Below are 57,469 nucleotides of genomic sequence, written 5' to 3'. Positions count from 1 at the left end.
TAGGCAGCTTTTTTGCTTAGTTTGCCTTAACCGGGGAAAATATGATTCACTTCTCTGTGAGTGTGAGTCAACCATACTTTCGACTTGGTTGGGAAGTACTGAATTCTCTTTTGAATGGTCATATAACTACTGTGTGAGCCTCATTTTTTTTTTTAAACCTTCAGGGATTTAATTAAATCAACTACCAGCTTATGTATTTGGATAGGTAGGTAGAGGGATACCTGGGAAGTAATTTTAATCCTTTCGGTCCCAAGTCTGAGCATGGACAATGAATCCGCATTGGGCAGACAATGGGAAACCATGCAGCACAAACCCCAAAGGAGTGGTGGATTGCTGTGGGCATTAGAAGAGATGTGTCCGTTCCCAGCTGGAACACATCATTTAGTCCTCTGACTTTTACTGAGCACGCACTATGTGCTAGACGTTGGGCCTGGCACTGTAGAAGAAAACCTCCACTCCTTTCACATCAAGTAGTCCGTGAGGTCCAAGCCGGCAGAAGTCTAGGGAAGGGAAGACAAAGTGCTAATGGAAAGCCTGGGGATCCTGGAGTTCTTTGTATTCTCTAAGCAGACAGTCTGTATATTCTAATGGGAAGCTTGGGAACACTTAAATAAGCATTCAGATGTGTTGTGAGTCAGAGCTGTGCAAGGCAAATTTTGAAAGATTAATTAGGAAACGAGGGAGAAGTCCTCTTCCCTGTAAGCAGTTTCAAACTGGGCGTTGCAAGTAGTGCGGTTTGGCTGGATCTTTTCAGCAGCCTAATTTTCTCTTTTCGGGTCATAACCAGCATCGTGTAGCCTCTCTCTGTCCCTCCTCTTCAAGGCAAAATGCAAGAAGGCCATGTGCGAGGTGTGTGTGTGTGTGTGTGTGTGTGTGTGTGTGTGTGTGTGTGTGTGTCCCTCGGCCGGCTGCGCTGCGGGGGGCGCGTGCTCAGCTGCGCCCCCTTCTGGAAGCATCTCGGCCACATGGTAGGCGCCGTCTGAGCGCCGCGCGTATCGGAAGGCGCAAGGCCGGGTCTGGTGGGCAGTCAAGGCGCAGCGGCACTGCCGGGTGCCGGGGGGCCAGCCCAGCGCCCGGCCCAGCGCCCGCACTCCCCGTGCCGGCCCAGCCGCCCTGTCTGCTCAAGCCTGCTCCCTCCGACTCCTCCCTGACAACTTCCATCTCAGTCCGCTCGCCGTAACAGGTAACGCTCGCTCCGCGTGCCTCGAGGGCTCAGAGGCTGGTGGAGAGACTGAGGCCCTTTCGGGAAACAGCGGCCAGCCTAGCCATCTTTGTGTTTCTGCAGGCCAGGGACGACGGGCTACTGGGGGCCTGTGGCGGGAAAACCAGAGCTGCCGCCAGGGTCGTGGTGTAAGGGGAGGGTCACGAAAAGGCTCAGCCCCATCAAAATGAAGTCAGGGTGAAAAGCACTGCTTGGGAGTCAGAGAGCTTTGGGTTCAAATCATGGCTGTAAACACAGCCTTTGGATGAGTTATTTAGATACTTGGAACCTCTATTTTCTCATCTGGAAAATAGAAATAATAAAAGTGACTTCATGTATTTGCGGTGCTGATTGAATATTAGCAACGGCTGTGACATGATATACTCAAATGTATCATCATCATCATTTAATGCTGAAGTATTCAGAGCCTATTTCACACAAGGCAGTCGCAGGACAGAGCATCAACCTCTCCAGCTCTCTGGGGTCTGAGGATGTAAGGGTAGAACTCAAATATAAGACTACACAAATAGTGGCTGCCACCTGGGCTGAAGAACCCATCCTCTGATCCTTTTGGACCTTTGGGACAAATGTGACCATAGTCAGGCCACCAAGGCCTGGATGATAATGTTCTACAACCAGAGGAGTCCTGTATGTGGAAATGACGTGGAAAGACAAATACCACATGATCTCACTTATACGAGGAAACTAACATAGTGAAACTCGTAGAAGCAGTGTGTAGAATGGTGGGTGCCAGAAGCTGGGTGAGAAGATGTTGATCGGGGGTATAAAGCTTCACTTCTGCTGGTTGATGAGTTTTGGAGATCTAACATACTGCAAAGTGACTGTAGTTAACAATACTGTATTGTATACCTGAAACTTGCTAAGAGAATAGATCTTAAGTGTTCTCACCACACACACACACACACACACACACACACACACACACACACACACACAAAAGGGAACAAGGAAATAGTAACTATATGAGGTGATGGATATATTTTTTATCTTGATTGCAGTGATCATTTCACAATGTATATGTATATCGAAACACCCAATGGTACACCTTAAGTATATACAATTTTTATTTGTTAATCATACCTCAGTAAAGCTGTGTGTGTGTGAGAGAGAGAGAGAGAGAGAGAGAGACATTCCCAGTCCTGCTTTCCATATCCCAGTCCTCACTATCCTTGTCTCCCAGCTGATGATGGATAGATCCAGACTTGACGAGTATGAATTCTGGGGCAGGAGCAATTTCTAACAGACTTCATGCTTCCACTATACTTCCCTCAGGTCTGCTATGGTGCTGTGGTGGTGATCTAGGTAAAATGAAATAATTGCAAAAGAAGAGGGGATAGGAAGCAATACATTTAATCTCGAATATTTACAAATAATATGTATCACATCCATAGCTATTTGTGACTTATTCCTGGTAGTAGTTAACACATATATGTTTGCAAAAGGTGTTCTTTTTCATAGAGTTAATGGCATCCCTATAATGATGTCACTTGAGCTCACGTGATTCTGATATACTTTCTTGAATGGAAGAGAAATGAGTAGGGTTCCTCCAGGAGATGTGTAAGGAGGTATGTCCCACTTTAAATATCATCCATAGTGTACAGGAACAGAAAAAAAGTTTGAGAGCTGCTAGGGCTGAACTAGGAGTTGGGGATCATGATTTCCTTCCAGGTTTGTCCCGGCTCTTGGATACTCCCATTTTATTTTAGTACATACTCTTCAGGAGTAGCCGTTTGAGCTAAGTAACACTCAGCTGAGGAAGAAAGAATGTTGAGTCAAGAGTCTCTAATTAAGAATATAGAGGAAAATGAATTAAAAATGGGGATCAGTATTTTTCAGTATCTTTTTTTTTTATTAAAGATTTTTATTTATTTATTTGAGAGAGAGAGAGAACATGAGGAGGGGGTGGGCAGAGGGAGAAGCAGGCTCCCCACTGAGCAGGGAGCCCGATGCAGGGCTCGATTCCAGGACCCTGGGATCATGACCTGAGCCGAAGGCAGACACTTAACGACTGAGCCACCTAGGCGCCCCGATTTTTCAGTATCTTTTATAAACAACCTCTTCTGTCTGCCTTTTAACCAAAGCCAACTAAAGGTAGCTAAACACTTAGCAGTTGGCCATGACAGTGAGACAACCCAGAGGTGTTGGCAGTTCAGGGGTCAGCTCGGGCCTGAGGTAGCTCTTATTTGCAGAGCGCTTTCCCTCTTGCTTGGGTTTGGGTTGAGATGGTTACCTTAAATTGGTTTCCATCTGGGCACCTCAGGATTTCTCTTCACTGAGATGGTATATTTGTCACAGAATCTTGACCCTGAGTTATTACTATAAACCGGAGTCTAGAAAAAAACAGAGAATGTTGAGGCATAGCACACAGCATCTTGTATTGTGGTTAATTATATAGGCTTTGATATTAGAAAGCCTGGGTTCAAAGCCAGATGCAGCCGCTTACCAGCTTTGTGATCCTGGAGAGTTTAATCACTCAGAGCATCTGGTTTCCTTTACTGTAACATGAAGAGAATAATGATAGTCCTTATTTCACAGGAAAATAGGCAGGATCAAATAAAACAACGTAGGTAACATATTTGGGAGAGGGCCTGCCGCAGAGTAAGTATTTAATACACGCAACTTGCCCGTATTATTGTTATTAGTGGAAAATATCAGGACTTGCATTTTGCAAAATAAAAAAAGCAAGTTCCTGTTGTTTTAGCAGTGAAGATCTGAATATTATGAGTTTCGAAGATGGGAATTGGGGCAAGAGAATCAAACTGTGGACACAAGGTCCGTTTTTGCAATGGGTTTCATCCCAGGAAGCAGTGGGCAGAGCCTTCAGCTACGTGGTTATCCTACACTCAGCTGAGATCTGTCGTCTGACAGGAGGGGCTGCGTTTCTTACTGCAAAGCTCTGAGCATCTTGGACAATACCTCCTTCCACCTGGATTGAGTTACTAATGTTCCTTACAGGGCTCTCTTCCTCAAGGGTAGATGTGTACTACTCACTTATTTATGGAGATTAAATCTTTCCTTTTATATTTAATCCACCCTTCAGAGTTGGCACTTGGGATGATTTTTTTTCTTTTTTAATGAAATTTCCAATTTCTGAGATTAGGGCATGCATACTTAAAAAACTTTTTATTTTAAAATAATTTCAAATTTACAGAAAATTTGCAACAGACTATGTTATTACTATTATTATCAAAGGACTCCTATGTATCTTTCATCAAGATTTCCCAATTGTTAATGTAGGGAACCACTCAGAACCTCAGAGTTGGTATAAAGATTATTTCAAGCTCAAGATATTTGAGAATCAAGAGATGCAGGAAGAAACCTTCCTGGGGCTTTCCTTATCTGACTAAAAGCAGCAATTTCTGGAAAACAAGACTACCATAAATTCCTTCTTTTGGGAAGATCTACTCCCAGAAGGGTAAACCTGAATAAAGCCTTCCCCAAATTCATTCATTGAGGAGTTTTATGGCCCAGAGGGAGACAGAAAGATCATTCATACATCTGTAGACAAACACTATCACTTTCTTATCTTTCAATAGTTCTCCTAAAAACCCATTTGTTTTTCCTAAAGAAACCCCTTTCTCTTTCCTTTCCCTCCATCAAGTTAGGTATATAAGTCTCTCACTCAAACCAGTTAAGAAGCCAGCTACTTCTTTCGCTTGCTCCCTTGTGTACATGAATAAATCTTTTTCTTCTGTTAATCTGGTTTTTTTGTCAGCTTAATATGCATCCCCAGGGAAAGAAACTAACAGGATAGATGACAAGTTTTGCTTCCTCTACATTAACATTTTACCACGTTTGCCTTATCATTTCCTCTCTCATGGATATTCCTTAATTTTTTCCAAACCATTTGAGAGTTGTAGACTTGAGCCCCCTTTGTCCCTTTATACTTCAACGTGTATTTCCTAAAAATAAAGGCTCTCTTTTATATAACCACAAGAAATTGATGTTGAACAATATTATCATCTAATCCACAGACCTCACTAAAAATTTGCTGATTGTCCCAGTAATGACCCAATGATATCCTTTATAGTTCCAGGATCCAGTCTAGGATCATGAGTTGTATTTAGTTGTCATTTCTTTTAGTCTCCCTCAATCCAGTCAGTTCCCTAGTCTTTCCTTATCTTTTATGACATTGACAGTTCTAAAAATTTACTCTGTAAAATATTTCTCAATTTGGTTTTTTTTGGTGTTGCCCCATGGTTGGATTCAGATTATACATTTCTGACAGCAACATACCAAAGTGATGTGTTCTTCTCAGTGTATAACATCAAAAGGTGCATAGTATTTATTTGCCCTATTACTGTTGTTGTTCCCTTGTGTCAATTGGTTAAGATGGTGTCTGCCTGGTTACTTTATTATGAATTAGTAACTACTACTTCACCTATCTCTTAGTAAGCAATGAATAAGCATTTTGTGGGGAGATGTATTGAGATTATCTAAATATTACACTCATCAAATTTTCACTCATTAGTTTTCACATCTATTGATGGTTCATGATTAAATCAATTAGTACCGTAACAGTTGCCAAATGGTGATTTGCTAAGTCCATTATTCCTCTATATTTGTTATTTGGAATCCTCTTATAAGGTAGAGCTTTTCATTTCCTTTCATTTATTTATATAGTAATTAATTTATATCCATATGGACTCATGGACTTCTATTTTGTTCAGTGTGTTATAACCTGTCCCTATTATTATTTATTAGCCCCTCAAGCTGGCTCCTGGGTCCTTTATACATGCCCCTATCATTCTTTGAGCACTTCTTCACTTTATGGCACAACACGATGTTCTAGGCTCACCTACTATTTCCCTGCAGCAGCCCTGGAATCAGTTATTTCTTTAAAGAGTTCTGGATTCTTTTAGTGGAGAATGGAATTTAGAAACCATGAACCTGGTGCTCACTGGTACTGGAATATCATTGCTTTTAGGTCTTCTCAGCAGATTAGGAAGTATGACACACTCACATGTATACACACATCTATCTGTTTGTCTATCTATCCATCCATCCATCCATCCATTTCTCCATCTATCTGTATATCCAAAAACCATGAATTTACACTGATACCTTCAATTCCAATCCAACAACACGGGGTTTATCCTTTTCTCTCTTACCTATTTGTAACTCCCTTCTCCATCACTGAAAGACCTGGCTGCCACTAACCTCCATACATGTACTTATTTGGTCAATTCTCCTGTGTGTAACCAGTGTCCTAACCACACAATGAGTCTCTTTGGCTCCAGCCCCACTGACCAAATTTTTACCTTAACTATGGGAAATGGAAGGGACAGTATATTTATTTTCTTTAATGAAGCCTGAAGTGGAAGTTCTGCTCCTCAGTGTAATGTAAGATGTTTTTCCTACTTAACTCTCATTCTAAGTTCAAAGCAGACAAGTAAAAGCCTGAAGTGAAGGTTCACATTCAATTGTTACAGCTAGTGATTGACTTGGCCAGTGGTTATCTACTCTGCTTATTCTTATCATCAGAGGCTGATGTAACACCCTATTGAAGCCATTAGTCAATCATTTTTATTACCTTATGGACAGATCTGCCCATTTTAGTGCAACCAATGTGTTTGATTAATGAGGGTAAAATACCAAAAATCAGATTTTGCCACGAGTTTACACATACCAGATTTCACTCATTTCTAAAATTATAACCAATATTTTGGAATTCAGCACTTCAATATACTTAACCACTGTTCAGGCTTGAAGTATTATTTATGATATATAGCCCTTGAAGCCTTAGTAGTTTGAATGAGTTTTCTTAACCAGTCCTCAAACTTTAATGAGCATCCAAACTCCTGTGGTGATGGTTAACAGTGCGGGTCCCTGAGCACACACCCAGAGATTCTGATTCAGTAGTGCTGGGGATTGCCTCCATTTTAATGAGATCCCCGGAAGTTTCAGGAGCAAGTGGCCCAGGGACCACACCTTGAGAAACACTGAACTAGCACGTTTTCACTCAAGTTCAGGAGGATTCTAGTTTAGAAGCTGTAGTTGGTCATAGGTAGTCATGTGCAAGGTAGAATTGGTCATTAGTGTAGCCGAGGGGCAAGGTTGCAAGAGCACCTGGCTCTGGGGATCCCAACCAGACCAGGTTCGGCCACTTTTCTGAGGACAAGATCCAAAGACAGAGACATGAGTGGTGGTGAAACAAAAAAGGGATTTATTTCAGTGAGGCCAATACCGGGAAGACAGCAGACTAACATCTCAAAGCCTGTCTCCAAAGTGCCAGAAATACTTCCAGGTTTATATGAGGAAAGTTTGGTGAATACGTGCAGGTAGGCAGTGAAGGTCAAGTTGATCATTGTCTTAGGCTCAGTCACACAGGGTCTTGCTGGTTCAGTGCAGTGCTTATTGTGTGAGGGGGTAGTTTCAGGTCCCATTAGGAGATTCTTTGCCTGAAGAGATTTTTGCCTGAGTTAAGAGATGGGCTAGAAAGAAGAACTTAATCAATTAGAAAGTTTGGGGTCAAAATGGAAGTGGTTGAAGTCCTTTTTCATGAAGACCCATGTAAGCTTTCATAGTCAACAAGTGTATCGGTGGGATGAAAATTGGCTTCCAGCATCTACAATTACAGGACAGATGTATCAGTTTGTTCATTAACATTCATGTGTCAAGGCTGTGCTATGTTGGTCCGACAAGGGTGGCATCAAAGCCAGGACCTTGGTTGACCAGGCAAAGCTGCAGCATGTTGTCCCCCAGGCAGCCAACCCGAAGGGCCAGGCTTTCAGGACTTTGGGTTTGGTTGGCTAGTGTTCTTATTAACTAAGACTCAGAAGTGATTGGAGACAGACTGAGTACACATGCCACATGATCCTGGTTAAAGTCTGTTTCCTTTCTTTGGTTTTCCCTGTGGAACAAGGACAGATGACTGAAAAAATTACTGTCTTCAGCAGAAAGAAAGCAACTATCAATCATCACATATTTAATCACTTACTCTCAGTGCTTTCACAAAGAGTGTTGCATTCAATCATCATAAATTACCTGGTGAGGTGACTTTATTATCACAGTTCCACAGATGAGGAAAGGGAGGTGCAGAGAGTATGAGTTTGTGTGTGATCACACAGCTAGTAAGTGGACATAAAGAGTTTTGACTCTTGGTCTTTTGTCTTTAAATCCAGTGCTTTGTGCGATGAACATTGTATCGGGCAACCTCTTGTATTTTGACTTTGCTTTTCCTTTCCAAAGGATGCTATTCAGGAAAACAGACACTGTCATGGATGAAAGTAAGCCTAACCGTAGGACTCATGCATATTGGGAGCAATCATACTAGCCTCCTTCTCTCCTCTCCCCGTATCTATAATCATTAGAGAAAACAGTAGACTTGCCTGCTACAGTCCTGGGTCTTGCCCTCTCGTGGTGGAGTGGGAACCAGGCTTTGGTTATGCAAAGTGAAAGCAAAGATCATCTTCTGAAGTGGAAATATTTCATAGAGGGTTTTCTTACTTTACATTTGTACAATAAAAAGGACCATTTGGGTGATTTCACAAGAAAAGACCAGCTTGCCCTCCAAGGATTACTGTAGAGCTCATCACCTCCAGATCTAAAGTGCTACTTTGGATACCTCCCACCTCCGTCAGCTCCTTCCTCTCAACATTTCAGCTCAGTGCCCATTATAGGAGTCAAGGGTCCCGTGGTCCTTAGACCTCAATGGCAGCACCTGTGTTCATGACCCAGAAACTTGAACTGACCAACATCTCCCCACTTGTAAGAGCTAGAACCAGAACCCAAAGCCAGATCTCCTGACATCAAGCGATTCCTCTTTCCTCAGAGCCTGGCAGTGGGTGTGAATGTGTGTGAGTGTGGTGGGTGGGGGTGTTGAGAGGCTAGACAGTAGCCCCCAGCTCTCTCCTAATAGTCTCCCAGATTTTGTGTAAAATACTTGGATCAGTCCAATTCATGGTCCTTTTCCTGGCACCCCACAACTCAACCCATCCAGTGGTGCACTCCTAGCACAGTAGCCCCTAAAGCTCAGTGCTTTGGGGGGATGCCACAGAAATAATACCAAGAGTGTAATATGAAACATCTATACCCATCATCATAACTAATCTATCCCCAAGTTGGACTAATTTTACTCCATAAAGATCTGCCCAATGAGTCCACTTCTCTCCATCTCCATTGTCACCATTCCAGCATAAGCCGCCATTGTTTGTTTCTACTGGGGCTGCTGCAAGAGTCTCCTAGGGTCTCCCTCCTTTGTATACTCTGGTGCCCCCTTCAGTGTATTCTCCTCCCTGCATCCCAAGGTCAAGGGCTTCTCTCTTGACTGTCCTAAACAGCTTTCCCCTAGCTGTTTTGTCTGTGTAATATCCATTTATTCTTCAGATCTCAGCACCAGCAAAGGTCACTTCCTTAGGGAGGGTGGGTGTCCTTGCCTCCTAAGTTCTTATGCTGCTTGCTCTTATGGAAATTTCCTCTTTAACTTCATGGCATTTACCTCCATTGATGATTAAACAGTCATCTGCATGACTATTGCATTAATGGCTGTCTCCTCTACTAGACTATAAAATCCACGAGAAAATCCACGAGAAAGGGGGATACATCTGTATCATTCTTTTTCTCTCCTTTCCCTCCTCTATTTCTCCCTACTTCCCTTCTCCCACCTCACTTGGTTTTTGTGTGTGTGTGTGTGTGTGTGTGTTTTGCCATAGGAATTCTGTCTTCTCACTGAGCAAAAGGTATGAACTATTCTACATGGAAAAGCAAAAGATGGAAGTTATTCTCTTGAAGGGCAGGCTTCCAAAGATCTGAGATGTTCCACTAAAGTCTAAGTTAAAGTAATTCTGCCAAGGCCCCGTACCACCTTTTAAGCTTATAACACATTTCTCTCACTTATGCTTTTGTTTTTGCTTTTTTCATTCTTCCACAGTTTTATTTATTAAATTTTCAATGGAAACTTTCAAAATGAAACAGGTAAAAATAGTATTATGAACTTTCATGTACTGTCACCAGCTTCAACAATTAACCACATCTTGCCAAGCTTGCTCCATCTTCCTCCTTCCACTTTTGTTGGTAGTGGGGGTGGTGGTGGTGAAGTAATTTAAAGCAAATGCGGACATCATATCATTTTATCCACAAATAGCTCAGTAATTAACACACAAGGATTTTTAAAAATATTACCCCTAACAATAATAATACTTTCATGTAATTTTAATAATATATCATTCCCCATCCATGCTCAAAGCTTCTCCATCCTCTAAAAACGATTCTGTAATTGGTTCATTTAGGTTAGGATCAAACAAGGTCCACATGTGGCATCGTAGCCTAAGTCTCTCTTAACCTGTAACTATTCCCTCTTCTCCCATCTTTTAAAATTCCACTTGTTTGTTGAAGATATTGGGTCATTTATGAGGTACAATTTCCCATCTTCTAAATTTGGCCGATTGCCTCCTCGTCCAACTTTTCTTTTATCCGCTAGTTCTTCTGTTTATTCTTCTATTACTTTCAAACTAGCAGTGAGATCTTGAGACTTGATTAGATTCAGATACACCCTCTTTGGCAAGAATAACTCCTAGGTGGTGCTGTGTACCTCGTGCATCACATCAGGAGACATATGATGTCTCATTTTTAGTGATGTGAAGATTGATCCGGAGATTAGACTAATGGAAGACAATTCTGCACGGGGCTCTTGCATCTCCCTACGTTTTGCAAGACAAGATTTTCACCGCCTTTTGTCTACATTATCTTTTCAAGGATGTTTGCATATGAAGAAAGAGATGGTGTCTGTTGCTGGAACAAAGGACAGACAAGCTTGCTGTACAGTGTCGAATATCAGAATTCCCTAAGCTTGGGATTCCTTTCTTATAAAGCAACCCCCTACGTGTACAAGGTCATCTCACCCTTTTCCTGTTGCTCTATTAGAAATGAGGCTCAGGGAACCAGTGTAAAAATGATGATACTAAAAATAACCACTGCTTTTGCTGTGAGTAATTGATGGTCCTGGATCTCTGTATGAGACTGGATTCTCCAGAGAAATACACACACACAGAGGGCAGAGAGGGCGGGGGCAGGGAGAGAGACAGAGACAGACAGAGAGACTGATGTGCTGTGAGGAACTAGCTCGAGTGATTTTGGAAGGCCAAGATTGTAATCATGCAGCTGCGAGAGCGCAGAGAATTGCTGGTTTAAGTTTCAGTCCAAGTCCGAAGGCCTGAGCAGCAGGAGAGCCCCTAGTGGGATAGTGGTTTCAGTCCAAATCCAGGTCTGAAGGCAGGGGAAGACTGCAATGTTTCAGCTCCAATACAGAGATAATTTTTTCTTTTTCAGCTTTTTGTTCTATTCAGGCCTTGGGTGGAGCGGAGGAGGCCTACCCACATGGGGGAGGGCAATCTGCTTTACTCAGTCTATATTCAAATGTTAATCTTATCCAGAAGCACCCTCACAGACACACCCAAAAATAATGTTTAAGCAAATATTTGGATACCCCATGGCCCAGTCAGGCTAACATATAAAATTAACCATTGTACTCTTTAACCCAGAGTCTATACCTTTAACCAGTTTCCGTGAAATTTGGCAGGTTAATCTGTTAGCTTGTAAATAGAGTAAAATCTCAAACCCTTCACAGCTCTTGATACATACTTCAATAAAAAATAAAAAGATTGGTCAGTGGGTTCAGGTTGTGTCAGCCTGATCTCTCCATTACGAAACTTCCATCACCTTTTCATCTAAAGATTTAGTATTTATTGATTTTCATTGCTTAGATTCATTATTTTATTAGGGGTTGCAAAGTGGTGTCCATCTAATTGTACCAAATAAATATTTGCATTTATTTAGTAGGAATGTTTCTACAAAGAAGAATTTTCTTTCACGCTATTTGGTTATGCTGAAATCCAATTTATGCAGGAAAGGCAGGATTAATTGCTAGTTCTTTCCTGTTATTTACTAATTTTAAGAATAATGAGTTGGTGTGGTTGAAATCTCCAAAGTGATCATTATGTTTGCCCTTATTGTGAACTTATGGATTTTTTTATAATTCATATTTTTAAGTCATTGCAGTTATTCTCTTTGCTCAAATTAATCCATCTTTGGCCATTTGGAACCCCTTTGGATGGTTACTGTCACCTTTAAATATGATTGCAATAGTACTTGATAATTTCTTCACTTTCTTGCCCAACAAAGTGGCCCGGATCATCTTGCACAGTCCTCCTGCTGCTTACTGGAATCAGTCATTTCTCCAAGGAGTCCTGATTTCTATTGGTAGGACATGGTCTTTAGATGACACGATTTGGGTTGAGGGGGTGCTCAAAGCTACTGGCTTGTTATTGTTTCCAGGCCCTCTTAGTGGCTAGAGCTGGGAAATACATATTTTTTTTAAAGAAAAAAGAATCATGCATTCATATTGAAATTTCCAATTCAAATTTTAGGGTATAGAGTTTTACTGAACTTCTTCGATTTTAGATTTATCTTTTATGCTGAAAATCTTGGTTCATAATTATTTACATGTTTTAGTCTATAACAAACACATAATCATTTCAAATATTACTACTATCAGTAAGATAACCAGTATGATTCATGTTATTTATGGTTCTTTTACTCTTAGGCTTTTATCTCATATCCCACTCAGGATATGGAGTTAAAATGCTGTATTTCACAGTTACTTGAAACAATTATTTTCTGTGTGGTTATGCCACTAATTTGGTATACTTAGGTTTATTTGTGTTCAGTATTTACACAATGCTTTTTTTTTTTTTAAAGATTTTATTTTATTTATTTATTTGAGAGAGAGAATGAGAGAGAGAGAGCACATGAGAGGGGGGACGGTCAGAGGGAGAAGCAGACTCCCTGCCGAGCAGGGAGCCCTATGCGAGACTCGATCCCGGGACTCCGGGATCATGACCTGAGCCAAAGGCAGTCGCTTAACCAACTGAGCCACCCAGGTGCCCTACACAATGCTTTTTAATTTTTGATTTAATTTTATTCTTGCTAATATAAAATATTTATACAATTCCAAATCCTCTACCTACTCTGTTCAGCTGCATCAAAACTTGAGGTTGGGGACGCCTGGGTGGCTCAGTCGATTAAGCGACTGCCTTCAGCTCAGGTCATGATCCCAGGGTCCTGGGATCGAGTCCCGCATCAGGCTCCCTGCTCGGCGGGGAGCCTGCTTCTCCCTCTGCCTGCTCTGCCTGCCCCTTCCCCTGTTTGTGTGTGTGGTCTCTCTCTCTGACAAATAAATAAATAAAATCTTAAAAAAAAAGAAAACTTGAGGTGGTCTTTTCCTACCATCTATTCATTCATTCCTTTATTTATTCAACAGATCCTGTGCTAGGCTAGTGTGGGGTCTACAGTAGGGAACAAACCAGACGGCAGTCCTTACCCCCATGGAGCTGGCATCTTAGTGTGATGTTTGGAGAAACAACTCTCTTGACAATCTCTGCAGTTCCCCCTTACACCTTCTCTTCCTGTCCCGCCTTGGTTTCTCTTCTCTTCTCCAGGGACTCTGCATGAAGCAGAGGTTGCAAGTGGTCTTGGGTGGTGAAGGAAAAAGAAAATTTCCCTCAGTGCCTTTTTCTGTTTTCTCTAAATTCACATTATGAAATATTAATTTCATATATTTCAAATATTAATATTTATTTCAAATATTAATTAATATTAATATTTGAAATATATATTTCTGAGGCTGAGTTTATACATATGAAAAATGTATTCCCCATATTCTTTTTTTTTTTTAAGATTTTATTTATTTATTTGACAGAGAGAGAGATAGCGAGAGCAGGAACACAAGCAGGGGGAGTGGGAGAGGGAGAAGCAGGCTTTCCCACTGAGCAGGGAGCCCGATGTGGGACTCGATCCCAGGACCCTGGGATCATGACCTGAGCCGAAGGCAGACGCTTAATGACTGAGCCACCCAGGCGCCCTGTATTCCCCATATTCTTGAATCTGGGTTAGGCCTCTGACAGCTTTGACCAACTGAACATGACAAAAGTAACACGATTCCAGTCTCAAGTCCAGCCTTTAAGAGAACTGATAGTTTCTGTTTCCTTCTTGGAAGCAGTTGCCATGTCAAAAGGAAGCCCAAGCAGCCACAAGGAGAGACTCCAATGGAAAAGAGGGAAAAGAACTGAAGTCCCAGGCTGACAGTTCCTGGCTGGTAGCCAACCACAATTTGCCAACATGTGAGTGAGCCATCTTGGACGTGAATCTTCTAGTACCAGAAGTGCCCACCGGTGTCCTATGGTACAGAGATAAGCTGCCCTACCAAGCTCCACCCAAACTGCAAAATTTGAGGAAAAAATAATTATTTGAAGCCACTAAATTTTGAAGTGGTTTGTTATGCAGCAATAGAGAAGTAACATCGTAGGTCCTCATTGAGAAGTACTCCTATTCTAGAATATTTAAAAGTATTTACAAGGCTAATCTCTGGCCAGAAACCATGAGTTTTTGCTCAGGGTCTGATGCAGCTGTGTGTCATCAGGGATTTCTGTTCACATCTTACCATTTAGATTAAGAAACTGTAATGAAGACTGTCACCGACAATTCAAAGATTTCTAGCTCTGGCAATACTTTTTCTTGTCTGTATTTGCTGCAATCTTCCTATTCCTTGTCTTTGGACCTCCATGTTGATTTGCTGATGATAAGTTTTATTATCATTATAACCATACCCCTTTACAAGTCATAGTTCTTATAGGTCAATCCTCATTAGCTAGTTTTCATTTATTGAGAAAACTTGCAACTCATTTGTGTCTTTAGGAGTATTTTTTTAAATTTTATTTATTTATTTATTTATTTGAGAGTGAGAGCATGAGCACATGTGAGCTGGGGGAGGGACATGGGGGAGGGAGAAGGAGAGGGAAAGAATCTCAAGCAGACTCTGAGTCAAGCACAGAGCCAGAAGTGGGGCTCCATCTCACGACCCCAAGATCATGACCTGAGCCAAAACCAAGATTTGGAAGCTCAACCAAATGAACCACCCAGGCACCCCCATTTTTTAAATCAGATCTGCAATAGATTGATTGATTACCACAGAATCAGACGACCCCAGGGGATTTCAAAACTCCTCTGGCTCAGCTTTCCCTCACTTGTAGACAGATATTTCATATCCCAATATTTCCAGGAAGATCCCAGCCTGCAGGGTAAAGGGAAGAGATGCAGAGTAGCCCAGCAGATTTGGAAGAGGAGATAGAGATGGGGAAAAAATTAAAAACGGGAGTAGGGAAGGGAGACTAAACAACGGGACAGACTCTGCCCTCAGAATTCAGTGGGTGATGCACCTTGTCCTGATGGAACCTCAGCCTGGTCTGCAGGGCATCACTGGGTAGTACCTGTGGGGGGCTCGATGTGTCTGCCTCTACGAGCTCCCAGCTTATTGGTCATTAGATATTATTTTCAACACTTGGTATGTCCTACATAGCCTATATTTAGGAATACCTCTGAAACACGACGTCAGGAAAGAAGCCATCAGCTAGGTAACACGGACTTTGCGAAGAGTAATGGGAAAAACTGAAGCCAGCTCAGTACAAGACTGAAGGTCAGGGACAGATCCCCTGACCTGTTTTCCAGAAAGGGGGATAAGGAATGCCTGGCAGGTGACTCAAACCTCAGAGAGGAAAACAAGCAGAGGAAGAAATGCTGGACTGGGTGTGAGGACTGAAAGATGGTAGAAAACAGTCTCACTGTTCCCAAATTTTTGTGATTACTCCCCCCCACTTTTTCTTTCTTTTTCCCTTAAACTAAGGAGACATGTAATGAGGATGGCCAGCAGAGGGCCTTCAAATGAACATTAACACTGAACACTTTCATGTCTGTGTGAGATCTTTGAGCTTTTAAAGGTTCTCTTCCATATAGGATTTTATCTTAAGAAAATGAAAAAAAAAAAGCAAAAATACCTCTTCACATTTTATCGGGAAATAGTAGTAAAAGACTACAGACCTCGATGCATGTCGCTGGCATTGAATTGTTTGCAGTATTTCAAGGAGAACCAGGTACTTCAGCAAAAGGTCAGTAGGTGGCAAACTTCTACAACCCTTAGATTGAAGGCCTCTAATGGGTAGATTACTTTCTAGAGAAATACTGGAGGCTCTTGCTTCATTTATGGGGGGTATGGGTGGTGGTTGGTTTGTGTGTGTGTGTGTGTGTGTGTGTGTGTGTCTGTGTTATGTTGTAAAACACACTGAGTGAAAAATAAGTCTCTTTTCAAATAGTTATTAAGACATTTACCAATAAGCTAAATAGGCATGCATCAAAATCAGTCACCCTGTCTCTCGTGAAGGTCACCTCTGAGTGTGCTTAGTTATCTCAACCCCTGTGGGAGAGAGGATGGGATAGAAGGTCCCTAAATTCTCCTTCATTTAGAGACTGTGGTGTGAGGTGTTCCACTTGATCCTAAGTCTTATCTGCCCTCAAGAAGCCTCCCCGTGTCTTATGACTGGAAGTTGATGGAGAGAGTTCCCAACTTACATGGTGAGATAAGGCTTGGATTATATTTTTGGAGGAAATTATTTTGGGGCAATGTTGAAGGATGACAGGAACATCTGAGTAAGTCTATTGGCATACAAAAAAATAGGACATTGTAAAATAACATTGTGTCTCTTTCCTGAAACTTGGATTCAACGTTAACATCTTTCATTCCTGGAATCCAAATTTAGAGTTTGTGCTAATGAATTCTGAAGAGTATTTCTTTATCCGTTCTCTCAGAGGGTCATTTCCTGGTAAAAGGCTGTTCCAGAACCCCCGCAATCTTCTCCAGCACTGACGTGTTGTTCTTGGATGGGATGGTGCCATTGCTTTGCTTTACACCTGCGTGATGTGTTAGGGACATAGCCAGTCCCTCAGCATCCATTTGTCGTGGACATCTGCTGCGTTTATTCAGTGTCCTTGAATCCCTTCTTGGGGGGACTGTGCATCCCAACTCCGTGTAGTTCTGCAAGGCTCTCAATCACCTGGGCCTGCCCTCCCAAAGTGGTGGAGATGTGAAGCAGCATGGCCGTTGGATTCTTTTGGGGATTTGATTTTCATGCCTAAAAGCATAAAAGCTATGTCTCTGTCTGCAGGGTGGATAGAAACATATATTTTGAGGGGGGGGGGCTAAAAAAAATGAAAATCATGGGCCGTCTGTGTAGCAACACCTGGGGGCTACAGCAAGGTACTAATGGCAGCAGGGCATGTTTCTGCGGACAGGGCCTTCCTAGCTACACCCCCTAAGCCTTGACTCCTGCGGGTTACAGAGAGAATATCGGAAAAGGTTTTCCAAGGCCTCCAAAGAGGGATGGGAGGAGGATGAAAAGAGAGCCATGGGGACTCTGTACAGCATGTGGGATGGACAGCCCACTTCTGGGACTGCATAGAAAATAGAGTTGATTCTTGGAGGATGAGTAGCACCATCTAAACTGAGGTGGGGCCCAAGTCAGCAGGACAGAACCACGGGACTTGCAAATGAGCAAGCATGCTACAAGGTCCGTGCTGAGAGTACAGTAGGAAGTAACATCAGCCAGGGAGGTTGGGGTGAGTGCTAAGGACAGGGAGGTCGATGCCCAATATCATCAAGATGAATATCTCTCAGTTGAAGCCAGAGAGGACAAAGGGCAGCACTGATGAGGTATTCCCCACCTCTCCCAAGGACAGGGTCATCATCCAGGCCTGACCTTCTTACCCGAGACATGGATCCTGGCTGGGGAGAGAATCCTAACAGAATGCGTTTTAAGCCAGAAATGCCTGAAATACTTTGAAGTGGGAAGAGGACAGATTCGACCAGTAATGGAAGTGAGAACTTGAGAGCTAGGGTTACAGAGAAAGAACATTCCAAGAGAGTATGCTCTGACACTTTTCCCTTAGTAACCCCACTATTTATCCTTGAATATTTACCTTGGCCCATGGGTATTTTTATTTCTGTTGGATAAATTCTGAGAAATGATTTGCAAAGGCTGTTGGCTTTAAAATATACCTCTTTTATCCAGACACCAATTTAATTCCATTATTTAAAAGTTTTTCAGTTGATTCCTTTGGGCAGTATAGGCATATAATCACATCTGTGAATCATGGTACATTTATTTTCACAGTTCCATGGTTATGTACTTCTAGCTTTTGTTTCATGTCTTGGCGAACAGACCAGACTTCTAGAACCACAAAACATTCTAATTTTGTTTCTAATTTCAATGGGAATAATACAGCCCATATTAACTAACATATACTGAGCAGTTATTACGTTTCAGGTACTGTCCCAAGCACCTTATATGTATTATCTTATTTCTCCGTCACTATGATAATTGCCATTTTACAGTGAAGGGACTGTGGCCAGCGAGGTTAAATGGCTTACCTAAGATGAGAAGTGGCGGAGTTGGGATGTAAACTCTGACTCTAGAGCCTGTTGGTCTTCACCTCTAGACAGGTGTGCTGCTAAATGTTTAACAGCCAGCTCTCTGAAAAACAGCACTGATTTATAACATTTGCGATTTTTTTTTGTGATGTAAATACTCCCTCTGTGGCTGACATGACATCACTGAACCTGGATTTGGGAAGAGATGCTCATAATTCCTCTGGCGAGCTAAGACCGGCCACTGTAGCCAGTTCTAACCACCACAGCCTCTAGAGTGACACCATGAGGCACAGAGGTGGTGTTGTGTAAGGAATCTATTAGTGGGATTCTTTGGTTTTAAGAAATAGAAAATCAAGCGGAGCTGGCCCAAGCAGAAGGTGGAACTTACTAGAAGGAAACAGTCTCAGAATGAAGAACAGGAAGCAACAGGGCCTCAGGAGGGCTAGGGATGAAGACCAGATGTGCTATGGGGCCTTGATGGGTCCCTTGTGCCTCAGTCTCTGTTTACTGCAGGGCAGTGCTCCTATGTCTCTGGCCCGCAGAGCAGAACCTACCCGCCATTGCTCCTGAACTTACCCACCAAGGTTCTTGCCACCAGCAGAGACTGAGGTCCTCTCTGACTGGCTCAGTTGGGTCAAGAGTCAGTCCCAGGTCAGTCAGCTATGGCCACGTGGCTTTAGTGGGTCTGTGTGCCTCTGTTCATGATCCTATTGGGGATGTCAGTCTAGATTAGGACCAAGCCCTTCTGCCTTTGAAATTCTATTACACTTAAAACTCATCATCATGCTGTGGTCCTCTGGGTTCCCCTCCATCTGGGCCCTGATGACCTTTCTGACTGAGGTTATCCCTGTCAGTCTTCTCTTTGCTCCGTCTGCCATCCTGGCCTTTCTGTTGGCCCTTGAGCATTACCAGCTCATTCTTACCTCAGGGCCTTTGTACTTGCTCTCCCCCCCAGGCTGCTCATAGCTCACACCCTCCCTTCATTCAGAGCATCCCTCCCTGAGCACCTGCTTGCAACAGTCCACTCCATCCATGCCACCCTCCTACCTGCTTCATTTTTCTTCAAAGATGACCTGAAATTGTATCATGTATTTGACTATCTGCTCCCCACTGGAACATAATCCATGGGCCTCAGAACATTGTCCTGTTTATGGCTTGTATTTTCAGCATCTGGAATGGTGCTTGGCAGGTAGTAGATACTCAAAACCTATTTGTTGAATGCATGATTCAATGAATGAATGAATGAATGTATGAATGAGTTGCAGACTTACTATGAAATATACACTTAAAAATAAACCTTAACTATTATCTAAGTTTTCAAATGTGTTTTTGCTTATTCTGTAGTTGAATAAAATAGTGTTTCTTGAAAAATGAGATGTAATCCAGATTTTTAGTGGTCTGACCTTTCCTAACCTATCCCTTAGCCCACCTTCTCCCAGGCTTCCCTAGAATATTCTAAATTAGTGACCTTTTGCAGTATTATGTGGAAATAGGCTTTCGTTGTTCATTCAAGGCAGAAAATACTTGATATGAATAATGATTTGATGATAAGTATGCTGTCCTGGTAAGAAAGGGAGTGGTTTGGAGAGCTGGTGTTTTGTTTTCCTTTTTTAAAGGCTCTGAGCAAGCAGAAAACAGTATCTGTTTGTTTACGTGACTGTTTCACAGATGACTTTGGCAAGAGTCACCTTTAGTTAAATCCCAGCATAGTAACCCAGAATTATCCTCCAAAGAGACAGATGAAGAAAAATGGCCTCCTACCTGAAAAAAAATTTTGAAAAAAAAGCATATTTCCAAAAGGATGCAAAAAAAAAAAAAGGAGAGACACTTCTCTTTCTCATAAAAAATTCAGAGCAAGAAGGACAATACTATTTTCACAAGAGAAAGCATGCATTAGGCCATAGATAAGCCTTTTTTTATTTTTTCAAAGCAGGAGATTTTCAGCTGAAGAAAATTGACAACTGTGCCTCCAGGCTGAATTGTATAGTTTTTGCCAACAATAGCTGTGTTTACTGATGGCCCTATGTTGCCCCCCCGACAAATTCAAGATTAAGTAAAGGACTGGTGTTCTCAGACAATCACCAACAAAACGGACATTTTCTTCCTGTTTGTGGAGCTCCAGGCTTCATGTCCTTACCTTTGAAAAATTACCTCAGAAGTTGTTGCTTTTAAAGATGGAAGTTGTGATAGCTGGTAAAATAGAATGTTCGTACTGCTCAAGCTGTGGTTTTCAACCTTAGCTGCACCCTAGCTTCACCTGGGAACTTAAAAAGGTGGTATTTTGATAGGTACTGCATTGAATATGTAGACTGTTTTGGGTAGTATAGACATTTTCACAATGTTTGTTCTTTCAATCCATGAGCGTGGAATGTTCTTCCATTTCTTTTTTTTTTTTCCCTTAAAGATTTTATTTATTTATTGGAGAGAGAGAGTGAGAGCATGAGCAGGGGCAGAGGGAGAAGCAAACTCCCTGCTGAGCAGGGAGCCCGACTTGGGGCTCAATCCCAGGACTCCAGTATCATGACCTGAGCCAAAGGCAGATTCTTAACCGACCGAGCCACCCAGGAGCCCTGTTTTTTCATTTCTTTGTGCCCTCTTCAATTTCTTTCCTAAATGTTCTATAGTTTTCAGAGTACAGATTTTTTACCTCTTTGGTTGGGTTTTGGGAACTTAAAAAGGAAACACCAACCCAGTGCTAGAGTTTTACCCCAGCCCAGGTAAATGGGAAGGTGGGCCCATTAATCCTAATTGCTGTTAGTTTTCTGGTTATTTGTCAGGTGATTCTAACCCATGGCTGCGTTGAGAAGCATTGCCCTCCGGCCCTTGCCACAGGGTGCAACTGAATCCCATCTTGGATGGGGCACCTTGTGGGGCTGCACAGGATCCTGCTCCCCAGCCAAACTGTGAAGAAAGTAAGTTTGTCTTGGCTCTCCTCTCCTCTGCCCTTGTGTGTCCCTCTCCTCATTCCTGGAAACTTGCTCTCCTGAGCTATTTGTCAGGTGTTCTTATCCTGTTCTGTGCCCACGGTGAAGCTATTAGGCTCTAAGGAAACTCTTGCTTGCTAAAAAATAATCCCACAGAGCTCTCCCCCTTTTCAGTGTAGTATTATCCCTCTCAAAAACAAACAACAACAACAACAAAAAACCCTAAAAACCAAAAAATCCACCATGTAATAGAAAAAAAATGTGGAATGCCACATAATGCAGCTGGTGAGTTCGAGGTAAAATTGAGGAGAGGAGGAAGGTGCTCCTGGCTCCCCTCAGGTCCCTCCTGGTCAGCAACAGTCTACTCCAAAGGGCCGCTCTGCGGGATCACTCTGGCAAGTTACCTAACCTCTCTGTGCCTCAGTTTCCTCGTCTGTAAAATGGGGATGATGTTCATACCGACGTACAGAGTTGTCGTGAGGACTGCAGACAGAAAGCATCTGGGGAGTACCGCCACAGTGAGCAGTCAATGCCCACTAGCAGTTATTACTATCATCACTATTACCATAATTTCAAATTCTTGAATTTATAATTAAGTGAGGGGGAGTTCCACATGGAGCGAGCAAATACATTCCAACAGGGAAAACATTCCTCGGATAGAGTCCCGAAAAATATTTTGAGCTGTGACATCCTCACTTGCTCCAATATCCCAAGGCAATGCTTAATTTATGCCCTCCATTTAGATGTATAAATTCCAAAAGCTTTTGAAAAAAATCCCCCCCCCCCTTTTTTTTAACTATCATCAATCTTGTATGTCTGTGAGTCTTGGGAAATGATGGAGATTAGAATGAACAACTGCATAGCTGGGGAGAAACAAGCACCTCTCTAATTGCCTAGTTAACACAGAAGTTAACAAATTCAACAAACATTTCATAATAAACTCTGTGCCAGATGTTGTGCTAGGAAGTGGGGGTGCCATAGGGAGGAGATGTGGCCGGTGCCCGGATGGAGCTCACAGGCCAGGGAGCTGAGAGAAGGGGTGTTGTCCAATCTCAAGTCACAGCCCAGAGTGATGAAGACATGCTTAAGCCCCCCACTCTCTTCAGCAACTGTTCTAAGCTCTTCCAGATAAACCATAATGTGTGAGGACATGAGGAATGGGTTGGACTCATTTCTCCTCTCAGAGATCTTACTTTTTCAAGAAGGCTGGCTGGTCAATCAACTTATGTATTTCATTGCAGAAAATATGCTTCTCACTGACCACAGAAAAGTCGGAGGTGGGAACAGAAATGCCCAGGGATGACCTAAGAGTCTTCCATCCTTGCAAGAACACGAAGGTTTGTCCCCTGACTCAGCAGGCTTCTTAGTGACTGATCTGAATGCACTGAATGTCAAATTTGGGTGGTGTTTCCCTATTTTTTTTCTTTTTAGACGTTTCCTACAGAAGGCTTAAATGGATGTTTTCGTTTTGTTTTGTTTTAAAGTTTCCCTAAATTCTTGGAAGCTTCTGAATGGCTTACAAGTGTTTTTAGATTATGCTAAGATTTTACACAAAAGAAGCTCTTAAAATTGCCTGAAAATCTGACTTTTGTTAATAGAGTCACTTTGGGACTGAACATTTCTAAGATTCCTTTTAGTCTTAAAGAGTCCTAAGATCTACCTCATAATCTAAGAGATCTTTATTTACTTTTGAAATTTCATTCGCCATGACCTTCCACACTTGACCTTATCCCCCCTCTTTCCTGCAGCCTCTCTGTTATAACAAGCCACTAACTCCCAAGGAGTGACTTCCTTGGGCTTAGTGTCTAATGTAGTATTACTGTGACTTTTCTTTAAAAACTCATTTTCATTTGTATCAAATCTACTTTCCCATCTATTTGTTTTATAAGACCTAATTTGCTTTTTAAAAGTACGGTGTGGTGGGGCACCTGGGTGGCTCAGTCAGTTAAGCGTCTGCCTTCGGCTCAGGTCATGATCCCAGGGTCCTGGGATCGAGCCCTGCATCGGGCTCCCTGCCCAGCGGGGAGCCTGCTTCTCCCTCTCCCGCTACCCCTGCTTGTGTTCCCTCTCTTGCTGTCTCTCTCTCTCTGTCAAATAAAATCTTTTTTTTAAAAAAAGGAAGTATGGTGTGGTGGCAAGTCTCAAAGAGGAACTCCAATAGACCACACTTTGCAATTCGTGTCCTGTGTAGCCCTCTCTTTCATGGACTGTGACCTGGACTGTGACTTGCTTTAACCAATAGGATGTGGTGAGAGTGGTGGGGAGCCCGTTCCATTTCGAGGGTTTAAGAGGACTGGCAGGTCTGCTGCCTCCTCTTGGAACATTTGCTGTGGGGAGTCCTGGGCTGACATAAAAGTTCACTACTCTGATGGAGGGACCACTCTGATGGAGAAACCATGTAAAGAGGCTCTGAGACTACAGGGGAAGGGGTCAGGTCCTGCTGCCTGCACAACCTGGTTGAACCTTCAGATGACTCCAGTCTAGCTGCCATTTGACTTTAACTGCATAGAAGATCCCACGAGAGGCCAGCAGAAGAACCATCCAGCTGAACCCCACAAGCCACCGAAAAGAGGGACAATCAAATGCCCTCAGTTTTGAGGCAGTTATGCAGCGTAGTTAATAATATAGGACAAACCTGTTAACTGTAAGACTCCAGATGAAAAGACAGTGAATGGGTTTCCTCCAAATAATTCATACAACTAACCTGAAGAACTTTTACAGGGAAGCAAGCTTTCAGTGCACTCAGTTTCTAGGTTAGTGAACAGCATTTTTATTCTCGATCAAAAAACTCATCAAAAAGTGGGATTCTCTCTGTCCTGGTCCTCACCAGTGCCTGTGGTTTCTTCTCGCCTTTTCTCAACTCCTCTGAGTCAGAGCTAGAACTGTCCCAGAGAAGCTGACCCCGGGCCTCTTGTTCAGGGAGCCACGTTTCCATTTTGCCAATTTTCCGGGGACAACAGTCATTCCTTGCTTGATGTTCCCCCAAATCTTCATTCTGTGAATTTCCTACACAAAATTTAAAGTTTAATTAATTCTTTTTCTCCTAACAGTGATTTGTTTATTAAGTGCCTAGATGTTTATGAACACAGAATAATGTGCTTGGTATTCTTTTGAAATATATATATATATATATGTTGAAATATATATCATATATATTTACATATGAGTTCAACTTTATATATATATATATATAAATATAAAGCTCTGTAAGCATTAAAAGTGTTTTTCTTGTTATTTAAAATTCTAAAAAATCTTCTGAAAGTCACAAGAATAATATAATACATACCTATATATCCCAACTCATTGACAACATTGTGTCACAATATTGCTTTGATTTTATACACGCATGCATGCACTCATGCTTTTCAGCTGAGCTATTTGAGAATTAGTTGCAGTTACATCCCCTCCAAATACATCACCACAAATCTAACAGCAAGGGTGCTTTTCCTATTTAACTACAACTATTACACTTAGAAAATTTAACATTGATATATTACTGTTTTCTAATATATAGTCCACATTCTAATATTCATGGTTGTCCCAATAATGCTCTTTATAGCTGCTTTTTGTTTGCCTGTTTGTGTTTTATTTTTTAGATCCAGGATCCAATCTAGGATTATGTATTGCATAATCTTCCCTATCTGTTTCTTTTCTTTTTTCTCTTCTTTCTCTCCCTCCTCTGCCCTCCTCCTTCTCTCTCTCCCTCATTCTCACTCTCGACCCCTCCCTTCCTCTTCCTCCAAACCCCCTTCATTGTCTTCTTCTTTTTCCCTAACACTGACATTCTTAAAGAATCCAGATCTGGGCGCCTGGGTGGCTCAGTCGTTAAGCGTCTGCCTTCGGCTCAGGTCATGTTGCCAGGGTCCTGGGATCGAGCCCCGCATCGGGCTCCCCGTTCGGCGGGAAGCCTGCTTCTCCCTCTCCCACTCCCCCTGCTTGTGTTCCCTCTCTTGCTGTGTCTCTCTCTGCCAAATAAATTAAAAAAAAAAAATCCAGATCAATTGTTTTGCAGAATGGCCCTAAATTTGGGCTTGTCTGTTTCCTTGTGATTAGATTAAGGTTAAGCATTTTTGGCAAGAGTATTGCACGGGTGATGTTACCCAGTGCAATTTATTCAACAGCTACTATGTGCTAGGTGCATGATACACACTTTTCCTGACCTTCATATCCGCTCTCACCTCATATAGAATCGCCTATGAAGCCTTTTAGAAACACAAATGTTTGGGCTGCACCCCAGACCTATAGAACTAGATAGCTCAAAGGATCATGCATTTTATTTTACTTTCTATACTTTCTAGAAGAGATTTAATCATTTATTTTTTGGCAAAGGATATTATGTATGTATGTATGTAGCTTTTTATTTAAGTTGTACCCAGTGCCCTTTTAAAATGCACTTCAGGGGGCGCCTGGGTGGCTCAGTCAGTTAAGTGTCCAACTCTTGATTTCAGCTCAGGTCATGATCTTGGGGTCATGGGATCAAGCCCCAGGTCGGGCTCCATGCTCAGTGGGGAGTCTGCTTGAGATTCTCTCTCTACCCCTCCCTGCCTGGCTCATGCTCTCTCTCTTTCTCCCCCTCAAATAAATAACTAAATAAAACTTAAAAAAAAATTTTTTTTAATGCACTTCAGAACAACAGGTGCTTTATTCAAGCAAGGCTGGCTTTTAACAAAGCAAAAGCAATGGCCACTTCCGAGCTAGGAAAATCATCCTGGGTCAAAACCCAGAATGTCCCCTCCATCTGGTTGAACCATCCATAACATTTGGATGTCATCTTAAGGATAATTGTTTATTAAACTTATGGCATATTTTATTTAAGCCCTTGATAGCTGATGTTGCATACTGTTACACTGCATACTGTTACACGAGGAAATCAAGCATCTCAATGCGAGCGTTTGTGCCTTGTGATTCATTAATTTCCTTTCTGCCTCGGTGAGGGGCTACTTGAATGTTATTATAATTATGGTTATTGTCTATACATATAGTAGTGACCAAAAACCATAGTTAATTCATGTCTGCAGCCCCAATCTCTCTCCTGAGCTACAATACACTTTTGTTTGTTTTGACGCCTCCATTTTTGTCTCCCGGCGACATGTCACACTCGCCTTCTCTTTCTCTTTCAAACCCTCATTTTCTCCCAGTTACCCCAATTCAGCAAATTGCCCTAGCTTTGCCCCATTGTCTGCCTAGTTCTTCAAGAGTAACCCAAGAAACCTCCCGGTCTTCCTGCTCTCTCCACGAATCCACATGCGATCCATCACCGGGTTCTTCCAATTCTGTCTCCTAAATACCTCACGTCCGGCTCCTTCTCTTCTGTCACCCTGCTCTCCTGGTCCAAGCACCATCTCTCACTTGCACTTCTGCTATGTCCTTATCACTTGTCTTCCCATGTCCTCTTGCATTCTCCTCCCATCCATCCTCCACAGGGTAGACAGAGTGATGCTTAAAAATGTAAGCCTGATTGTGTGGCTCCCCTGACCTTTCAGTGGCTTCCCATTGATCTTAAACTCAAGTTCAAAGTCCTTATTTGACTCAACTTGCAAGACCCCGTGTGCTCTGCACCCCGCCTGTGCCTCCAGAACCATCTCTGACCGCTACCTGAATCTCTCTTTCCTACCCAGTGTCTAGAATCTGCCAGCTTCCTTCCCACTCAAGAGATTTTGCACATACTGTGACCATTAACAGTTCGGAATGTTCCAGCATCTTGGTCCTCACACGTACATGGATTCCTGTCCCTTTTGTCTGGCTACTTCCTGTGTTAGTCCAAATATCACTTCCTCGTGGAAACCTGACTCTCTCAGACCTCTCAACTGAGGTCTCCCAGTTACACTGTCATCGGACTTCTTGTTCCTTGTCTGTACTATTGCAAAGCCAGGAACCACATCTATGAACAGAGGAGTGAGCGAGTGAGCCATCAGAGAGTTTGGGGAGGCAAGAAGTATTGGTAACTGGGCTGGGAAAGACTTCACTCATTGGGGCCAGGGGGTGTAACCATCCCTGCTCCGCCAACGAGCCAAGAACCACCAGTGGCATCGTTCAGACTGGGAACAGCAATTTTCTGCGGACTAGAGGCAGGAGCTTTGAAACAGGAAGAGAATGTTTGTTAATGGTGGGTCTAATGCAATATTAATAACAGCTTAAGTACCACCCCGCTCTTGATGTTACGATAACGCAGGCCTAAAGTTAGTACGTGAAGCCAAATTCACACGGTCCATTTTATCCTTAGATCTCTCTTAAATCATTCATGAAGTATTATGTACAAGGTTTTGTATACATAGCATTAAAGTTTAAGAACTTCTCAGCTAGATGCCTTTTTACTTGTTACATTTTTATAAATCCCTGCTTGATTCTCTGGGGTTGCTAGACTTAAGGAAAAAGAAAAAGAAAAATACGTTGAAAAACCTAAATGGGTTTTGGGTGAGCAGAGCAGAGGAGACTGCGTACAACTTCAAAATTAATTTGGGAAGAGAGAAAAGCAACAGAGACCAGTGGGGGGAAATAGGGAGTGATTTCAGGTAGTACAGGGATTCTCTAAAGTGTTAAAAATGTCTGATGGTTATGTATTTTATAATACATATATGTTTTAGCAAAATGTATCACCATCCCATCAAACCCGTAATTTCACACTTATTTCATAGACAAGGCTGAATTTAAAACACACACACACACACACACACCCTCAGGATACTTTAAAGAATAATACTAAGTAGATAATGGTGCCCGTGGCCCAATAAGACCAGAATTGTGAAGGTGACAATGTTTCGAAGGTGCCGCTTCCCCTGAAGTAGATAGTGATTTTTACTATCCATCTTTCTTTCTTTCCATCTTTCTCAGTTCCATCTTTCTTCAGTTGCCTGTATTTCCATGCATGGGTTTGGCATTTTACATTTAGATGTGCTTTTACACATATTGGATTAATTTTTCCATAAACCCTACATGGTAGACAAGGCTTTATTCCTGTTTTACAGATGTGGAGACTGAGGTTCAGAGAGGTTAAGCAACTGGAGCTTAGCTATAATCTCTGTCTATATGTAGAATAAAGCTATCTAGAAAAATATATAGCTAATGTTTATTGAGAGGCTACTGTGTACCAGGCACTGTTCTAGAAACAAAAAGCTCCCATGGAGTTTACATTTAGAAATGTATTTTTTGGGGCTCAGATGAAGAACTTTGATTTCAAGTTCACTGCTTTTTCTACCCACTACCCTATACTAGATCATGGCTTCTGGAAAAGGCAGGAGCCACATAAACGTGTTAAATCTCATGAAATTGTACACCCATAGAACAGTGTTCGCTTTGTGTAAGTTAGGAACAAGTGAGCCATCATATAAGTTATAAGTAATTTATTGTATAATTTATATGTAATTCTCATACAATTATACAAGTCATGTGTAATTCATTATATAAATAGATATGAAATGTATTTAAAGTGGGTGAATGTAAGGTATATGTAAAATTTCATTTTAAAGAGGCAGCAGAAAACAAAGACCAACTTTTATCTTATAAGAGACCTAAAACTCTCATCCCACCTGCCCATTTTTATGGGCAAATACAGCATTAAATAAGAGGAGGTGGGTACAGCAGAATCTTAACGACCAGAATTGGACTAGCAGAAAGCTCCTGTAAATCTATGATCTTGACTTTGCCCCACTTTCAGGAGAAAGCAAAACAAACTGCTTTTAGTAGACAGAGAAAGCAAAGATGCTACCTGGGAGTAAGGAAAAAGGAATCATTGCTCGAGCACATGCCTATCGTGGTGGTGAAATCAGTGGGCTTGGCAGAGGGGCGGCCAAGGTTGAGGAATCACCCCCCTCTATTTGCAGACTTTGCTAAGGTTGTCCTGGACAGAGCTCCAAATCCCTGGATTCCTGATGAGGGTATAGGAGGGGGTGGGGATGGTGGAGTGAGCCTTTGGAGTCAGAAAGACCTGGCCTTGAACTCTGGCTCTGTCACATGAGAGCTAGCACTAACTCCTTCACAACAAGGAGTTGCAACAAGCAAGCACTCAACAAACCTTAACTAGAGGGGTGCCTGGGTGGTTCAGTCAGTTAAAGCGTCCGACTCTTGGTTTCGGCTCAGGTCATGATCTCAGCGTTGTGAGATCAAGTTCGAAGTCTGGCTGCACACTCAGCACGGAGTCTTCTTGAGATTTTTCTCTCCTCTCCTTTTGCCCCTCCCCCCACTCCCGTGCTCTCTTCCTCTCTCTAAAATCAATCAATCAATCAATTTTTAAACCTTGATTAGAACAAAATGAAGCAGCTGTAAAAAGCATCAGGAATGCAGAGAAACCCTCTTCTGTGTGCCACCATCTTTCCTGGGCCCCTCCAGATCTGGGGCATCTTCCAAAGATTTTACCAATGTTGGTTTCTCTTGGCTTGCCCTCAAGCAATGACTTGAGGCTTAGAGTACCAGGATAAATTTTTATTTACTTATTATTTTTTAGAGGGGGGAGGGGCAGAAGGAGAGGGAGAGAGAGAAGCTAAAGCAGGCTCCATGCCCAGTGTGGAGCCCTATGCAGGGCTCCATCTCACGAGATGGAGATCCACCCTGAGATCATGACCTGAGCTGAAATCAAGAGTCAGATGCTCAACTGAGTGAGCCACCCAGGTGCCCCCAGGGTAAAGAGTTTAGATTGTCCTCAGGCTGATGGAGGCTCACTGAGGATTTTTTTTTTTTTTTTTAAAGATTTTGTTTATTTGAGAGAGAGAGCAAGAGAGACAGCACGAACAGGGGGAGGGACAGAGGGAGAAGCAGACTCCCCACCGAGCAGGGAGCCCAACGTGGGGCTCCATCCCAAGACCCTGGGATCATGACCTGAGCCAAAGGCAGACGCTTAACAGACTGAGCCACCCAGGCACCCCTCACTGAGGATTTTTTTTAAGCAAGAGAATGATATGGTCAGATTGGCATTTTATAAGATTACTTGGCTATTAGCTCTGTGCTTCTAAAACGATCGTGCATGAGAATCACCTCGGCATCTTGATAAAATGCATACCCTGATTCAGTAGGTCCAGAGTGTGGCCTGAAATTCTGCATTTCTAATAAACTCCCAGGTGATGCAGATGCTGCTGGTCTGTGGCCAATACTTTGATTACCAAGTAGAGCCACGGTTCTTAAACTTTAGGGGTATCAGAATCACCTAAGGGGGTGTTAAACCCAGATGACTGGCCTCTGCCCCTACATTTTCTGATTTAATCACTCTGCCTGGGACCCAGCCACTCCGTGGGGTGATGCTGGTGCTGGTGGCCTGGGGACAGTCCCGAGAACCATCAGGACAGAGGGTTGATGGAAGAAGGGCGAGACTTGAGGGAGGAACACAGTCAGGAGGCTGGAGCCACAGCCCTGGTGTGACACGATGCCCTGCGGGTGGCACTGGGAATGTGGAAAGGTACGAGTTCCGTGCCAGGTGGCATGACAGGACTTCGTGACTGACCAGCTGCAAGGAAGGGGGGGGGAGAAGGACTGGCAAGGCCTCAGGTCTCTGGCCTGAGAGCGTGGAGGGCTCACCCACTCCTGCAGATGCAGCAGGAGCAAGCCTGGGGTGGGCCGTGATGCTGGCTTCAGTTTTAGACGGTCGGGATGAGCCTCGGAGGGCTGGCGGGGGAAAAGCGGGGTGGGGGCAGGTGTCTGCAGAGGGCAGCAGACTGACTGACACTGGTTTGCTATTTAATAGAAGTCCACGTGCTTCATTCTCTTTAACCACAAGCTGAGGCTCTTTTGCCTCTCCTCTTCCTAGGGATGGAGCAGGCATGGCCAGAATGCCCGCGAAGCCCGGGAAACCTCTAAAAGGAGACATCTTCCTACAGTGTTTGAGCTTCTGTCTTTTCCTCACAGCCGCCCCAAATTATATGACAGTATGATCCCTACTTTCCAGGAAGTACATTATCAGCAGAAACCCAAGGCTACTTGCTGTCCCTCCTCCCCCTCCCCCCACCGGAAGTTTATTTGATGAAATTTTAAAAACACTTGAAATATTTTATTCTGCTAAAAAAATCTGTATGACTGACCTGGACTTCTTCTGTTCAAGTTTTCATCCGGCAACAAGGTTGGAAGATCCCTGTCATGTCTTGGGATGCTTTGAAGGAGTTTCTTGGCTTTATGGTCCCTCGGTTTTTGCTTATTAATTCTTGCCTCCCTGTGAAGACTTTTCTTCTGAAAATGATCAGCTATAATGGATTAGTGTTCTCCCCCCTGAGCTCCTGTCACCAGAATAGGTCACCAGATCAGCCACTCTGCAAGTTGTGTGCTTATGTGTATTCTGGTCCCCTAACCAGAACACAGTTTTCTTTTTCCTATTAGAAGGTACAGAAACTTTCTCTAGGCACAGGCTTGTTAGGAGAGAGGAGAGTATGCCCACAGTCTCAAAAAGACATGGCTTGATTTAAGAGGAGGACCTTTGTAAAAACATTTGTTGGTAGGCCACCGATATACTTGGGATTGCAGAAGACGGTGACTTTAGGCTTAAATTCCAGAGTGAGGAATGGAATATGACAATTACAGAAGACATGACTGTAAAGGGGTTTGTTACAAGAGATGGTTCTTGTAGGATAATCCCATGGTGTGCATTATGGAGGATGCCTAGGTATCAAAATAAAGACCCACTCACCCCCCTCTATTCTCCTAAACCGAGACAAGTGATCTAACCTCATTTTCCTGCTGGAGCCAGAATGTCATGGGAGCAATTTGTGAAGAGGAAAAAAAAAAAAGGAAAGCAAGAACAGAGAGATTTGGGACACAGATACATCCTTATGATTGAAAACAAAGAAAAGGCTCAACAGAGTCAGTGGCAGAAGGGATCTTGGCTGATGTTTCCCAATTCCAGTAGTTGAGGTTTCGGTGCCAATGACCAAATTTAAAATGCTAAGTAAAGCCTGGGGACAGATGCTAAACCACTGAAGTGCGAGGGCAGTGATGATGTGGAGTAAACGTGGTAAATATGACACTCCTCTTCTCTCTTCTCATACTTACCTCTTGTCTGTTACGGTTCATTTCCAGCATTCGCATCTTATGTAAATATTGTCTTTTCCCAGGAGTATACCCTGAAGTTTGTATCTTCTTTTCAAGTTCCAGCTGTGAAAGATGACACACTTGTTAGAATGGGGTAATTTGTTACTGACTCTGCAATCCACAACTTGCCATTTTTTTTTTTTTTGGAACAGAGTGAGATCTTAATCAGCCATCAGTTATAATCCATTGAGATCTCTTGTGATGTCAAAGGTGGATCGTTGTAGCTCCCCACTGAGTCCTTTGTGTAGCTCTCTGTGAATGGAGCTTTGCTGTGCGTATAACGTAGTTTCTAAGGCTCCTGTAGAGTTTTGCACACCTTAAATGGAACTATGTTTCCACATCTCATTTTGATGAACTATCGCTTACCCTGTCAATAGATGCTTATCACTATCTCCCCAGAAATGTGTTCTGATTGGGTAAGACTGGCCTCTTTCTTCCTGCCTCTTCTGTCATTGTCTGGCCATGACATTGGAGGGGGGCCACTGAATGGTTAAATGGAACCCATTTCTATAGCCTGTACTCCCATATGCCAATATAAGCCCTGGTATATTAGGAAGTTGATTATTTGTGACTTTGGCGATCTCCCCTGGTGCATCATAAACCCCAGGCGGACAGTGCAGACAGTTATTAAGGGCAACCAGGCGTGAAAACACCCTTGTTCGCCCCTTGCTGTGGCCAGGAGAGGGAAGGGATACGGCAGCCAGATGTGCTCAGTGATACCTTTTTGCCGCCCTGTGGACAGGGACTGTGTTGGCTGCTGCAAGCCTCCTGAGGGGACCATCTCTACAGTTCTGCCAGCATCGCACACCTGGCCTTGACCTCTTCTACCAAATCAGCCAGGTGTGCAGCCGAGCTGGCTCCAAAATGAAGCAGGAGTGGAAAGTGCTGAAAGTTTACTACCTCCCAGTTTTCATGTCTACACGAGGGGCATTTTCTCAGCAGAAGCTGACAAATGAATAAAAGGAAAAAGCTCTTCAGAAGACCTTTCCCAAGGGTTCCTTTTTGGGGAGGTGATGGTAAGTAAGTCAGGAACACCTCGTAGAAATGATTTCTCCTGAAAACTGAGACTGAGGAGAAAGGTTTAACCTGAGGAGAAGAATAAAAAGAAAGAATTATGCCAGATTTTTCATAAATTTGAGCACTTCTAGAATTACCAATGTCCTAGTAAAATTCCTCTCTCTTATCTGCATCTCCCTGTTTTCACCAGGAAGTGGAGAAGGGCCCAGAGTTTACCTCAGAGATGAGAGTCTTTGCCAGCTGGAGGCAGGCCCAGGAGAGAATGGATAGCTCTGGAAGGTCCTAACGCTGAGTGACTTCATAGTCACATTTGTCTTTGAAGTCTTCTGTGCAAGGAGTATATGAAAAGGAGAGCCCACCCCCCCCCCCCCCCCCCGTTACCCACCCCCTCCAGTGAGTGCTGCAGTTCACCTTTGCTTTGTGAGTCGTTCTGGCTTCTTGCTGGCTCAGGAGCGTTTCAGAAGTAATTACTTGTGGCAGGTCAATGGGTTCAAGCTTCTAGAAGTCCAACATTTAGAGCATTCAGCATTCCTCATGCCATGAGATGATGAAACATAAAAGCCAGACATTAAACTATCTTAATACTTTGCAAAAGCAGCACTTATTCCTGAGAGCGCATAGGGAAGGCGATTTCAACAGGACTGCGGTCGTATCTGTGCAAAAGACTTTTCAACTCATCTGGGTTCTTTATTGTTCAATTGCACTGCTGCCAGGGACTTATTGATCTAAATATTGGTCAGAGAGTCAAAACACTAAGAATCCTTTTCTGTCTGCATCGACGGACCAAGTCCAAAGTTATCAGACAACAAGGGGCTTAGAGTATTCGCGATGAAAGAGGCACCAGGAATTTGTTTTATTCATTCCTTAACCACCCAGTGGACTCTTCCAGTCCTTAGGGAAGTGACCTGTATTAAGCTCTCCAGAGAAGCTCCCTCAGTCTCCTCCATAATAATCACTGGCACCCAGGCGGAGCACTTAAAATGAAAGTGCAGTGGGCTTACAAATCTTAGATGTGGTTTTTTTGTTTTGTTTGCCTTTTTTTTTTTTTTTTTCTAGCAGGGGCTTGTCTTTATGGGGGAGATCATGTTAGAGTTTCAAAGGGTCATTAAGACTAGGAAGCCAATGATGAACCAGTGGATCTGCCTTTAACCCTACTTGCCTCGGATGACTTAATGCTCTGGAAGTGGTTGAGCAGGCCTGGGAGACAAACGTGGGTCTCTCCACACTGATGTGCAGGCAGGGACCTTGGAGGGCTGTAGAATTTATCTGTTCACTCAGTGAGTACATACTGGACAACTAGTGCGTGCCAGGCATGAGAGTGCAGTGGTCAACAAACATGGTCCCTATGCAGCTTATAATTGGTGGGGGAACAAATACATTTTTCTTGTATGATTATTCATTAATAATTACCAACTGTGATCAGTGCTTTGAAGAAAAAGTCTACAGGGCAGGGCGATGACAGTATATAACCAGAGAATTCCACCTTGGGAATGGAGGGTGTTATGAATTGAATTGTGCCCCCACCCCAATTCATATGTTGAGGTCTTAACCCCCATAATCATAACCTCAGAATGTGACCTTATTTGGAAATAGGGTCCTTGCAGATGTAATTAGTTAAAGATGAGGTCATACTGGCGCAGGGTGACTCTTAATCCAGTATGTCTGGTGTCCTCATTAAAAAAGGGAAATTTGTATGCACACAGGGACAACACCATGTGAAGATGAAGGCAGAGATCGGGGTGATGCTTCTACAAGCCAAGGAGTGACAAAGATTGCCGTGAAACCACTGGAAGTTAAGAGAGAGACGTGGAACGGATCCTTCCGCTCAGCTCTCAGAAGGAACCAACCCTGCAGACACTTTGATCCTGGACTTCCTGCATCCAGGACTGTGAGATAATACATTTCTATTGTTTTAAGCCCCACGGTGTGTTGTACTTTGTTACGGCAGCCCTAGAAAATGAATGCAAGCGGGGGAGGAGTAAGGGGGCAGTCCAAGAAAGTTTCCTGGGGAAGTAATTTCCAGCCGAAGTTGGACATTTAGGAAACTTTAGGGGACTAAGGTGTTCCAGGTAGAGGGAACAACATGCACAAACACCCCGAGGTAGGAAAGAGCAGGATCCGTTGAGGGAACTGCAGCAGGTCAGTTGACTGCAGTTCAGAGTAAAGGGAAGAACTGCTCAAAAGGGGCCGGAGAGGTAGTAGGCAGGGGCCAGGTCTTACAGGGCCTGATGAAGCTTCTAAAGGTGTTGGTCTTCTTAAGAGCAATGGGCAGCCATTGACATATATCAAGCAAAATAGTGACATGATTACATTTGCTTTTAAAAAATGATCACTCCAGCTGCACTGTAGAAACTAGAGAAGAGCAATCCCTGATGCGGGGAGGGCAGTTAGGAGGACAACGGTGATGGGCTCAGGGCTCATGGAGGAAATCAGTGGGCTCTACAAATATTTAAAACTGACCAAACAAGATTTGTTATAGTTGGTGAGGAACAGTGAAGGGTCCAAATGGCCTTCAAATACAAAGGATGGATCGTGTTATCATTCACTGAGATGGGAACCCTAGGGAAGGCCAGATGTGAATGAGATATAACAGGAGGATACAAATTCAGTTTAGAGCAGGTTGAGTTTGAGATGCCTTTGAGGCATACCAGTGTAGATGTTGAGTAGATAATGAGATATACGGGCATGGGGCTCACAGGAGAGGTCTATGCTAGAGACGCATATTTGGGGATCATCCCTGAGTAGAGAATAACTGAAACCAGAGTCATGGGTAAGACCATCTTGACCGTAAGGTCAAGAGTGAGAAGAGCAGAGCCAAGGACTGAAGACTTGAGGAGCTCCAACCTGAGAAGCTGGTGGATGGGGACAAGCTGGCCAAGGACACGGAGAAGAGATGGCCCGAGAAGTAGGAGGAAAATGAGGAGGACACCGCACTGCAGCAAACAGTGTGAGCACCACTCCCACCTTAGTCCAATGCTAAAGGCAAATGATGATTTATTTTGAAATTATTTTTCATTTTAGTCTGATTGGTTGCATTATCAAGGGGTAGACCTGGAAGCCAGCTTTCAAGGTGACCAGAGTGAAAAGAGAGAGGAAGGAGACAGGGAAATGGATGCTGAGCAGCCAGCACTCATGGTGAGCATGACCTGTGCCTCCTGCTACTTCTCTGTAGAACAATTCCCTGGTCTCTGGGCCTGGGCCTGAGCTGTTCTAGGGAGAACAACCCGCATTCCTTTCTGCTGGCACAGCCCAAAGCTCACCTGGCAAGGACGAAAACGAGGGCAAAGCATTTGGAGACAGGGAGGAGAGACAAATAATCTTTAGTTGAGACGTGTGCCTCTGCCAGACAATTTGCATTTGTGGTAGAAAGTGGTTCCCTGTTCCATTCTCACCTTAGGTGGAGAAAGTGGGGGTTTTAGCATAAGAACTGCGCAAGGATGTCATGAGAGGTGATGAGGATTAGTAAGAGAGAGGTTTGTCTGGCTCTCTTCTCTGCTGGGCCAATGGGACCTACTGGCGTAAGAGGTAGCAGCCGATCAGATCAGAACCTGCGGGGAATGGAGACCAAGAGGAAAGAGCTATCCAGGCACCTGTGGGAAGAAGAATTAGCAGTGACCGAAGCGGGTATTCAGGGCCTGAGGGGAGGACAAGGCAGTGTTTGTGCCATTTCCTGGACTTGGTTCAGGATCTAGTTCTTTCTGGTGATGAGGCTCAGGAGCCTTTACGGTTGCCCTTGTCTGTCAGTCCCAAGGTCACAATATGTCATCTGGTTCAATCCTCCCATGAACTCTGTGGGTAATTATGATGATCTCCCCACTGTCGAGAGGTTAATAACTTGTCCAAGGCTTCACAGCTAGAAAATGGCAACTTTAGAATTCAAACTCAGGTTTGAATCCAGTTCCAAATCCCATGCTCCTTCCTCTTCTACTTATTCTTAAACCTGGTTTATCATCAGAATCTCCTGAAATTAAACACAGAGACACACAGACACACAGACACACACACACACACACACACACACACACACACACACACATACCAAAAAACCTGGGCTATTCACTGGGGATTGTGATTCAACAGGTCTAGAATATGTCCTGGGAATGAATATACATATTATATATATAAATAATAAACTTTAATTTTTAGGGCAGATTTAGGTTCATAGCAAAACTGGAAAGTACAGAGAGTTCCCAGATACTCCCTGCCCCCACATATGCACAACCTCCTCCACTATCAACATCCCTCACCAGAGCGGTACGTCTGTTACAATTGATAAACCTACATTCACACGTCATTATCACTGAAAGTCCATAGTTTAAAGTTCACTCTTGGTGTTGTACAGCCATTGGATTTGGACAAATGTATAATGACATGTAACCACCGACGTAGTATCCTACAGAATAGTTTCATTGCCCTAAAAATCCTTTGTGTTTTGTCCATTCATCTCTCCCTTCCTCCTCTTATCCCCTGGCAACCACTGATCTTTTTACCGTCTCTGTTGTTTTGCCTTTTCTGAAATGTCAGTATTTTTGGAATCATACAGTATATAGCCTTTTCAGATTGGCCTCTTTCACTTAACAATACACAGTTAAATTTTCTCCATATAAGGGCACCTGGGTGGCTCAGTCGGTTAAGTCTCCAACTCTTGATTTCAGCTCAGGTCATGATCTCAGGGTTGTGAGATCGAGCCCCATGTTGGGCTCCATGCTCAGCACGGAGTCTGCTTCTCTGTCTCTCTCTTGGCCTCTCACCCTGCTCATTCTTTTTTTTCTCTCTCTCTCAAATAAATAAGTCAGTCTTTAAATTTTCTCCATATCTCCATCATAGCTTAGGAGTTAATTTCTTTTAGTGATGAATAATATTCCATTATATGGATGTACCATAGTTTCTTCATCCATACATCTCCTTAAGGACTTCTTGGTTACATCCAAATTTTGGAAATTATGAATAAAGCTGCCATACTCATCCCTGTGCAGGTTTTTGTGTGAACATCTGTTTTCAATTCATTTGGGCAAATACTAAGGCTCACAATTGCTGGGTTGTATGGGAGGAGTATGTTTAGTTTTATAAGAAGTTCCTGCTGCTCCACATCCTTGCCAACATTTGGTGTTGTCAGTGTTCTAGATTTTGGCTATTCTAATACGTGTATAGTGGTATCTCATTATTGTTTTAATTTGCATTTCCCCGATGACATATGATGTTGAACGTATTTTCATATGCTTACTTGCCCTCTTTTATCTTCTCTACTTGCCTTCTTATTCTATTGACAATGTCAAGAGCAGAGCAGAGCAGAAGGTTTGAATTTCATTGAAGTCCAGCTTCTCAGTCGTTTCTTCGGAATATATCCCCGGGGGATTCTGATGATTTTCTAGGCTGGGGTCCACTGGCTCCCATAGTGCCTCAAGTGAACACAGGAACTACATCAGGGTAGACCGCAGAGGATTTGTTTGTGGTGCATTATTGAAAAATTGAATCTGAAGACCCCAGCTATTTGAATATTTTCAGCTTTTCAAAACAATCTCTCCATAAATTCTTAGGGCCAGCTTTTTCTTTGAAAATATAAATATATATTTCTCTATTTTCAGCCTCATTGTATTTAAACCCATAATTCTGATACGAGTTAAAGAGTAGGTGTCTTTAAGAACTCCCTCCAGGCAATTACTTTCTTCCTGGCCTTTGAAAAGAACTAAGAATCACACTATTCCTCCACAAAGGGCACTAGATGGCAGCAACTAACATTGCAAATAGGATCCCTCCCATAAGTATTTGCACTTGGCCTGAGAAGCACTGCAGAAAAAACTGTTGGAAAATTGGCTTCTCTAAACAAAACAAGTCAAATGAAATTCCCCCAGAATTCTGGGTCCGTATCAACGTTCCTTTTTGTTGCTGGGGAAGCAAACTGCCTCACTTCATCATCTTCAGAGAGAATACAAGGGAAGGAATTACTGGAGAACTGGTATGGTATAATGACACCTTTTTTTATCTCATGTTATAAAAAATGTATTGTCTGTCTAAAGGTTTCTGGGTTATTTGGTTTCTCAAGTGAAACAAATGGTCAGCCTAATCAGTTGAAGTGTCAGCTGGGAAACTCCGAAATGGAGATTAAATCAAGCAGAAGTCACTGAGCTTGGTGACACACTGACCTGAGATGGTTGTCCCTGCATAGTAACAGGAAGAGAAAGATGGGCAGGAGAAGCTCAAAGAAATTGCAACATTTGTTTGGCACTATAACTTAAGAATGTATGTCCTTTAAGGTTCTCAGAAGAAGGTAAAGGTGTCCAGGGCAACCTGGAAGCAAGAAATCATGAGCCCAAGGAGGAATTTCTGGTCAAGGCATTACAATGAGTTCACACTTCAATAATTTTCTTTGCCCCAAATCAAAAATAAAACATAAAGCCAAAAAGATGTGGTTGGGCTTTAATACAAGATATATATCTCCATGGACCAGAAAACAAGCAGAAATACATACTTAGAAGAAGCTGATCCATAAGGCGTTTAGGGCTCCTGATGGCTGTGAGTTATTTCTAGAGATTAAAGGGGACCTAAAGATGCACCATGTAAGATGGCAAACTAGAGCCAGGATTACAGCTTGACATCAGAGACTGAGTTGTTCTCTACCTTTCTACCCAGTACAAGAGAGCTGCATCAAAATGTAAGTTGGAAGATTTGTTTTACAAGCATTATCAAAACGTTGAACATGAAGAATATTAAGCAGCCATAAAAAAGGATGAGATCTTGCCATTTGCTCCAACATGGACAGACCTAGAGAGTATAGTGTTAAGTGAAATAAGTCAGACTGAGAAAGACAAATACCATGATTTCACTCAAGATGTTCATAATAGGAGGGGAAAACCCCCACAATGTTATTTTGATGGTGAGCATTGACTTGCCTAGGGTATAGCCTCCAGTTACTCAAGCACTAATCTAGGTGTTGCTGTGACATTATTTTGTAGAGGTGATTAAAGTCCATAAGCATTTGACTTTTTTTTTTTTTAAGATTTTATTTATTTTGAGAGAGAGAATGCACGCAAAGGTGGGGGGGCAGAGACAGAGGGAGAGAGAGAACCCCAAACAGACTCCATGTTGAGCATGGAGCCTGACTCGGGGCTCGATCTCAGGACGCTGAGATCACTATCCGAGTTGAAATCAAGAGTTGGACACTTAACTGACTGGGCCACCCAGGCACCCTCATAATGATTTAAGTAAGGAAGATTATTTTAAGTAATTTGGGTGGGCCTGATTCAATCAGTTAAAAGGTCTTAAGAGCAAAGCTGAGGCTCCCCTGAAGAACAGAAAATTCTACTTATGGACAGCAGCTTCAGCTCATGCCTTGCAGTTGCAGCCTGACCTCCCTGATGGCCTGCCCTGTGGATTTCAGACTTGCCCTGCCAGTCTCCGCAATCACGTAAGCCAATTCCTTGCAATATTACACATATATATATATATAATCTCCTTCTACTGGTTTTGTTTCTCTGGTTGAACACTGACTGATATAGGTACCTAGAAACAAACCTAAAAAAAACCTCACACAAAACCCCTGTGGAGAAATTATGAAACGTTATTAAAAGATCTAAAAGAAAATCAGAGTAAATTGAGATTTATGCAATGTGTGTGGTTTAGAAGACTCAGTATTATAAATGTGGTCAATTTTTCCCCAATTAATCTATGAATGCATTTCAATCAAAATGTTAGCAAGGTTTTTAATGGACTTGATAAAAAGCTCCAAACTTCACATGGAAGATCAAAGCATCATAAATAACAAAGATAATTCTGAAAAAGAAAAAATAAAAGCACTTACTGTTTTAGATATTAAGACTTAAAGATACATAATTAAGACTGAGAAATTCCTATGGAGATACACAAATAGACCAATGCAACAGAAGAGAGAGCCTGAAAATAGACTCATGAAGCTCTGGAAACTGAATATGGGACCGAAGTAACTTTTTAAATCAATGGTCAAAGAAGGATGATTCCATAAAGAGTATTGGGACAGGTGAGTGGAGCAAGATGGCGGAGGAGTAGGAGACCTGGATTTCGTCTGGTCTCAGGAATTCAGCTGGATAGGGATCAAACCATTCTGAACACCTACAAACTCAACAGGAGATCGAAGAAAAGAAGAGCAACAACTCTCTCATCAGAAAAGCGACCACTTTCTGGAAGGTAGGATGTGCGGAGAAGTGAATCCGAGGCGATATTCGGGAGGATAGACGGCGGGGGAGGGGCCTCCGGCGGCCGCTTCTGGCAAGTGATAGAACCACAGAGCACAAAATCGAACTTTTAAAAGTCTGCTCCGCCGAGGGACGTCACTCTGGTGGCTAAGCTGGGGGTGGAACCCTCCGGGACAGTGTGGTCTCAGGACCCTCGGGGTCACAGAAAGACCGGGGGTGCCTGAGTGCGGCAGAGCTCCCAGGTATCGGAGCGGGGAAGCCGGCTGCAGAGGCGGAGCCCAGGCGCGGGCTCTCAGCTCGGGGTTGCGATAAACTGTGATCCGCGGCACAGTCGGGCCCCTGCTCCTCCAGCAGGGACCCAACAAGCGGCAGATCCGGGGAGACTCACCTTCCTCCCCTGGGAGGAGCCGCGCGGGAGCGCACCGCAGGGATCTGCTGGGTTTGGAGACTCCACCCGGGGTCGGGTGCCAGAGATAGAAACGCGCGGTCACAGGCCGGGTGAGCACGGAGTGCAGCCGGAGACCGGGGAGATGGGAGTGACTGACGGCTTTTCTCTGGGGGCTCACTGAGGAGCGGGACCCCGAGTTCTCGGCTCCTCCGCGGCGGAGATTGGGAGGCCGCCATTTTCACTCTCCGCCTCCAAAGCTGTACGGAAAGCTCGCAGGGAACAAAAGCCCCAGAGAGCAAACCTGAGCAGATTACTTAGCCGGGAGGGGGCAAGGGCGGGGCAATTCTGCCTCCGGCAAAGACATTTAGAAACCACGGCAACAGGCCCCTCCCCAGAAGATCAGCGAAAACAGCCAGCCAAGACCAAGTTTACCGATCAATGAGAACGGCAGAACTCCAGCGCTAGGGGACTACTGCACATAGAATTCATGGTTTTTTTACCATGATTCTGTAGTCTTTCAAAGTTAATTTTTTTTTAACTGTCTTTTTTTCTTTTTCTTTTTCTTTTTCTTTTTGAATTTTTCTTTTTCCCTTTTTCAACCAACATCTTCTCAATCCCTTTTTTTAAAAAAAAAAAAAACATTTTTATTTTTCATTTTTAGAGTCATATTCTGTCCCTTCATAGTAGTTACCCGTATTTTTGGCTTATATATATAAGTTGTTCTCTCTTTAAAATTTTGAGATAGTTTCTTCTAACAGATCAAAATATACCCTAAATCTCTAGTATATGGTGTTTTCTATTCCCCTGCCTGATCACATCCTCTCCCTTTTTTTTTTCTTTTTTTAAATCCTCTTCTTTCTTTTTTCAAACAACTTCTTATCAATTCCTTTTATAAAATTTTTTATAATTTCCATCTTTACGGTCATATTCCATCCCTTCATCATATCAACCCTTATTTTTGTACATATATAAGTTTTTCTTTCTTTAAAATTTTGGGAGGCACTTTCTTCTAAAAGACCAAAATACACCCCAAATCTAGTGTGTGGCACTGATCTATATACCAGCCTGATCATATTTGATCACATTCTGGTTTTTTTGTTGTTGTTGTTTTGTTTTGTTTGTTTTTGTTTTTCTCTTTATCTTTTTCTTTTTTTTCCTTTTTCTTTTTTCTCTCTTTCCCTTTCTTTTCCCACTGCTTCAGGTCTTTTCTGATTTGTTTAGAGTATATTTTCTGGGGGCGTTGTTACTCTGCTAGTATTTTGTTCTCTCATTAATCTATTCTCCTCTGCACAAAATGACAAGACGGAAAAAATCACCTCAACAAAAAGAACAAGAGGTAGTACCGACTGCCAGGGACCTACTCAATACGGACATTAGTACGATGTCAGATCTAGAGTTCAGAATCATCACTTTAAAGATACTAGCTGGGCTTGAAAAAAATATGGAAGTTATTAGAGAAACCCTTTCTGGAGAAGTAAAAGAACTAAAATCCAACCAAGTAGAAATCAAAAAGGCTATTAATGAGGTGCAATCAAAAATGGGGGCGCTAACTGCTAGAATAAATGAGGCAGAAGAGAGAATCAGTAATATAGAAGATGAAATGATGGAAAATAAAGAAGCTGAGAAAAAGAGAGATAAACAACTACTGGATCACGAGGGCAGAATTCGAGAGATAAGCGATACCATAAGACGAAACAACATTAGAATAATTGGGATCCCAGAAGAAGAAGAAAGAGAGAGGGGGGCAGAAGGTATAATGGAGCAAATTATAGCAGAGAACTTCCCTAATTTGGGGAAGGAAACAGGCATGAAAATCCAGGAAGCACAGAGAACCCCTCTCAAAATCAATAAAAATAGGTCAACACCCCGACATCTAATAGTAAAACTTACGAGTCTCATAGACAAAGAGAAAATCCTGAAAGCAGCTCGGGAGAAGAGATATGTAACCTACAAGGGTAGAAACATTAGATTGGCAACAGACCTATCCACAGAGACCTGGCAGGCCAGAAAGGACTGGCAGGATATATTCAGAGCACTAAATGAGAAAAATATGCAGCCAAGAATATTCTATCCAGCTAGGCTGTCATTGAAAATTGAAGGAGAGATGAAAAGCTTCCAGGACAAACAAAAACTAAAGGAATTTGCAAACACAAAACCAGCCCTACAGAAAATCTTGAAAGGGGTCCTCTAAGCAAAGAGAGAGCCTCAAAGCAACATAGACCAGAAAGGAACACAGACAATATACGGTAACAGTCACCTTACAGGCAATACAATGGCACTAAATTCCTATCTTTCAATAGTTACCCTGAATGTAAATGGGCTCAATGCCCCAATCAAAAGACACAGGCTATCAGACTGGATTAAAAAACAAGACCCATCGATATGCTGTCTGCAAGAGACTCATTTTCGACCCAAAGACAGCCCCAGATTGAAAGTGAGGGGGTGGAAAACCATTTACCATGCTAATGGACACCAAAAGAAAGCTGGGGTGGCAATCCTTATATCAGACAAATTAGATTTTAAACCAAAGACTGTAATAAGAGATGAGGAAGGACACTATATCATACTTAAAGGATCTATCCACCAAGAAGATCTAACAATTGTAAATATCTATGCCCCTAACATGGGAGCAGCCAATTATATAAGCCAATTAATAACAAAAGCAAAGAAACACATCGACAACAATACAATAATAGTGGGGGACTTTAACACCCCCCTCACTGAAATGGACAGATCGTCTAAGCAAAAGATCAACAAGGAAATAAAGACTTTAAATGACACACTGGACCAAATGGACTTTACAGACATATTCAGAACATTCCACCCCAAAGCAACGGAATACACATTCTTCTCTAGTGCCCATGGAACATTCTCCAGAATAGATCACATCCTAGGTCATAAATCAGGTCTCAACCGGTACCAAAAGATTGGAATCATTCCCTGCCTATTTTCAGACCACAATGCTTTGAAACTAGAGCTCAATCACAAGACAAAAGTCAGAAAGAACTCAAATACATGGAGGCTAAAGAGCATCCTACTGAAGAACGAATGGGTCAACCAGGAAATTAAAGAAGAATTAAAAAAATACATGGAAACCAATGAAAATGAAAACACAACTATTCAAAATCTTTGGGATGCAGCAAAGGCAGTCCTAAGAGGAAAGTATATAGCAATACAAGTCTTTCTCAAGAAGCAAGAAAGGTCTCAAGTACACAACCTAACCCTACACCTAAAGGAGCTGGAGAAGGAACAGCAAATAAAGCCTAAACCCAGCAGGAGAAGAGAAATAATAAAGATCAGAGCAGAAATCAATGAAATAGAAACTAAAAGAACAGTAGAACAGATCAACGAAACTAGGAGCTGGTTCTTTGAAAGAATTAACAAGATTGATAAACCCCTGGCCAGACTTATCAAAAAGAAAAGAGAAATGACCCAAATCAACAAAATCATGAATGAAAGAGGAGAGATCACAACCAACACCAAAGAAATACAAACAATGATAAGAACATATGATGAGCAACTCTATGCCGGCAAATTAAATAACCTGGAAGAAATGGATGCATTCCTAGAGATGTACCAACTACCAAAACTGAACCAGGATGAAATAGAAAACCTGAACAGACCTATAACCACTAAGGAAATTGAAGCAGTCATCAAAAATCTCCCAACAAACAAAAGCCCAGGGCCAGATGGCTTCCCAGGGGAATTCTACCAAACATTTCAAGAAGAATTAATACCTATTCTTCTGAAACTGTTCCAAAAAATAGAAATGGAAGGAAAACTTCCAAACTCATTTTATGAGGCCAGCATTACCTTGATGCCAAAACCAGACAAAGACCCCATCAAAAAGGAGAATTACAGACCAATATCCCTGATGAACATGGATGCAAAAATTCTCACCAAAATACTAGCCAATAGGATCCAACAGTACATTAAAAGGATTATTCACCATGACCAAGTGGGATTTATCCCTGGGCTGCAAGGTTGGTTCAACATCCGCAAATCAATCAATGTGATACAATACATTAACAAAAGAAAGAACAAGAATCATATGATCCTCTCAATAGATGCAGAAAAAGCATTTGACAAAGTACAGCATCCTTTCTTGATCAAAACTCTTCAGAGTATAGGGATAGAGGGTACATACCTCAATATCATAAAAGCCATCTATGAAAAACCTACAGCGAATATCATTCTCAATGGGGAAAAACTGAGAGCTTTCCCCCTAAGGTCAGGAACGCGGCAGGGATGTCCACTATCACCACTGCTATTCAACATAGTATTGGAAGTCCTAGCCACAGCAATCAGACAACAAAAAGAAATCAAAGGCATCCAAATTGGCAAGGAAGAAGTCAAACTCTCACTCTTTGCAGATGATATGATACTTTATGTGGAAAACCCAAAAGACTCCACCCCAAAACTGCTAGAACTCATACAGGAATTCAGTAAAGTGGCAGGATATAAAATCAATGCACAGAAGTCAGTGGCATTCCTATACACCAACAGCAAGACAGAAGAAAGAGAAATTAAGGAGTCGATCCCATTTACAATTGCACCCAAAACCATAAGATACCTAGGAATAAATCTAACCAAAGAGACAAAGGATCTTTACTCAGAAAACTATAAAATACTCATGAAAGAAATTGAGGAAGACACAAAGAAACGGAAAAACGTTCCATGCTCATGGATTGGAAGAACAAATATTGTGAAGATGTCAATGCTACCTAGAGCAATCTACACATTCAATGCAATCCCCATCAAAATACCATCCACTTTTTTCAAAGAAATGGAACAAATAATCCTAAAATTTGTATGGAACCAGAAAAGACCCCGCATAGCCAGAGGAATGTTGAAAAAGAAAAGCAAAGCCGGCGGCATCACAATTCCAGACTTCCAGCTCTATTACAAAGCTGTCATCATCAAGACAGCATGGTACTGGCACAAAAACAGACACATAGATCAATGGAACAGAATAGAGAGCCCAGAAATGGACCCTCAACTCTATGGTCAACTCATCTTTGACAAAGCAGGAAAGAATGTCCAATGGAACAAAGACAGTCTCTTCAACAAATGGTGTTGGGAAAATTGGATAGCCACATGCAGAAGAATGAAACTGGACCATTTCCTTACACCACACACAAAAATAGACTCCAAATGGTTGAAAGACCTCAATGTGAGACAGGAGTCCATCAAAATCCTAAAGGAGAACACAGGCAGCAACCTCTTTGACCTCAGCCGAAGCAACTTCTTCCTAGAAACATCGCCAAAGGCAAGGGAGGCAAGGGCAAAAATGAACTATTGGGACTTCATCAAGATAAAAAGCTTTTGCAAAGCAAAGGAAGCAGTCAACAAAACCAAAAGACAACCAACAGAATGGGAGAAGATATTTGCAAATGACATATCAGATAAAGGGCTAGTATCCAAAATCTATAAAGAACTCATCAAACTCAACACCCAAAGAACAAATAATCCAATCAAGAAATGGGCAGAAGACATGAACAGACATTTTTCCAAAGAAGACATCCAAATGGCCAACAGACACATGAAAAAGTGCTCAATATCGCTCGGCATCAGGGAAATCCAAATCAAAACCTCAATGAGATACCACCTCACACCAGTCAGAATGGCTAAAATTAACAAGTCAGGAAATGACAGATGTTGGCGGGGATGCGGAGAAAGGGGAACCCTCCTACACTGTTGGTGGGAATGCAAGCTGGTGCAGCCACTCTGGAAAACGGTATGGAGGTTCCTCAAAAAGTTGAAAATAGAGCTACCATATGATCCAGCAATTGCACTACTGGGTATTTACCCCAAAGATACAAAGGTAGGGATCCGAAGGGGTACGTGCACCCCGATGTTTATAGCAGCAATGTCCACAATAGCCAAACTGTGGAAAGAGCCAAGATGTCCATCAACAGATGAATGGATAAAGAAGAGGTGGTATATATATATATATATATATATATATATACAATGGAATATTATGCAGCCATCAAAAGGAATGAGATCTTGCCATTTGCAACGACGTGGATGAAACGGAGGGTATTATGTTGAGTGAAATAAGTCAAACAGAGAAAGACATGTGTCATATGATCTCACTGATATGAGGAATTCTTTATCTCAGGAAACAAACTGAGGGTTGCTGGAGTGGGGGGTGGGGTGGGAAGGATGGGGTGACTGGGTGATAGACACTGGGGAGGGTATGTGCTCTGGTAAGTGCTGTGAATTGTGCAAGACTGTTGAATCTCAGATCTGTACCTCTGAAACAAATAATGCAATATATGTTAAGAAAAAAAAAAAGAAGAAGAAGAAGGTAGCGGGAGGGGAAGAATGAAGCGGGGGAAATCGGAGGGGTAGACGAACCATGAGAGATGATGGACTCTGAAAAACAAACAGGGTTCTAGAGGGGAGGGGGGTGGGAGGATGGGTTAGCCTGGTGGTGGGTATTGAGGAGGGCACATTCTGCATGGAGCACTGGGTGTTATGCACAAACAATGAATCATGGAACACTTCATCTAAAACTAATGATGTAATGTATGGGGATTAACATAAGAATAAAAAAATAAATAAAATAAAATAAAATAAAAAAAGAGTATTGGGACAATAGATTTTTTTTAAAAGATTTTATTCATTTATTTGACAGAGAGACAGCGAGAGAGGGAACACAAGCAGGGGGAGCAGGAGAGAGAGAAGCAGGCTTCCCGCCAAGCAGGGAGCCTGATGCGGGGCTCGATCCCAGGACCCTGAGACCACGACCTGAGCAGAAGGCAGACGCTTAATGACTGAGCCACCCAGGCTCCCCAGGACAATAGATTATTCAAATGAAAAAAAAGTAGTTAAATTCCAAATTCACATCTGCACACAAATGAATTTCAGATGGATTAAGGCCTAAATGTGAAAAGGTAAATATTATAAATTTCAGAAAGAAGTAAAGAAGCGCTTGCATGGCTCAGTTGTTTAAGCGTCTGCTTTCAGCTCAGGTCATGGTCCCCGGGTCCTAGGATCGAGCCCCGAGTCGGGCTCCCCGCTCAGTGGGGAGACTATTTCTCCCTCTCCCTCCCCCTGCTTGTGTTCGTTCTCGCTTACACTCTCTCTCTCAAATAAATAATAAAATCTTTAAAAAAAAAAGAATTAAAGAAGAGTATCTTTATGACCTTGGGGAAAATAAAAATTTCTCAGACAAAATACAAGAAATACAAAACATAAAGACTAAGATTGAGAAATTTGACATTTAAAGTGGAAATCTTTGTGTCCACACACACACACGTGCACAAAATGAAAAGGCAAACCATAAATGGAGAAAAGATATTTGTAACACATGTAACTAACGAAGGGCTAGATCTAAGATATATAAAGCACTCTCACAAATCACAAAGAAACAGATAATCGAAAATGGGCAAAGAGAAAAGATAAGGAAAGAGAATACATTTGTGACGAATTATATTAATACTGAAAACAACACAATAAAACCACCCAGGTTGGAACCGCCCTCCTTATCTCCCACCTGCAGGGCTTATACTCATCTTTCCCACTCTGCATTCCTTCATTCAACATTTATTCAACTCATATTTATTGATCACCTATTATGTGCCAGGTACTGTTCTAGACACTTAGATTCATTAGTGAAGACAACAGACAAAAATCTCTGCCTGTGGGAAAAATAATATTCTAGCACTGGCGGGGAGGTGATGAACAAAATACACAGTGAACATAATAGAAGTCAATAGCTTGGTGTGTTAGATGTCAGTGTTCTGAGGAAAAGAAAAGATAGTGGTGGTTCATGGGAACCAGGAGCGTCAGGGTAAGGTAACCAACTGTCATGTGTAACCAACTGTCACGAGGTTATCACTATAAGCCTGCAGGACGGTGAGATTTAAGAAAAGATTTAAGAAAATCTTGGGAGATGAAAGAGGAAGTCATCTGAGGAAATCACATTACATGGGGCCCTGGGGGTGGGGGCGGTTGACCATCTCCCCCTTAGGTGGACCGGAGATGGTTGGATGAGAAGGTGAATCAGGCCAGGAGGGACAGTGGTGATCAACTTTTCAACACGAGGTAGGCACGTTGGATTCAGAGTTCCCTGGCAGAGGCTCTCTGAATTCAGCAGCCCCGATCTGAAGAACTTTAGTTCATGACCTGCTCTTTACTTGAGGAGTAGATGTTTAGGAAGTGGAGAGTGCCAAATGTGCAACTCAAAGTATTTAGGATGCAATTAGATTTGGTTTAATAATTAAAAATACTTTTAGAATTTTCTTTGGCAGAGATTAGGCTATTAATTAGCATGTCATGGGAACCCAGCATTTATTATTTCTCTCAAAAACCCATTTGTGGTGGAAAATGTGCTGAGCCTCATTTGTGAAGATAATTATAGTTGATATCTTTGTGAGTGTCTGCCAAGTTCCCAGTGACTTCCCTCTTCTCTGGGAGCTGCTTCCAGAATTTATCAGGGTGGGGGAGGGGGACTTCTCTGCCCACATTTCTACTGCATGAGCATATCCTCTGGTCATAGCTTATTGGAACAGAACTGGAATCATGAGCAAAGCTGAGCCAATAAGATCTTTCCTCCCAGGAATTTTGAATTGGAGCCAAGAGAGCCAGGCTAATCTGTCTGTCTGACTGGAACTATAAAATGTAAATTCAGGAACTGAGGGTGGCCATATTTCACCAAGTGGTCTTGAGGAGCAGAGAAAGTCGATTTGCAGGAAGAATAAAGCAAATGCACGGAGAAGAGCTTAGGGGAGACACAGAGAGGGTTGTGCCTTTCAGGTTCCGAGGAAAGCTGAAGCCCAACTGCTTCCCAGCTCTGGGGTTCAACAAACACTCCTACATCTTCGTAATCCATGACATTGGCAGCTAGTCAATTAGACTTACAATTCAGGGATGCTATAGGTCTGCGATAGCAGGGAGAATGCATTTTGAATTTTGTTCCCACCAGTGATAATGGGGCTCATTGTCATTCATTCACCATTCATTCATAAGCTTTTTGGGGGGTACATGTTAAGTGTTAGTGACTGAAGATATAAGACAGAATAAGACATAGTCTTTGCACTCGAATGATTCATTTGTCTTGATTTTTAAGGTGGTGGGTTAGGATGTGGGGATATAGTGTTTGGTTCTGAAACACGAAAGTTCTCCTTGTGAGCTTGAACTGATCTGAGAATCAAAGCCTGACTTTAGCTGCTTTAGGGTTGATAGATATAAAACGTACTTTGTGAGCTACAGACTGCTACATGAATACTTTTCACTGGTTATAGTCCTATCTCCTGAGTTATTCGGCTTTCTGCCTCCACAGGAACACGTATTAAGCACATTCCTCTGAAGAGGTACATCTGATTTAGGAAGAAAACTAAGTTTTTAAATTGTCCAGTTTAGCTAGAGATTTGCTCAAAGGTTTTAAAACTATGTATCAATTTGATATAATTATACTTTATTTTTATTTAAATAAAAATGTTTTGAGATTTCCAATATTTTGGGAAAAATGCTTCTTTTGTGAACAAAAGATATAATCACTTCAAACAATGATTGTGAGCTTCTGGAGAAGACAGGTAAATAAAAACCAACTGAAACAGAAATAACCCCCAACAAATGAACTAAAATACCTCTGGGATTTGTCCAGATATCTGGGTGAATTGTGTAGCAGGTGGGATTTGGCTCCAATTCCTTTTTTTTTTTTTTTCCAATTCCTTTTTTCAAATGTCAGTGATAGATCCTGCTCACAGGAGAGCCCAAACAACCCCTTCTCTTAGCTGATGCTCATTTTCAAGGATCCACTCAGATCTCTTTCCCTTTCTACGATGAAGAGTTCTTAGAATTTATAACTCTCTAGAGGGAATTCATTAAATATTTATTAAGGTGAATGCATTTAAAGCTCTTGCTTTGCTGCCTTGGAATCTGATGTCCTCAATTTCAGCAACCAGTTAACATTTAGAACAATAGAAGGTTAGGGATAGAAGGTCTGTAGAGATCAATGATGCTGATAGTTAAGAGCATGGGCTTTGGAGATCTGGTGGATAGCTGACCTCCACTGTCCTTGGACAAGTTACTTAATTCTCTAAACCACATGTATTAAGCAAAGATAATACCTCCTTTCTCCTAGAGGCGTATGAAGATTAAATGATTGACACTGATCAAGTTGTGCAGAGTCTGTCTGGCTTGAAGTAGGTGCTAATTAAATAGTCCTAGCTGTTATGATTGTTATTATTGTTTGTTACAAGTGATTTCTCCACAGTCCTCTAGCTCATCAGTACCAGATGCAGGTCTTTTGAATTGCATGGGACCTGTGTCTTTGATATTATGTTTCCTTCTTTTGGTGGTGGTCTTAAAAGTGAAATCATTACAAAAGGAAATCCTAAAGAAATAAGGTCTTTGTAACTGACAGCATTCTCTTTAACAACATTCTCATTCTTACTAACTTAGTCATTTGCAATATCCCTCCTTTATTAGAGTTAAAAAGGGATGTTACCATGAAATCCAAGAAATTCCTTATGAAGCCTTTTAAATTCATCTTACTTGAAGTCTTCGGGGTGGATGACTTTTAATAATACTTGTTTCTCCGTGTTCCAGTGGGATGTCAAAATACATGGCCCTGGGCACTTGAAGGATTGGGAGAGAAATAAAAACAAACCATAAACAAATTGACTATTACATTAGACTAATCATTAGACTTTGTTAATACAATTTGGTACCTTTTTAGTTATATATGTCTAACCTATATGTTGAATGTGGAGATGAAACACGTAAGGCAGAGGTCCTACATGAATGCAAAGGATAAAATTTAGCCTAGACCCAGGATTTAATTTTTGCTTTCCTCATTTCTTCTCTGAATTCATACTGGATGGAATTTATATTGGATTTATATTATAATGGATTGGAAAAATAAAAAATGTATTGACTACAAATATTGTTCAAACATAGAATTTGGTCTGGAAAATAGAAACTCTTTTTAATTTCATGAAATTGCTCCAAAATAAATTTTGGAAATAAAAAAAATACATCTTTAAGAAATGAAAATAAATTCTCTTTTCAGATGAAATAGATGGATGGTGGACAGATAGATGAGTAGGTATTAGATAGAGAGATGATTTTAAAAATGGAGCATGAGTTTGGACAGGAGTATGCAATATTTAGCACTGTATGTTCCCAATTAAATAATAGTCCCCCCAACTAGGGAAAGAAATTCCCACAAGTTGCCCTATAATACACCACATCAATATTCTTTCCTGATGAAGCAAGCTAGGGCTACAGAGTAAGCCTTGTTAGGAAACAGCTAGGACTCAAGAGGTCCATTATGGGTTTTATGTTTTAGCTTGATTACCCTGGGGTGGTAGGACTGCTACCATGATCAACGCTGCATGAAGGAACTTTTGTCTTTTCCTCTTAGTAATCTGGAAGCATTCTAATTTCTAGATTGTTGCAGAGACTATCCCACAGTTTCACTTTGCATTCTAAATGGAAAAATCCCTGTGTAATTATGTGTTTCTATCCTTACAACATTTGAACGACCACCTTAAAAACTTCACCATGTCTGTATTTTCTTTCAAGAGATGCTGGCACACTGAACAAGGCAGAAACAACAGCAATGACAACAACAACAACAAAACCTTTTCAGTTAAGAAATGTAAGTATTTCTGGCAACACTTTCTTCAGCAGCCTGACTCCTCCTGATTTTTATGTTATGATTTGAGTGGTAACACCTCATTATTTAATTCGGTTCATCCAAAATGGCAGAGGCTGTGTCAGGCAGTTTTTTTTTTATCCTTGATTTATAGGTGAAGGAAATTGATGCAGTAATTTTCCCAAACTCATACAATTTGGCATTTGGTGGAGCTGAGTTAGAATACGGGTCTCTTAAAATTAGTGATCAGAATGTTCACCATCCATCCCTTTGTTATTTTTAATGTGATTTTGTCATTTCAAAAATAAGATTATTTTCCAGGTGGGACTTTAATGCATTAGAATCAGTTTTCACTATTCAGTTCCCAGAATCTTAAAACTCTGGATACATGGTTTGAATAAAAAAAGGAACTCTTCAATGAAACTACAGGAAAATTCCCATTCACATGCTTAGGAAGTTGGAGACATAAAAATAGGCCATATCCCCCGTCAAAGGTTGTCAGCTCTTCAGAAAATAGCCATGAGAATCAGTGTGGGTGAGAGATACCTGACACTGAAAGAGAATATAAGGCTTTCTGGCCAAGTTGACCAGTAATGGGAACTTTTTGTGTTATTGATCCAGAATATAAATAAAGAAAAAATTAAATAGATATATACATATGCATTATATACTTGTATTTCTCTTCCCAAGTTAGAATCACTGTTTAATTATCATTGTGGTTGTCATAAATATTTTATATGTCTTATAAAATATCCCGGGATAATTTATAGCCACTTCAGGCTCAGAGCTTCCAATCCTAATGGGGGAAAATTCTCTTAGTTCTGCAGATGACAGAACTTAGTTCATATTCTGCGTGAAGAATGTGGGGTTGGGGAGGGGTGACTCATCCTCTCATCTGTACTGCAATAAATCAGTTCTGTTTGGGGTGGTTTCCAAATTCACATTAGGATGAATTCACTCCTAAAGTGTTGCTTTCAAAACAACAAAGCCTGATGCACTAAATGGTTCTGAAGAGAATGATTTAAATTTAGAATCTAACTGAAACATATGATTGTCATAATTTATCACATCTATATAATTTTAATCGTCTGGCAAAGCTAGGTATAAACATTGAGAGCACTGTAAACTAAGCTGAAACAAAATGGTTTTTTCCTTCTCGTGTGGAACGGTAAAGAGCCCTCGGCGCAGAGTTTACACACCGGTTCGAAAGTGCCCGGAATACTCGACAAACAGCCTCGAGTTGAAAGCTGGCCCCTTAGGTTTCAGCCGTTTGGAAACTTCCTGATAGGATTATGGAGACAGACAGTCCACTACGTCTGTCGATAGCTTCCCTGGGCCGGACTCCGCAAACCTCACGACGGTGTCACACCTACCTGCCGAGTGTCTTCCACACCCCCAGAGAGGTGGTGGCTGCCTTTCCGAAGCTGTATTCCGATCCTGCAGCCTTGCGAACACATAGGAACTCTTTCCTTCCAGATTCTGGCCGAACGCGAAGGCCACGGGGCTGGCGGAGGGAGCCTCTTCCCCTTCGTTTTGCAAGGGTGCTACTTTGGTCACCCGAGGGTGAGCCTTAGAATGGCTCAGGCCCATTTCACAGTAAAGATATTCAAAGCACAACCATGGTGAAAGTGGTTTGGGGCCTTGAACTTAGCTTGTCCTAATTAAGGTCCGTCAGAATTTTACCGCAGCTCCACGAAACACTTCATGGCATCTTTCTAGCTTTCTTTCACCACACAGTAAACCCTCTGGCCACTGCCTGGGAGGCTGGTTTCCATGGAGATGTCCCTTCAGCTCCTACTCTGCCATTCCAGGCCCAAAGAATCCAGTTAAACATTGACTTGGTTATGCTACTTTGTGAAAGACTCAGTGGTAGGAACAGAAGCCACTGTCGATCATTAAACAAATCTCTAACACCAGGAAGGCCATTAACAGGGATGGAGAGCAGGGGTTTAAAGCAGTCTTAAACTTGACCCTTTTATTGCACGTACGCTTCAATACCATCTTTGAGAGCTACCAACTGAGAATGGCTAAATCACCTTCAGAGACGAGGGGATGCACGCTAATCATCATTTGTTAATCTTTGATTTTAATTGAAGCAATTCTTTTCCGAATAGGACAGGTAACAGCAGCGTGGCTAAAATAATTTTATTTTTCCTTCAATACCTTGAATTGCCTTTGAAGGGGATTAATACATTACAGGAGGGCACGGAGACAATAGAATTTTTTTCCCTGGGGACAAGGGGACACACTTTTCCTTCTTTTTTTGATGTATAGTTAAGATACAATTTTATATTAGATTTAGGTGTACAGCATAGTGATTCGATGATTCTATACACTACAGTATCCTCACCATGACAAGCATAATTACCATCTGTCACCATACAAGGTTACTAGAATGTTCTTGACTGTATTTCCTATGCTGTGACTTATTGATTTTATATCCGGAAGTTTGTACCTCTTAATCCCCTTCGCCTACCTCACTCATTCCCCCAACCCTCTCTCCTTCAACAAGCACCAGTTTGTTCTCTGTATTTATGATTCTGTTTTTGTTTTTTGTTCATTCATTCTGTTTTTTAGGTTCTGCATATAAGTGAAATCATATGGTATTTGTCTTTCTCTGTCTCACATATTTCTCTTAGCATAATAGGCTCTAGCTTCATGCATGTTGTTGCAAATGACAAGATCTGATTCTTTTTTATGGTTAATATCCCATTGTGTGTGTCTGTGTTTGTGTATGTGTGTGTATGTGCGTGTTTGTATACCTCCTTTATCCATTCATCTATTGATGGACACTTGGGGGCTGCTTCCAAATCTTGGCTATTGTAAATAATGCTGCAATAAACATAGGGGTGCATGTATCTCTTCGAATTAGTGTTTTCTCTTTCTTTGAGTAAATATCCAAGGGACAAACTTCTTGAATAGAGGGTTCAAATAAACCTTGAGTTTTCAAAGATAGCTTATTAACAATGCTTTAAAAATGGACCAAAAAAAAAAAAAACTGGAAGAAAAGGTGCTGAAATGTTAAGTAGTGATTTTTTAATGGAATTATGGGTGATTTTTATTTTATTTTTCATACTTAGAAACAAAGCTCACTTTCAAGTATTAATTGTTCATGATCACATATTACTTATGTTTTCATCATTTCCCTGTAGAGAAATTCAGAGAAATATATTTTTTTATTTTTGCAAAATCTACTTACTAAGAGGCTGACATGGATTTAGAAAGTCTCACTAGCCAATAGAGTTCATCTAAAAAGATATCTGAGTTTAATTTTTTCCTTCTTAACTCTCTTTGCATTTTACACGCAATTTTCTCTGTGGCAGAGAGACTCGTAAGAAAGAATCACATATTAATAGTATCTGCAAACAAAATTACCTCTGACAACTAGAGACTAGTTTAATTATAAAGATTAAAATACTTGAAGAAGATCTTATTTCTGGATACAATCAGTTTAAGTATTTCTAAGGGCAGAGGAAGTATTGCAAACAACTGGATAACTAGAAATTATGCTGGAAATGGTGGACTTCATGGATATGGACCAGTGAGAGGGATTCTGCTCTCAATTTTAGCTTTTTTATTATTCAGTTTCAAGAGACTTTATCTGTGGAGAATATGGGCCTTTGTGGCAGGAGTTGGTTACTTGTTGAGGAAATGATCAAAGCAGTGGATATACACCGTGTTTGTTTCTCTTTTTATTACTAGACCCTTCTAAGCTTTATAACTTGCACAGAATAACTTGACTGTTCCATGCCTCAATTTCCTCATCTGTAAAAAGGGGTTAAATAATAATACTTCATGAGGAATGAATCAATCGATTCCATGTATAGCTCTACGAATAATACCTGACATACACTAAGCTCTCAGTAAATATTAGCCAG

General features: G+C 41.9%; 1 protein-coding gene across 1 annotated transcript; it reads right to left on the bottom strand.

Moving 5' to 3' along the window:
* Positions 1–24,170: 24,170 nt before the first annotated feature.
* Positions 24,171–55,181, bottom strand: CCDC198 (coiled-coil domain containing 198). The gene is made up of 6 exons (XM_021701381.1): positions 54,965–55,181; positions 52,487–52,569; positions 33,833–33,919; positions 32,366–32,467; positions 31,405–31,549; positions 24,171–24,406 (listed from the first exon to the last, which is right to left on the bottom strand). The coding sequence occupies exons 1-6, from the start codon at positions 55,179–55,181 to the stop codon at positions 24,171–24,173; spliced, it is 870 nt and encodes a 289-aa protein (XP_021557056.1).
* Positions 55,182–57,469: the final 2,288 nt, after the last annotated feature.

Source organism: Neomonachus schauinslandi, chromosome 9, assembly GCF_002201575.2.
Source record: "Neomonachus schauinslandi chromosome 9, ASM220157v2, whole genome shotgun sequence".
Lineage (NCBI taxonomy): Eukaryota > Metazoa > Chordata > Mammalia > Carnivora > Phocidae > Neomonachus > Neomonachus schauinslandi.
The sequence above is the reverse complement of the archived record's forward strand: the minus strand, read 5'-3'. Positions and strand labels throughout refer to the sequence as shown.

Excerpts from the sequence above, each read along its gene's own strand:
- CCDC198 (XM_021701381.1), bottom strand. The coding sequence starts at position 55,181 with ATGGGCCTGAGCCATTCTAAGGCTCACCCTCGGGTGACCAAAGTAGCA. Across the intron at positions 52,570-54,964 it reads GTGTGGAAGACACTCGGCAG|TGCCCAGGGCCATGTATTTT; the intron begins GTAGGTGTGACA and ends CAATCCTTCAAG. Across the intron at positions 24,407-31,404 it reads CTTGAACAGAAGAAGTCCAG|GAAATTCACAGAATGAAGAT; the intron begins GTCAGTCATACA and ends AATTTTGTGTAG.